The sequence below is a fragment of the Canis lupus genome, chromosome 20 (genome assembly GCF_048164855.1).
Source record: "Canis lupus baileyi chromosome 20, mCanLup2.hap1, whole genome shotgun sequence".
NCBI classification, from domain to species: domain Eukaryota; kingdom Metazoa; phylum Chordata; class Mammalia; order Carnivora; family Canidae; genus Canis; species Canis lupus.
The window spans coordinates 35,869,957-35,940,710 of record NC_132857.1 but is presented as its reverse complement, the minus strand read 5'-3'; the positions used below and the strand labels follow the sequence as shown (position 1 = coordinate 35,940,710).

General features: G+C 49.8%; 1 protein-coding gene and 1 long non-coding RNA gene across 3 annotated transcripts; one reads left to right on the top strand and one right to left on the bottom strand.

Moving 5' to 3' along the window:
- Window positions 1-11,266: 11,266 nt before the first annotated feature.
- LOC140611867 (uncharacterized) lies at window positions 11,267-15,648 on the bottom strand. The gene is made up of 2 exons (XR_012013114.1): window positions 12,073-15,648; window positions 11,267-11,508 (listed from the first exon to the last, which is right to left on the bottom strand). It is a non-coding gene; the product is annotated as an uncharacterized lncRNA (long non-coding RNA).
- Window positions 15,649-15,836: 188 nt separating this feature from the next.
- On the top strand, window positions 15,837-60,467 carry STEAP3 (STEAP3 metalloreductase). Of its 2 annotated transcripts, XM_072788933.1 has the most exons (7): window positions 20,520-20,680; window positions 21,468-21,555; window positions 22,208-22,525; window positions 40,421-40,920; window positions 41,981-42,508; window positions 49,805-49,969; window positions 57,661-60,467. In XM_072788933.1, exons 4-7 carry the CDS (start codon window positions 40,429-40,431, stop codon window positions 57,940-57,942), a joined length of 1,467 nt encoding a protein of 488 aa, XP_072645034.1. In that variant the 5' UTR covers window positions 20,520-20,680; window positions 21,468-21,555; window positions 22,208-22,525; window positions 40,421-40,428; the 3' UTR covers window positions 57,943-60,467. The 2 variants fall into 2 exon arrangements, with proteins under 2 accessions (XP_072645033.1, XP_072645034.1); XM_072788932.1 differs by lacking the exons at window positions 20,520-20,680; window positions 21,468-21,555; window positions 22,208-22,525 and adding an exon at window positions 15,837-15,916.
- The last annotated feature ends 10,287 nt before the right edge of the window (window positions 60,468-70,754 follow it).

Genomic DNA, 70,754 nt, shown 5'->3' with positions numbered 1-70,754 from the left:
CTGTATGATTTTTCAGGCCCTCCAGTGATCTAGGGTTCCTCAAAGGTTCATTGGAGGGTTTGTGGGTGGAGTGAGCTCTCCCCTACTTTGTAGCATGTCCTTCTTTCCTCATGAAGTTCTTTTTGGTCCTGGCCTCTTCTGGATGCTTCAGAGCACCAAGGTGAGAGCGCCCATTGAGACACTCTCTGGAGATGCACTGAGCCACACTCCCCTCTCCAGTGCTTCCAGAATGAAAGAGACCAGCCCAGTGACCACGCTGGTGTCTCCTGGGGACTCAGTCTCAAACTGCCTTATCATGGTCTGTGAGCTCTGTGAGGCCTGGATCACGGCCCACATAGGTGGGGATAGGGAGGCCAGGAATGGACAGAATGCACAGTAGGATGGACCTCGTATCTGGACCACCTCCCCATGTGCCAGGAATCGGCTGCTGGGTGCGTCCTGGGGAGGGGTGGCCCTACCTCCTGCAGAAGAGTTTCAGGGGTCTGAATGTGCTCTCCTTAGCTTGGGCAGCTGGACAGCAGCAGGTGCCTCAAGTTCAGACAATGGATGCTCCTACCAGCAATTTAGGCCTAGAGTGAATGACACCCAGAAGCAGGTCAGGGCAGAAGGCCTACTGCCTGAGGTGGCATCGCTGCCCCCAACAGCAGAAGTGGGCCAGTGGTGGCACCTGGTGTCCACACTGATGACCACAGTGTCCTATCACATGACCTTAGCTCTCTTCCTGGCAGCCCATGGTCCCTGCCTTTTTCTTCAGCTTCCCTAGATGCTGTGAGGGCTCATATTCTGCTCTAGATGTTCAGAGCCCAGGTCTATCGTAGGCAGTGCAGAACCATGATAGGGGCGGGGATTGGGGAGGTGCATGGAGGGAAGGAAGAAGGAAATATGGTGGGGCAGATCCCTCTGTGGCATCTGGGGAGATTTAAGGCTGTTTTTTGCCCAGTTTTCCACCACCACCCCGTCCCAAGCAGCCTGGACAAATTGCATCACGCCTCTTACTGCTTGCGTTCCTGGCACACATGTCTGTCCTAACATTCATCACCTCATACTGGTTAAACATCAGCCACCTTTATTTGCTTGTGGGTGTTTGGAGGGCATTTTGTTCTCCCCCTCCCTTGGCCTAGTTTTCCCATCTTTAAACAAGAGAGTGGAGAGCATTAACCCCAAGGCTGCTTCCACCGATCATTTTATGGGTTGGTTCATGCATTCAACCAATCAGCTCTCCTGGAAGACTCTGGCTGGGTTAAAAACTTGGGAAAACTCCCCAGAGAGAGGAAAAACAAATCATCCAAGGTTAAACAGAACCAGAAGTGCAGACCAGAGTATTCATATTACCTTAGGACTCTAAATTCTATAAGAATTGATGCCTGTTCTGTAAACAGAGCCCTCTTCTCTTGCACTTAAGCATTTGTTTGCAGATCAATACCCATTAACAACTGGGGGAGATGGGCAAAGACTCTAACAAGGGCCCCAGGTCTCCCTGGCTGTGTCCAAAATAGCAGGGAATCACTGTCCAGCAGAGGGGCTGTCGCTCTCCCAGCCCATCCTCTGGGACCCCCTCATTGGACCCCTCCAGGACCTCATGGTGAATCACTGAACACATAGGCCACCTTCAGAGGTCACTTAACTCCTCTATAACAAAGATGGCATAGCTGTTGACTGAATGAATAAATGAACCTCAATCTTTTCATCTCTAAATGAGAAGGTTAGACTAAAATAAGACTCCTTGAAATTCCTTCCGGCTCTGACATCATCACCATTGATAAGTGGCTGTGAAACTGGATTATGCAGGGTCTTCTGGCCTTACCAACTCTTTAGAACAATTTTATCTTTTCCCTCAGCTAGGTAATGATGCGCCTAAGGGCAGGGAGGGTGTGTAGGCCTGCTTCAGTGTCTGGGAATTGTGTGGTGGGGGTCCCAGCACTGGCCCACAGGGTCGGTCCCTTGCTGTACCTCTAGTGCCCATCTCATAGCCACTCAGCCTCTCCTTGGAGCACAGCTGTGCTGGCCTACACCCTGCAGGTGTTCACTCCCTCTCCTCTCTCAGGGCTTCCCTGACACCATGACATGAGTCACCAGGAGAGCCTGCCCCACAAGCAGGCATGCATAGTCCAGAGGCACAGGGCACTTAGGGATCCTCAGAGCAGCCCTGGGCCATAGCATGGGGGTGGCAGGGCACAAGCAGACATACTCCTCAGGGGCTTCCAACAGACAGGAGACCAAGTCAACAATGTACCCTTGATTTGGCTTTTCCTCCTCATACCCCTACTCAGCTCCCTGGGCTCCCGTCCCAAATAACACATGCATACACAGCAGGCCTGAGGCTCTGCCCTTAGTGGAGACTCCAGGCTGAGAAACAAGCCCTGGGGATCCGAGGAGAGCCAAGAGAAGGCGGGAGGGCAGTGTGCTGCCACCAAGGAGGGCTTCCGTGGTGCTGAGTAGAATCTCAGGCAGGAGAGAGGGAACCTGCCATGGAGTGAGGAGAAACACTAAAGCAGAAACAATCGAACGAGGAATTATCTCAGACAGCAGTAGGGGGGCTTTGGTTAATCCAGGGTTTCTCCACCCATGGATGTCTATAAGAGGACATATCTTTGTTGTGGAGGGTCTGTCCTGGGCATTGCAGCATCTCTGGCCTCTACCCACCAGACACTGGTAACACCCTCCCAGTCAAGGCAACCAAAATTATCTCCAGACATTGCCAAATACACACACACACACACACACACACACACATACCAGTGGGGGGGGGGGCGGGGAATGAGAACCACTGGGTTAATCAGAAATGATTCAAGAAACACACTCCAGGGGGCAATTTGAGAGCTATTTACTACGGAGAGTTGGTAAGCCCATGCATTCTGGAATGCCTTGTTTTCTTCAACTACAAAATGAGGGTGATAGTAATGGACCTAGCTCATGAGTTGGCCAGTACACTTTGATGAGACCCTTTATATATATTAGGACACACATGACAGTCTGGTACATGTAAGGGTCGTGGACCTCTCATTATTTGTCTGTCTTTCAAGGAGAAAGGACCCTAAGGCAAAACAGGAGTGGGAGCTTCTTGCAGGGAGATCTTGCTTTCTCCTTACTGATTTCCCAGCCTAAAGGAAACACGGAGGCAGGGGAACCAGGGTGGTGCAGTTGGTTGAGCACCCAACTCTTAGTTTCGGCTCAGGTCGTGATCTCAGGGTCATGACATTGGCCCCTGTATGGGCTCCGTGCTCAGCAGGGAATCCTCTCTCCTTTCCCTCTGACCCTTACACTGTACTTTGTCTCTCTCTCAAATAAATAAATACATTTTTTAAAGAAAGAAAACACGTAGGCAGAGTTAGCAAACAGTGAGCAAAGAACGATGGCAGGCTATTCTGTGGGAGGCAGCAAGAGGCACGGTCACTTTAAAAGTCTGACTAGAGAGACAGCCACAAAGCCAGAGGTGGGCCACCTGATTGTTCAGGGACCAGGGCTTCTTGGATGTTTAGAGGCTCATGTTTTCCTGGCCAGTCCACCCAACAGCCTGCCCCCAGCCATCACTGGGGCTATTCGCCTCAGTTTCTGTGTCCTCAGGCCCCAGGGACACACATAGCCTGCTCTCTTTTCTGAGCCTCCAAAAAACCTGCCCCCCAAAAGTAGTTCCAAAGGCAGGCATTCCAGACAGGCACTCAGTGAGGTCTGGGAACACTGGTGCATTACCGACATGTGGGGCTGGAAAAACTTGTAGCAGAATGTCTCACAGTGCACTCTGTAGAAAGAAGCTCCTAGGTCCCACCTTGTTTCAGGGATCCCTTTCTTTCCAGATCTTCCTCCTATCCAGCTTGGAGCGCTGACTTCTCACCCTTCCCTTCCAGGTTGCCTGAAATTCAAAATCCCTTTTAAAGGACACCTGGGTGGCTCAGTGGTTGAATGCCTCCCTTTGGGCCTGGGCGTGATCCTGGAGTCCCAGGATCAAGTCCCATATCGGGCTCCCTGCGTGGAGCCTGCTTCTCCCTCTGCCTGTGTCTCTGCCTCTCTCTGTGTCTCTCATGAATAAATAAATAAAATCTTTAAAACACACACACACACACAAATCCCTTTTAAATAAAAGATGGGACAATTTATCTCCCATGAGTCTGGTCCCTCTGCCCCTGGTGGGGGTGGGGGGTAGGGTTAGAGGGGAGTTTGCCTTTTGTGGCAAACTAGGTCCCAAAGGAGCAGATCTCTCTCTCTCTCTCTCTCTCTCTCTCTCTCTCTCTCTCTCTCTCTCTCCCCCCCCCCCCCCTCTCTCTTAGAGAAGTTTTGCGTCCTCCTAGCCCAGGTGGTTCAAATTATTGCCTGTCTCTAAAAATAAGGTAATTCTTCTCATTAAAGAAACATTCTCATGTACCAATAGAAAAGAGATGGATCTCTAAGTGGTGAAGAGCTTTCAGAAGAGCAGGGTGAGCTGATCTGAAGCTCAGGCCCCAGCTTATGATTTAGGGACATAACTGGCTTCTGCATTCCTGCATCCTGGAGGTCGACGTCTAAAGGGCTGCAGAAGACCTGGCAAAAAGGAGCAGCGCTAGTAGCATGGAGACCCCTCCCCAGCAGGCAGGTTTTACACCTGCAAAGCTTCCTAGAGTGCTCAGAGCAACAGGAAGAAGCCTCAGGCCCCTCCCCTCTCCCACCACCTTCCTTCCCTGTCCTCCTCCTCCCACCCCACCCAACCCCCCCAGGCCTGCTGCATCTCACTGGGCCTCTGGTGGCTCAACTCTCCCTGGCTTTGGTCTCTAAGAAGCAGGATTTTACAGACTGGGAAGCCAAGTGTAAGTAGGGGCCGTCCCAGAATGTCCAAGCTGCAAAGCTCCGTGAATGTTTTCAGTTGTAAGCTCAGTGCTAGGAGAAGGAAATGGGAGCAGGGAGATGGAGATGACTAAATCAAGGGCACATGGGGTGGGGGAGGGATTAGGGAAGTCTGGTCCCTGCTGGATGCAGAGTAGATCTCTGACCCCAGCATCGCCCTCTAGTACTTGCTCCAGAGGGTGTGTAGCTGGGACCATCCTCCACGTGTTTCTCACTTACTGGGGCCTCAGTGTACAGATCCCCAGAGGCCACAACCCACCAGATTGCAACCACCATGCACTGGCGGCACCACATCCTGACCCTGCACATGTGGCCGCCAGCCAGCGTTTGCAAATTTCAGTTTACAGCTTTATTAGAGAATTGGGCCAACAAGCTTTTTTTCCTTTAATGAAATGGAATAGAATTAAATTTAAAATATCAGATATTACCACGTGTCACAAAGGTAAGTCCTGTCTCTTAACGCTTCTGTTTCAGTTACGGATCGATAATCTATATTTAAGTGTGTATGTACTGGGTCAGGCTGTACAACCCTGCACAAATGCTGGAAAGCCTTTGCATTGTAGCCATCTGACAAATCAGACACCCAATAAAAGCTTTCAAAAATGAGTATTTGCCAACCGAAAGGAGACACTGTGAGCCTGGGAGAAATCTACTCAAGTGCCATCACCGTAGCAAGAAAGGGATCGGGGCCAGACTCCCACTCCCACTACACTGAGCTGAGTTGCCCCTAAAACACTGTCCACCGCACAACTTGGTTTGATTCCTCTTGTTAGAGGATCAGTGTTCTCATCAGAGACACGGGCAGATGGAAGACCAAGGAAGTCAGAGGCAATGGAAGTGGAGAGCCTGCAACCAGCCAGTGTTCCACAACAGGATAGCAGCTGGCAGGGGAGCAGGCCCAAGTCAGGCAGAAGGAACTCGGGAGTCTTCTTGGCCCAGCAAGGTCTCCTGCCCAGGCTCAAGCAGGACCTCTGTGCAGCAGTGTTTGAGACCAGACTTCTGTTACAAGAAAGTGCCTTTGGGACTGATAGGGAAATGAGGTCCTGCTCTGAGCAGGTGCAACAGTGAGACGCCCTCAAGGAGAGAGGGCAAAGCCTTGGAGTAGAGTCAATGGTGGGAACCCCAAGTGGGGACCGTGCAAGAGACACCTCATGGGGGTCACTGCCTCAAACACACTGAAGGAGGAATGTGTGGGGCAGGCTCCATGCCTCGCTCTTCTCCTTTTTTCCAAAATGCCCTGCCTGCCTCCAGGCCACCTCTCGGGTCAACAGCACGCATTTGAGCACCTGAGGGGATGCTCCTCTCCAAAGTGCATTACCGAGCCCTGTGGTTAATTTTTCAGTAGCTGCTTGCCTCGCTAATGGTCTGGGAAACCAACTGGGCCTCCCCTGCTGCCTAAGTGCCCAGGCCTCCCCCACCCCGGCCCTGATTGGGCAGGAAGCCTGGCGCTGCCCTGCAGCCAGGCTCACCACACCGCCACCGGCTCCCCTTTGTCCTCTACCAAGGACTTGAGCCTCTGCTGTGGGGCCTGGCATCATATTTTACCGGAAATTTTACCTAGTCCCTGCATGATAAGCCTGGGAGAGTGAAAAGTTGTGTCTTAATTTCACCTGGAGAACCAGTCACATTCGGAAGTAACGGCTGCGTGGGAAGAAATCCCAGGGCTCCCAGGTTGATGGGAAAAGGAAACTGGCTTCCCGGGTCTAGAGACTCTGCACTGTCACCAGTGCCATCAGGATGCCTGGCCCCTGACAGCTCTGGCTATTTCTTCTGCCGCCACCACACTGGCCTCAGTCGGGGTCACCATACTGTGACTGGCCAGGCCCCAGGCCAGAGACCAGGCTGGAGTATGTAGGTCTCCAAGCCTATTGTCCTGTGACCCCCAAAAGAGAGCACCCTTGGTTTCTTGGCTGCAATCATTATAGTATAAGTCCCTACCGCCATCTACCCAAAGGTACCTGTCCCACCCCTACCACTGTTTTTTTAAAGGGTTTCCCAGGAGACCACCTGCAAGGGCTCCCGACTAAGGCCCCTCCTCCAGTGTCTGGTCTTGCCACCATGTTGCAATGACCACATGAGGTGGCCATATGCCCACTTGTGCAGGTCTGGCTCTCTCCACAGAAACCTCTGATGCCTCCACTTGAGGGGGAACAGGATCCCCAATGGCCCACAGCATAACCAGGCCCAAGCATCCCTGGGCAAAATGCCCCACAAAGCTTGTAATTAACCCAAGTCCAGCCCTCTGGGCTCACACACACCTCGGTCTGACCGTGCCACTCCACTGGTCATGCCTGTGCCAACGTGATTCCCTGGAATGTAAGGGTGGATCAGGGTGAGGGGTGGGGTGTTGCAGCTCAAGCTGTGGGAACTCTGAGTTTTCAGGCCAATGCTCTCCAGGTCCAGAGGGGATCTCTGTGCCCAGTTCTGAGGCCGCCTCATTTCCCACCCGAGGGGAATGAGCAGCTACTAGAACATCCATGCTCTACAGCAAGAAACCTCCAGGGTGTGGTCTGGCCTGGACACTGGCTGACTTAAGAACAGTAAGTACCCAGGTAGCTGACGTAAACTTCAAGTACCCAACCTTAAAGGTAACTTTCAGGCCTCTGTGAGAACAGTTGCAGAGCACCTGCCACACCAGGCACTGCGTCTGGGAATGGACGAGTGCCCTGGGGCTTGCATGTTAAGTGGGCCTGGGTCCCGCTGCAGGGGTCGGGAGGGTCCACGCGGCCGCAAGCCCCCACAAACACACACAGCAGGGCATTTAGTTCTGGCGGTGGGGGTGCAGCACTGGAGCTGGCCGTCGTCGTGGGGAGAGGCATGGAGTCAGCATTGGGCTGGCTGAATTCTGTCCCTTCCTATGGAGCGAGGACACTGACCCAGACCAGGCCGTCTGTTCCTGGAACCTACGTCTCTGTGTCCCCTCAGTTCCCCCTGGTGTCTTCCTGCACAGTGGGGCCTGGGCATGGGGACAGCCGATCCCTGCTGGTCTCCTGCATACCCTGCAGAGCAGAGGGAAAGCGGTGGGCTGCTCCCTGTGAAGTCCTCAGGAGCCTTAGGCAAAGTCAGAAGTGACAAGGGCACCCCATCCCCCACCAGCCTCTATCCCAGGGCCCCCAGCCTAAGGCCAGCTGTATTTGCATTCTATTTACATAAATTTGCATAAGCACCACAAACGTGTATCTTGTAGCCAATTATTTCATTCAGGCGTCTCTGCATTCCAGGAAAGGGCACCAGGAGAGATGTGGCCCTGTGGGCTTCATGTCAAAAGGGCACCCAAAGTCCCTGCTCCATCCCCAGCCCCCCTCCCGCACAAAATGTCTCCGGTGGGCCTGCACCTTCCCTCCCCCATCACCTGCTGACCCTGAACCCTTCTCAGGAGCTACTGTCTCCTGCCTCTGGCTGTGGCCACCCGAAATTCCAGTTTCCTGGGGAAGGCTGAGCCTTGACACCTCCAATCCTCCCCTACTCTTCAGTGGCCCTAATTTAACCAATCAGGAATCTTAGATGTGGAGGGGACTTTTGGAATATCTGACACAGGGATGGTCAACTTGATCCCACCTACAGATAGTTAAGAGGGCAGCTGCTCTGGATAAGGGGAGGGTGGGGCATGGAGGCCCACCCTTGATCTAGGCCCTCACAAAGGCGTTTGTAACCCACTGCATTTCACCTCTGGGAAAATGGAGGTCTGACGAGAGGAAAGGTCTCAGCCAAGGTCACAGTGGCTGCAGCAGAGCAAGGACCAGAACCCAGGGGAGCTGGGATCCTCATGCACGCAGCAAGAGTGGAGAACATGCCCAGGAGGCTGCAGGCCTCACAGAGCAACTTCCAGAATCAGAGCAGCCAGATGGGCCTGGAGGAGAAGTAGAGAGACAGGGGTCCCATACTCCCTTCCACCCAGGGAGAATGAGGGTTTCTGGAACTTCAGGAAGACTGTGATCCTGAATGGGAGAATGCAGGAGAGACTGGGCCTGGCAGCCACCAAATCAGGCCCTCCAGCCCGGGGCCAGTCCAAAGGACAGAGCGCACCCAGGGTCCTAGGACTCTTTCCAACCCACCTTGTATACTGCTTCTAGATAGGGGTAGGTAGGGCCTGCAGGTGGCAGTCCCACTGTTGGCCTAGGCCTAGGGGATTGATTGTGGCAAAGGACAAGGAGCCAGGGGAATCTGAATGAGGGGAGGCAGGGGGTTAACATGAGTTCAAGTCTCATTGTACCATCTGCACTTCTGCTCTTGCTTCATCATCCCATTTCACAGAAATGTTGAGCTGAAAGGTGTAGGAGGCCCAGCAAGGCAGAAATTTGATGGTCAGCTCCATGGCCAAGTCTCTTGACTCCCAGACTAGGGTGCCATGGCACCCGCAGACCTCTGGGACAGGGGACAGGGGAGGGGTGGCGGGCATTCATTGCCCACTGGTCAGAGCAGAAAGAGTTTCCTAAGTGTTTCTCGGGGAAGGAGGACACAGGACAACAAAGAAGACTTTTCCAAGGGGGAAGACTTATGGAACTGGCTTTTCTCAGTGGTCTGTCTTCCTCCCCCTGAACCCTTTTCCTCTCAGATTGGCTGGCAGTATTTTAATGAACACCTACTAAGTGCCAGGCACTTCCTGGCAATTTGTCACTTAATTCTCACATTACCTGAGGCAGTATATTCTCTCAGATTATAGCTGAGGGGATCCAGGTTCTGTGGGGAGACCACAGCTGAACCCAGGTCAGTGTGTTTCTTTAGCCTATGGATGCCTCCAGAGCCCCAGCAGGGCCCCCTCCTCCTCCCGGGAGACCCCGTGCCCCGCTGACCGTGGCTCCTGGCCCTTGGCACAGATCACAGCTCTTGCACCATTATCCACCATAAGGTTATCCTTTTCTGCAGGGACCCTGCTTTTTGCACGCCACCAGGGCCCAGCAAACCTTTGAAGGTAGCTCTGAGGATGACAGCACACTGGCTGGCAGGTCGGTGAAACCGACCCTACTTCAGATACAAGCAGGCTCTTAGAGGCCTACCTGGCAGTCCACAGACCTGCTCCGGACAGGACGAGGCAAATCTCAAGTGAACAGAGTCGTGGGGCTGCCACTGACGTGGAGGCTGCGGACAGCCGGAACCTCACTAGGCTCGGCAGGCAGGCACTGTGAGGAGTGCTGGGGAGGGAACCCCGCTCCCCAGCTCGCGTCCCCTCTGGTCACACCACGCAGACTGCCTCTGTTCCTCCCTTGCATCACGCCGGCCCCAGTCCTTGGCACTAACGGGGGTCACAGGAGCCTTCCATTAGCGAGGCAACCCCAGCAGAAAGGCCTAGGAGCCAGGCAGGCCTGGTTCAAATCCCAGCTCTGCCACTTGCTCCGTGCATGAGGCCAAGCAGGTCACTTTCCCCATCTGAAAAATGGAGCTGATCCCATTTACCTGGCAGGGGCCAGGGAGGCTTGGGGGGGTGGGGGGGCTGATTTATTTTTTAATTTTTTTAAAGGTTTTATTTATTTATTCATGAGACCCACAGAGAGAGGCAGAGACACAGGCAGAGGAGGAAACAGACTCCTCGCAGGGAGCCCGATGCGGGACTCCATCCCGGGTCTCCAGGATCAGGCCCTGACCTGAAGGCAGATGCTCAACCACTGAGCCCCCCAGGCGTCCCAGGGGGCTGATTTAAATGTGGCACAGTGCTGGCCTCAAGGTGGGACCTTAACAAATGTCACTTCCCTTCCCCGACCCTTCCCTGAGAGCCAAGGCTCCCGGAACAGAACCAAGCAGGTTGAAACACATGGGGGGGGGGGGGGCGGGCAGGGCTTATCTCAGCTGCTGACCAGCCTGTTTGTAGACGTGCCTGAGGTCAGTGACCCCACCTCTGCCCTGCGGAACTGTGACTCCTCTGTCCCGGGGCCGCCTCAGCTGACTGTCTCCTCCGCCCACACCCTGCACCAAGTGAGCTGGGCACAGACCACCCGCCTGGGGACCCAGCAGAAGGAGCAGCGCATGCTGAGATGGCAGCGGAGGCCTCTGGTGAGCAGGATCCCTCCACCCCAGCCTGCGGAGAGTCCCCCGGCATGAAGGATAATACCTTGCACACCGGATCAGGTGAGACATGCAGATAGACATAGGGGAAGCTGGGAGGGGCAGGGTGTGAGCACCCCATCATGATTTCCCCCCTGGTTACCCCTAGCTGGTTGGATTTCCCTTCCTCCACAATGCCTGCTGGAGTGCAAGGGCATGTCCTTCTCCCTACCCCTCGGTCTTCTTAAAATTCCAGCAGAGGATATGCCACGACCCTGCTCTTGCCATGAAAGGGCGATGGCCGCCGAGGGGGAAGAGAGGATTGGCCACTGTCGCACACCGATGTTTCCTATTTAGTTTGCTTACACAATTGGCTTTTTCCAAAAGCAACTTAAGATAGCTTATAGTGAAAAGTTGAGCGACAACGCTAATTGTAAACCTGACACACATAAGATCACGGACTGGAGGGAAATAAAGTAGAACTTAAATATATTCAGGGAGGATAATATAGTCATGAATATGGGTCTGAGTATCCGAGTCACCACGGTAAGAAGAGAAATAAGATTAGTTCCTGCAAAGGAGTAAGCACACTAACATTTTTCTTCTCAGAGCTCTGTAGAACAGGCATGGAGTGTCGTGAAGGACAGTCAGTGACTTCCTATTCATAAAAATTCAGATGCAGATCGAGTCAGGCTGTTTGGCTCATAAGAACCTCTGAGAAAGCAAAGGGTAGAGTGTTAAAATGCCACCCCAGTAGGGTGAGTGTAGTCCTGTACAGACTTCTGATCATCAGCCGTGGCCCAGGTGCTCAAGGAGTTGCTGGTTTCATTTGGACCTCAGACCAGTGCTTCTCGAACTAGAATGTGCACATTATTTCTTGTGGATTCTTGTTAACATGCACTTCTGATTCATTAAGGCTGGCTGGGGCAGGAGAGACTGCAATCCTAAACCACCCCCTGAGGCCATCACATGCACCACAGTTGGAGCAAGGTCCTGAAACCCAGACTTCTCTAGTTGTGTGCCTTTGCAAACTCCCCCAACTTAAAGACGATGTGATGCTACCATGGACCTACAGGGAAGACCTGCTTCTGGGCTCATTAAATGCTCCCTGGAGGTACTGGGCCAGCTTCCTACATTCTCATTGGCCACCGGTGGTCTAGTCACAAGCCGAGACACCGGATCTTACACAGAGTTAAGTACCTGCTATGTGCTAGTGAGCTCCCTTAGGGGAATGGTTGCTCCTGCCCACCCCATCCCCAGTCCCTTATCCACACCCACCTTTTAGCACTTGCCTTTAGAACCTTCTCCGCACTGTTGTGCTGGTCACGGTTAAATCTCCTGTGGATCCACAGTTCATTCCAATGAGCTCAGAGAGTTCTTCCTCTTGGGAGAGCTCATGTTTCTTTTCTTTTTCTCTCTCTCTTTTTTTTTTTTTTAAGATTTTATTTATTTATTCATGAGATACACACACACAGGCAGAGGTGCAGGCAGAGGGCGAAGCAGGCTCCATGCAGGGAGCCCGATGTGGGACTGGAGCCCTAGACTCCAGGATTACGCCCTGAGCCGAAGGCAGGTGCTAAACCGCTGAGCCACCCAGAGATTCCTCAGAGTTTCAACAGAGGACTGAAAGAAGGGCAGCCTTATGCCAGAGTACCGAGCTCTGGGGTGCAGGGGGCCCAGTGCCCGCTTAGCCAAACCTTATCACATCATACAACACTGGTTCAAAATAAGGTGCCAAGTGGAGACAGAGTTTGCAACTCCAATCCCAGGCCCCAATCACACTTTTGCCAGCCTGCCTCCCCACTCGGTGGCTCGTCCCCACAGACTATTCCCACAGTCCGCTGCCACCTCAGCTCTGGGTGGTTCCGACAGGCTTTTACCCACGAGGTCACCACAGTGGCAGGGAAACTCCTCCATTTGCCGCACCAGGATCACCTGCGGGACTGCAGCCTCGTTACCGGTGCACCCTCCAGGGCCTCAGCAGCACTAGATCCAGGCGGCCTGGCTTCCAGCTGTCAGAGTGCATGGGCACATGGCTTCTCGTGGCCATCTCCTCATAGTCAATGAGGGTGTTTATTCTGGAAATGGATGTGTTCTGTCCTAGCCTATAAATGTCGGATCAATCCAAGAAACTGAGAGTGCACAACGGTTCCTCTCCTCTCTGGCCCAAGGAGGAGATGAACCTATATTTTCTTCCTGGATACTCTTGTCTTCTTCGCCAAAGGGCTAGCCTTGTCTCCAGAAAAAGGGGCAATCTCAGGAGGCTGACACCAGCGGCTCCATAAAGAGAATATTTGGCAACCCTAGGCCCAGACATCCAGCAGTGCATGCACCAGGCACATCCTCTGTCCCAGCACCACGCCAGCTCTGGGGCAGGCAAGGATAGCAGAGATGGTCAAGAGCCATGGGGGAAGCTTCCCGGAGAGGCTGAAGTTGGTGATGAAGGGTAAGAATGAGAGTGCGTTCACTCAACTGTGTGCCAGACACTGCTCTAGGCACTGAGAATACAGCAATGAATGAGACAGACCTAGGCCAAGGGGGACAGTCCTTGCCACAGGGGGGCTCACATTTCTGTGGGAGCGGACAGTTAATATGCAATAAACAGGAAAGTGGGTTTACGGCATGTTAGGAGAGAAACACTTCTAAAAAAACAGAAAAGAAATAGGACATGGTGCATGGATGAGGGATGAGGGATGATGGGGTGGGTCTCACAGAGATGATGGTATTCAGCAAGTACCTGAGGGAGGCTGGGAGGGCCACAGGGATGCCCAGGGTCCAGGCAGAGGGAACAGCAAGGACGGCCGGCCAGCTGGCCTGAGGACCCCGCCTAATCTCTTTGAGGGGAAGAGAGGAGGCCACCAGGGGAGAATGGCGGTGGGGTGGCATGCTGAGCAGAGAAGTAACACGATCTGCCAAATCTCTTAAAGGATGGTTCTCACTGCTCTGCCCTTGGCCTGATCAGACACGAGGCTGGCAAAGAGAAGGCACTGAGCCAATGTCAACACACCATCCTCTCCCCTAGATCAGGACGGGGCCCATCTGCTTCCAAAAGTTTGGCCCCCAGAGTATTCAGGAGACATTTTTTGAGCCCTCACCCCCACGAGACCCCTTGCCAGATAAGCTTCCACTCAAGGCACTCCCAATCCAGGGGGAGACAGACCAGCAAGCCACCGAGGCCAACAGAGCCGGTGGGCCTCTTGGACTTCAGCAGGGCATTCACCTGCCTACTTCCCTGTCCCCATGAGGGCTCCGATGTTCTCTTGCAGAAGTTCATGCTCCCTTTAGAATATTCTTCCCACTATAGTCTTTGGTCAGGTCAGCCTTCATCTCTCTTCAGTTCATGGGGAGCCCCACAGAGAGGCCCTCCAGGTCTCTATGGAAGGCTGCTGGATGCATCCAAGGGTCCTTCCAAGAATGCCACAAGATCTCTGAGTGCCTCCATTTTTCAAGCTCAGGCTCCTTGTGCTGCTTGCTGGCATGGCAGGAAGGAAGCTCAGAGATCACCATCAGCCAGAGACATTCAAAGAGCACCTAGTGTGTGTGTGTGTGTGTGCGCGCACGCGCGTGTGTGAGAGAGTCGGTGGGGGGCGCCAAAGGGAGCTAGGAACTGGTTCTGTCTTCCTACAGTTTATAACCCACTGCAGCAGCAACCCACCATCCAAGGACAGGGACCAGGCATTGGGCCCCTTGCTCCCTGGCACTCAGAACGTTGTGTGGTATTCCCTGAGCATGGAATGGAAAAAGGACCCATGAGAACTGCCATGGGAACTCAGAGAGGGTGTTGCCCGTGGGGCAGGGTGGAGCTAAAGGAGGCAGAAGAGGATCTGGGCCTTGGGGACAGGCAGTGGAGAGCTGGGGACAGAGGGTATTCTAGGCAGGAGGAAACCTATGGAGGTGAGCAAGCACAGGTGCTCATGGGTGGATCCCCTGGTGGGGGGCAGGGGGAGTGGGGAGAAGAGGCCCTTCACAGCAGCAATCCCACCCCGCTGTTGTGCTCTTTGGGGTCCATTTAGTAGGGCCCAGTCCCCTGAGTCTGGCCTCAGGGCTCAGATAAACCTCCCTAGGGCTTATCTCCCCTGCCCAGTTAGGCTCCCTGGGGTAATCTGAAGCTCTTTATCGAGGGCTGCTGGAATATGCCCCCCAGGGCATTTTCTAGATGGAGTCCCAAGGGTCTGGGAACCCCCAGTCAGTCTCCCAGAAGATGAGGGACCTTAACACCAACAGCACCTCACCTAACCAGAGCCCCTACCTCCTCACCTGTAAAGGGAGGGGAATAACTCAGCACCTGTTGTGAGGCTGCATGTGAGAAAGGGCTTCAGATGGGCATACACCCCTCTAGAGAGACACCCCAAACATGCTCACCTTAGAGCCACCTCACTGCTGTGCTGTGATGCCATCCACATGGGGGTGGGGGGCAGCAGTCAGTGTTGGGGGCCACCTTTCCCGGGGGCAGGGTAGTGTCTGGGGGCCTAGGAGGCCTACACAGGAAGGCGACCTCCAACGTCCTCAGCAGTTCCTCCCAAGGGCTCCCCACCAGCTTCCAGGCCTTGGAACCTGAGGCTCTGGGCAGGGACCAAAGGTCCTCCCTGTGCGTGGACAAGGGACAGCAGAGGACCAGGACCACACTGCCTGGATGCTGCCTCGTGTCGCCCCCACTTCCGCGGCAGGAAAAGAAAGAAGCCGTTTTCAGCCTGACAGCTTGGCCTCTTACCACCTGTGCACGTGTCGCCGCCACTTAGCCTCGGTCATAAAATGGCAGCGGATCTGGGGTGTCCCTCGGATGAAGGAAGTCACCGGCCTGCACGCCCTCGTCCCGGCTCGGTGGCGGCCCCGGAGCCCGCACGCTGGGGCGGGGCGCGGCGGGGCGGGGCGGGGCGGGGAGGAGCCGACACCGGTCGGGACGTGGGCGGGCGCGCTCGGAGCGTGGGCGGGGGGCGCTGCGGCTCCCCGATTGCGCGGGGGCGGGGGGTGCGGGCGGGCGGCCACGTGCCCGCAGGGCGGTCCCCGCGGGCGGGGCGGGGCGGGGCGGGGCGCGGCGCGGCGGGAGGAGGGGCCTGCGGCCCTGCGACCGCCTCCAGCGCGGACCTGCCGCCGCCGCGGCTCCGAGCTGCGGGCCGCCTCGGTGAGTGACCCCCAACCCGGCCGCCACCCGCCGCGCCCCGCCCGGACCCCCCGCCCCGCGGCCGCAGCCGCCCGGACCGCGGGGGCCGAGCCACGTGCTCCCGGCTCCCCCGGCCCCCGGCTCCCCCCGGCACCCCCGGCTCCCCGGACCCCCGGCCCCCGGCTCCCCCCGGCACCCCCGGCTCCCCGGCCCCCGGCTCCCCCGGCTCCCCGGCCCCCGGCTCCCCGGCCCCCCGACCCTGCGCCCGCCTGCCCCGGGGACGCCGGCCGCGTGCGCCGAGGGGAGGCCGGGCCCGGGGCCGCGCGGGGCGGGGCGGGCGGGGGCGGGACCTGCCGGTCAGGCCTCCCCGAGCCTCGCAGCCCCCGCCGGGCGGGCCGGGCCGGGCCGGGGGCGCCGACCTTGAGCGCAGGAGGCCGGGCCGACCCCTGCCCGCCACTGCCACTGCCACTGCCACTGCCACTGCCCGCCGAGCTGTTGCCTTAACCCTCTTGACCGTTTTCCCCGAACTCTGGGGCAGGCCGCCCACAGGGGTGCGGTTGGAACTTTGGGCGCTCTGGGTGGAGGAAGGGGAAGGTACTAATGTCCTCTGGGGGCCAAGGGGCCACAACCGGGGAGGAAATGCGGGCCCGTCCTGCTGGAGCCCTGACGGAGGTCACCCAAAGGCCTCCCAGGTGTCCAGGGCCGCGTCTGAAACAGGCTCTAGAAGTGGGGCTCTGGAAGTAGCCCCAGGGAAGTATTTCTGTCCATCAGAGCGCCGTGATGATATAATTAATAGCAGACATTTATTGTGCACTTATCTGTGCCAGGCAGCTTGCTTTGCACACACTGCCCTGGTTAACCCTCAGGGCAGGAAGGAACGGCTGTCATCTCGTGACAGATGGGGAAACTGAGCCTCAGAAAGCATGGGTAGTTGGCAAAGATACACAAGTAGCAAGTTGCAGAAATAGGGATTTGTATCCAGATTTATCCGACTCGGGAGCCCAGAGGAGCCAGCTGATGGGACAGAAAGGACATGTTCTCAGAGGTGGCAGCCTAGAGAATGCAGTGTTGGGGGCCAGGATATCCACAGGACCAAAGGGTCTCACGTGGGTGTGCCCCTTCAGTCACCTGCATGGCTTGTTAAAAGTAGAGATGCCTAAAGCCTACCCGTGGCTGACTGAATCTGAGTCTGCGTGAACCCCCGCCCAACACCCAGCCGGGAGGGCTGGAGGACTAAGCCTGTGTCTGTCCATCCTGGCATACGGGGATGGGGGGAGGGGTGGGAGGGGCAGCTTGGAGCAGGTGTTTGATCATGGTCTGATGGAGAAATGACCTACCTTAGTAGGGCAGGGGGCATCACTGGGTACAAAAGGTTTCCTGAAGGAGGCCTTGAATGATGGGCAGGTGGCCTCCGCCAGGCAACCTAAGAGGAAGGCCTGGAGTCGGCATGGGGTGACGCTGGCCTCAGAGCCCACAGGGAGCTCAGCCCAGGCCACCTGTTCACTATCAGGGAGTTCAGCCCAGGCCACCTGTTCACTAGAGGGTCAGACAGCTGGTCCCAAGCCTGCTGAGTTCCCCAGGACCTGTGGTCACTCTGGGACCACAGGTGTGCCCCCTCCAGCCTAGAGATGCCAAACAGGTAAATTACTCTCCAGCTCATGTCTCCTGTCCTTGCCCCATGGCCCTTCCCTCCTTGCGCTCATCAGAGTATTGGGCAGGGCTCCAGATAGTAAAAAGTGAGAGTTAGGGACTCTAGTGCAAAGCCGCATACCCGAGCAATGAAGCTGCCTGACTGTAGGTGAGAGCCCCCGGCTTTGCAGTCAGATGCAACCGAGTGGAATCTCAGCTCTTTACCATGTGACCTTGACCAAGTCCTCAACTCTCGCACTTGCTTCTTCATCTGTAAAACCTTGCTAAGGACGCTGCACCTGATATCTCTATCAAACAGTGACAGTAATGCCTGCCTGGGGAATTAGCTGTGTGAAGTGCTGAGTTTTAAGAGTGCAATAAATTAAATATCAGAGCCCTCTCTCTTCCCCCAGGATTTGAACATTAATCAGCTGGGGACCTTCTAGGTTCATTGCTCTTCTAGTCCAAGCCCCTCAGTTCCCTAGAGAAGGTAGGTAGCTAAGGCCCAGGGAGTGGCTTCCACCGCCCTCTTCTCTGTTGCAGAGCTGGCCATGGGCCCAGGCCTCGAGGCTCCCTGCTTGTTGTCCTGGCCAGTGCCTTCCAGACTGGGAGAAAAGTCTGTGCTCCTGCCTTATTCCCTGGCCAGTCTGCAAAAAACACCTCAGGGGCCGGAGTGATTTTCAGGCATGTTGGGACAGGCCAGGGAAGCAGGTTATGCAGTGATGTCCAGGCTCCCTGAGGCTGGATCTACCCCTTCCTGCCCTCCCCACCAGTATAGTGGCCACGACTTCCTTGGCTGGGCATTCCAAGCTAGGCCTCAAATGGGCGCCCCATGAAATTGCTTTCTAGCATCTGGACTGAGAATGGGCCTCTCAATTTAAAACAAGGAAGCTTGCCTTTATAAGCAGTTATTAAAACTTAAGATCAAGCTGGTTCTTTCCCTCCCTCCTAGGGGCTGGCGGGGTGTGTGCCTCTTTTTCTACTCATATTCTGACGTTGCCAGCCCAGTCCCAATCCAGGGGGCTGTGGAAATTATAGGACTTGGAGAGAGGAATGAAGGGGTGGGGATAGGCCACTCTAATGTGGTTTTCAAACATTCGACTACAGAATTCTCTTTTTCTCTCTCTGTCCTCTGCAGCTGGGCCTACCAGCTGTCTAACCTACCCAGACCTCTGCACATCAGCCCTTCACATCCTTGGCATGCCACAGGCACCTCATGGATCACACCTGATATGACAGTTATCGTCCCTGAACGTTTAGTTCCCCACATGCCAGGCCCTGGGCTGAGCACGTTAAGCCTGTGAACACATCTGAAACTTCAACCCCCTTAGGAGGTAGATAATATTGTTCTCCCAACCATAGGACTTTTCCAAGTAAACATGAGGCTTCAATCCATTCTTCCCACCAAACTGGAGGCTCCTAACCACTAACTCCAAACGCTTGTCCAAATTCTGCCTCATTTACTCATTCAACAAACATCTAGGGAACATCAGTCAGGCGCCAAGTACTCAAGACCGAGTCCCACTGCTGGTGGGATGAGGGTCCATTGTCATTTTTTGAAAATTATTTTATTTATTTATTCATGAGAGACACAGAGAGAGAAAGACAGAGAGAGAGAGAGAGAGAGAGAGAGAGAGAGAGGGGCAGAGACCCAGGCAGAGGGAGAAGCAGGATCCATGCAGGGAGCCCGACATGAGACTCGATCCCAGAGCTCCAGGATCACGCCCTGGTGGAAGGCTGCGCTAAACCGCTGAGCCACCCAGGCTGCCCTCCATTGTCATTTTTAAGCTTCTGCAAACCCACAGCCTCCACTCACTTCTGAAGAGAAGTAAGGGAATTCAGCAGCACTGAGGCCCAGGTTCCTCAGCTAGTGGGAGCCAGGGCAGGTGTGTGCATGCGTGGGGCTGTCAGGGCGGGATCGATGACTGCTGATATCAGGGATATCAGGGTTGTGGCCTGCATTGTCACTTCATCCCAGGGCAGAAGGTTTCCCTCCCCCTCAGATGTGGACCGCAGTCGCCTGGGAATTACTGGCACCAGCTCTTCCAAATCAGCCTGTCCTCATAACTCACCACAGTCCCTTGGCAGAAAGTGCAACAGGTGGGCGCTAATTGTCCTGCAACCAGGCAGTAACTTCCTACCTCCCACTTCCGCCTAATGCGAGCCAGGTGGGATGTAAGCAAACAATTCTTAAGCCTTCCAGAGCTATCAGATTAGGAGATGAAACTGGAGAAGCTACAGGCCCCAGATGATAAACTCATTCACAGGTAAACATAAAGGAATTTGCAGGCCATCTCGGTGCCCTGGGGGACAGCAGGTCTCCCAAAGCCCATGTGCTGGGCTTTGTGCTGGGTGACCCTTCCTGTTACTATAACATCCGCTGTTTGTCCTAAGGCTGTCAGGCTGTGAGGAGGGTGGGCTCGGGAGGTGCCAACATGCCCAGCAGTAGTGCTGAGGGTCCCGCTAAAGGTGAATCATTCAGGACACACGGTGGGGGGGTGGGTGTTGGCTGTGACATGGGCCCTACAGGTGGGGTCTGTGTGAAGATAGGGTGACCTGCTACATCGCCAGGGTAGGCTTTTTGGGATCCAAGGGGCCTGTGCTGGGGCAGGGTGACCAGCGAGCTCTGTGCATGGGACACTGGGGCAGGGAGGGGGAGCCAGTGACCACTGTCCAGTGAATCAGCCACGACCTGGGCGTGGGACCGAGCAGCTAAAAGAGGTGGGCCAAAGCCCCTTGTGGTTGGTCCGTGCAGATGGCTTCAGGCTGGCCAGAAATAAAGTGGTGCCTGGAGCTGGAAGGAAAGGGAAAGGGCCTGTGCCGGGCGGGGCAGCCAAGGATTGTGTTGGGGGTTGGGGACTTCTGTCCAGGAAAGCCCTGCCCTCCCGGTGTTCCTGGATTGGAGGGCTGACAATGCTCTGTTGTGTGTTGCCTGTTGGACCTGTTTGTCTTCCTCTAACCTTTGCTACAGTTCTTCTTGAATGTTCTGATCTAGCATGGCTGTGTGTGGTGAAGGTAGAGGGGGAGCTCAGGGCACAGCCGAGGGCCCATTGAAAACCCCAGGAAACCGGGAATCATAGCCGACCTGGACCCCTCTCGGATCCATGGGCGTACTCTTGTCAGCTCACACCTGGAGGGTTTGCATTCTTACAGAAGGTGAGGTCCTCACAGTACAGCTTCTTCAAGGGGATGGGAGACTGCCCAGAAGCTTTGATAGGGACAGAGAATGCTGAGCCCACCCCAGCTACTGAATGGAGGGCTCTGGCTGCCTGGAAACCTGGGGTCTGAACTCCCCCATAATCCCGTGTTCGCTACCGTTTGAGAGCACTGCCTGAGCCCCCATGGGCCCAACAGGCACCTGCGGCCTCACGGTGAGCAGAGTACCATGAGCAGGGCCTTGTGGATGCAGAGGGGTGGGGGGCACCAGGTCCCTGCCCTCAGTGAGCTTGCAGTCTCATTGGGAAGCTGAGGGACAATGTAAGGTACCACCAGGCAGCAGAGGAAGAAGATTCCAGGACATCATGCAGTGGGTGGCTCACAGCAAAGCACAGGAAATGTGTGAACCAAAGCAGTCCGATGATGCGGTTTGGGGGGGCTTTCACGTTCACCATTTAGCTGAATCACAGAGAAGGACAGGAATCCGTGCAAGGTCACACTGCTGGGGTGCTGCCAAGGTGTGACAAACAGCAGCCAAGGTGAACTTGGTCCCAGGAGAAATGGTTGCGAGGCTCTGGGGGCTGGGAGGTGTCTTCAGGGCCCGAGGAAGGGATTTGGCTGGCCAGGGGGATGTCAAGAGGGATAAGCATTGGCAAGTGGGGAGTGGCAGGGAATGGAAAGAGGGGAGTGGGAGCTGAGTGGAGGGGAGGTCGGTCTGCGTGCTCACCTCTGCTGGACTCGGGAGATTCGAGAATACCCTTGCCCACAGGAGGTTTCTCTCTGGCAGAAGAGACAAGACACCATGCTGTGGTCTGACCGCAGCACAGGCTCTGTTCTGCTGCTTGCAACTTTGGAACAACCTGCCGAGCCTGGAGGTGTGTATTCTGGTTATGAGAATGAACAGGGTTACTCAAAACTACCATTTTCCAAAACCATCAGTGTGCAAACACGTGGAAAGCAGTTGAATATACTTGTTCTAAGACGGGACTTGGCATAATTAACTTCAACGATGAAAAAAACCTCCAAACCTCTGGCCTCCCTTTGTGTTGCCTCCAGGGTCACTAGGAGAGCCATGGGCAGCAGGCAGGCGCATGCCCATCCATGCTTTGCCCGTGTGACAGTGCTGCCTTCTGCCTGTGGGTCCTTCTGTCTGTCTGTCTCCCCTACTATGGGCACCGACTAGCAAAAAAGATGACCATGAAGCCTTTGTTGGCACAAAAATGCTGAGAAAGTGATCCCTAAGCCAATGACAGCCACAGTGATGGCAGTAAATCACCCCCAGAGCGGTTGATAAATTGCCACTTTCTGCAGCCATTATGTTTGGCTTCGTAACCCGAAGAGTAAACACCCCCCCCATACCGCCCCCCCCCCCACACACACAGGGAGGCAGCCTCCACCCTGCACTGGATGACATTTACTCACTTTATGCATCCTGGGTTTTGCTGGCTATCCTACCTCAGTTCCTGTGGCAGAGACACTTGAGTCTGAGCCACTAATTATCACCAGTGACGTTTCCTTCCCAAACAGGAAGTATCAGTCAGAAGTGCTCTCTCGCAGTGCACTCTGCAACCGAGCATCAGCCACCACTCCCGGTCCGGGAGCTGGTCCCTGTGGCCAGGAGCTGGAGCGTAGGCTGAGGGGGCAGCAGCCCAGCTGTCTGAGCCCGGCGGGTCCCCCGCCTTTGAGGGTCAGCTTGAGGCCTGACTTCAAAGACAAAGTCAGGCTGCCCACACATCAGAGGAGGATCCGAGCAAGAAGCAGTGGCCGGGATCACAGTGGGGCTGGCAAGGGACCTCATGCTTCAAACACTGGCATTGGCCTGATGTCGCAGCAGCCCTGCCATTGGTAAGTCTGGTTAGGGCACACAGATCCACCGTGGCATGGGTGGTGTGTGGGCTTCCTCCTTCCGTGCTACCAACCCCAGGCCTGCCTCCGTGTGCACCCCAGCATCCCGGGGAGTCCAAAGAACCAGAGCTTTGTGGCCTCAGGGCAGGCACCCCTTATTTGGAACTGGCAGCAAAGGGCGCAGTGTGATGGAGCTCTTGCCAAAGGAAAGTGGGAAATGTTATCATCTGTACATTAAGTCAGGAACCTTTTTCAAAGTAAAGGGTTTAAGGATTTATCACACACGGTGCCTTTGGTTAGTGAGAGCAATGGTTTTGTGGGTTCTGGTGTATTTAAAAAAAAAAGATGTTAATGTTTACGATGCAGGTCTGTGGAAGGCTAGCCCATTGGGAATTATAAATTTTACTTCTTGGTCACCATTTCTGGGTTGGTTTAGCTCAGAACTGCTGCTATAAGTAATCAAACCGGATTTTTCTAGAATGATTAAAAAATCTAGATGTTTGTAAAAAGTCCTATAAATTATTCATTCACTTCTATTTTGCAAAGTGGCATAATGATAAACCTCTCTTTGCTGTCACACTAAGCTGGCACATATGTATACTTGTGTGTGGACCGGCTTGTGTGTGTTGTTTGTGTGTGTGTGCACGAGCTTTTTGTATTCTCTTTTGTAGGAATTCTCAGCCTTTCTTTTAAAGATATAATGATTTTTTTATGATGTCTAAATAACGATTCCAGGCAGTATTACAAGAAATATAGCAGTAAAATGTTTGTAAGAGTCCATCAGAAAGGAAGAAATGCCCACAGAGAAAATAGAAACGCACCAATTAAGATGTGTGTGGCTCTAACCCAGCTTTTAAACCTGGCGTCCTCTATCCTGTCCCCCCTCAGGTCAGCTGTGAGGGATCAGAGGGGGTGCCTGGACTCAGGTGGAAACTTCTTACCACCTCGCCCGGAGAGAAAGAGAGGGAGGGCCTGGGACCTGTGCTGCCATTGTTTGGAATCTAGGATAGAGGGTGGCCCCGGATTTGCAGAAACAGCTGAGAATGAGAGGCTGGAAAGTCTGAGTTTGGGCAGCTCAGCAGGGCAGAGAGAGAGCCGGGTGGAAGGGAGCAGACCACCCCAGAGCCCCATGCAGACCAGGTGACTGGCTCTTACTCATACCCACAGCAATGAGCTGCCCGCCCTCACTACCCTGGAGGCGGCTGGAATGCTGGACCTGGATGGGACTAGGGTGAGAGCCAACTTTGGGACCTTACGGGAATCCTCACTGGACCTGTTTTCTTGTCCATAAAGTGGAAGTAATCATAAGCCTGAGCGTGCAAGTCCACGGTCAGGATCTTTCCACAGTGTGAGCCTGGCCACACCTCCCAGTGACTGCTCTTCGTTTGGCTCCTGATGATTGCAGATGTGCCCTGTGCCAGGCTCTGGCTCGGTGGTGTGATGTGACTGCTCAGCTGCCCCTGTAGGAGTGAGTGGACCTCGCAGCCCTGGGGAGGCCCAGAATTTCTACATGATGTGGCTTTAGGGGCAGTCATGTGGAGGGAAGGGGGAACTAGGAGACTTCCCTTCAGCTGCTTCTCTTTGCATAGCAAGCAGCCAGCTTTTTACTTAGATTGTTTCACATTCATACAATGAGAAAGGTTTTACAGAAGCTGTTATTCATTTTACCTGGCTGGGAAATGTGAATTATTTATATCAAAGGGGATTAGTTTTAATGTCAACATTAGCAGCACATGGGGCAGGGTGGTGGTGAGAGGGTCAGGGACCTCCCCACTGTCCACCCCTTGGATCTCTCATGGACAGTGCCCACCTTTGTTCGCTGGTCCTATCCTGGTACCTGTGCTGCAGAGAGCCAAGAGGACCAGAGGAGGGATTGATTCTGTCTGGAAGAGGAGGTACTGTGAGGGCTTCACAGAAAAGGTAGCCTTTCTGCTGCACCTTGAATTTTGTCATTTGAGGGGAAGGGCCTTTCTAGGCAAACAGATTGAATCCATGACTGGGGCAGAGACAAAGCATGCAGTCTGAGTCAGGTGGCCACAGCTGGGCCTCACCTGCCCCTGGACACCCCTCCCAGCCTCCTGGAGCCCGGGCAGACCATTTTGAATGATTGTCTGCCACCCTCCCTGTACCCACTCTGCCTCAGGCTCAGGAGCCCGCGGGCCCTAGAGCCATTGACCCAGCATCCCTGAAGCCCTCTTCTGGGCACCCACATACCAGGCTGTACCCCGATAGGCCTCACATCTGATGTTTGATTTTCCACTTTGGCCAGGGCTGCATGAGTCTATTTGTGTTTTTCTGTTTATTTTCAACATTTAAACTCCTCTGTGCATAAGTCTTCTACGTGATTAAGTTTAGCAAATAGTGAAATGCCTGGCCAGGTCTAACAACATGATCAGGCTGTGGAAGGGACTAGAGAGTCCTGGTAGTATTTAATCACCACTGGGTACAGGAGGGCCCCTAAGGTTCCATGGAGAACAGCCAGGACTCCTAAGTATGCTCTGCCCTTAGGCATAGAAACTAGCAGGTAGGTTACTCAAGCCTCAAACATTAATTGATTGGGTACCTAGTTGGTGCCAGGCCCCAGGCTAGGTGCTAGACACCTAGAAATGAGTATGAAGAAGCCCCTATGAACAGAAAAGCAAATCAGCATGTGCAGTCAATGGTAACATGCCAAATGCAAAGTGAGGCCCAGAATGCGAGATCCTCTCTGTTTTAAGGGTCTAAGCAGAAATCAGGAGGGCTCCCAGGGCTGCCTGGACCAGCCTTTGAGCTCTCAGGGATTCTTGTAAAAGTCAGAGATCTGCATGGAGCCAGCCCCTGGTGGGTAGGTGGGTGGGTGGGAAGTAATTGCACGATCCTACCCACACAAGCATTTGGAGAGTGGAGGCTGACTTTCAGTGTCCTTGGGAGCCCAAAGGGTCCAGGGAGGCCTCTCAGAAGCTTCTTTGAAAAAGTGGCCCATCAACTGGGCAAAGCCGGGGAAGCATGCATCCCCAAGCAGGCCCAGGAACCCTGCCAGTGAGGTAGGCTGAGTTCCTTGGCAAAAGCCCCTGGAGCAGCCCTCGTTTGTCTTGGCTGCTTCTGCTGCTTTCCCTGCCCCCACACCTCCTTCTGCCTAGGAATAAGGGGGCTCTGATCCCTTATGCTGCAAACCTACACCATGGCTAGGGGAGGGGGTCAGGGGCAGCCACAGCCCACAAGACCCATCTGGCCCGGGGCTTCGCAGCTCTAGGTGTCTCTAGAAAGCAAGAAGCCACCCAAGCCCAGACGCTGAGACTACAGATTCAGCGGCTGCCACCTGATAGCCTCCAGCCTGGCTGGATTAACCAGGCCATAGGGAGCTGGCTGCCCCCACATGCCAGCGCCCTGAGCTCACTGGGCAGAGATAAGCCACTCTCTGGCTCCCACAGCACCTGGCAGACCCTCACATGAGCACTTAGCTCCTTACCGTAGGGTGTAGCTGGCCTTTCTCCAAAGAGCCCCAAGAGGATAGATCCATCTTCTGGGTAGTTGCCAGAATGCCTACCGGGTACATAGTAGGTATTCAAGGAATAACAAATGAGGAAACTTTTCAGACTAGGATTGGTAGGACCAGCTATTGCATAACCCGGTACAGAGTGTGCACTGCACAACTCCAGAGCTTGCTATTCACGTGGATTACAGCGTGAATGGTCCCCTCTGGGGTTGTGCAGCGGAAGGACCCTAAGGGCTTGAGCATCTTGAGCATCTTCCCTACTTCAAGCCGCTGGCCTTGGTGCTGACCACGGAGACTTCCCCTTCCACCTCCTCCCCGGCACTGACCACCATCCTGGCGCTGTGCTGGCAGCGAGTGGTGATGAACTGGCCCAGTGAACACTTCTTCCTGGCCTCGCTGTCAGACTGTGGTAGCAGAAGAGCCCCAGATGCAGAGTCAGGTCATATGAATCCCTGGCCATCCAGGAAACTCGGTCCTCTTGGAAGATGTTCCAAGTCAGGGTGTTGGGGACTCCTGAGTCCCCAGAATCTGTGTGGAGACAGCCCAGTGCTACCCTTCTCTTTTCCCTTGGCCTGCAGCGGGCCTGGTGACACATGTGAGGGAAGGGGGAGGGGCCATGGGAGCACCTCCTGGGGAGTTTGCCTCACGGGCTCAGGGAGCAACAGCACCATGGCCCCGACCCCCTTCTCACCGGAAGGACCCAGCCCTGGGCTGCCAAGAGGTATTCAGAGATGGGGCACATTCATCTGACCCCCGAGGCTGAGAGGAGCAGAGGGAGAGAGCATGGATACCAGAGGTCCCAGAGGGCGGGGAGGACTTAGGGAAGAGGCAGGCGAAGAGCTGGGCCTGACTGTAAAAACCCAGGAAAGAAGTCACGTCTGGAGTTGTTCATCCCTCGCACAGCACCGTGTCCCCCACCCCCACCCCCCACCCCCCCCCCCCGCACAGCACCTTTTGCGAGCATTTCCCGCAGTGGTTTTCAAAGTGTGGTCCTGGGAGCAGCAGCATCAGAAATTCTGGGGCTAGAGCCCAACAGTATGTTTCAACAAGCCCTCCAGATGACCCCAGGGAGGCTCAGGTTTGACCTGATATGCGTCTGGTGCCAGGCCAAGTGCTGGGCTTACAAAAAGTTTAGGTCTATTCCCATACCTGAGGAACTTAGAGTCTGGGTAGAAGACAGACAGGAGAGAAAGCAATGCTGTCAGTGGGAAAGGGGCTGCTCTCAGGGCTGTGGAGGCAGGGAGGCAGCTGGTGTGAGTTTATCCAGGAGCTGGGGGTCCTGGTGAGGAAGGGTGGCCTGGGGACACCAGTGACATGAGGATTATCCTTTACAGGGAGCCGAATGTTAGGACTAAGAGTCCATAGAGAGCTCAGAGGGCCCACTGTGCAGTCCCAAACCACCCTGGTGCCCCACTCCTGACCACGAGCCTCATCCTACTATTCCCTCATCCCCATTCCACCGCCCCCTCTCCTCCTCACTCCCCGAGCCCCACAGAGCCACAGGTTTCTCCCTGCAATTGCCTTGGTGGGAAATGTGTGCATTCCTCCAGGCCATTATCTCAGAGCACATTTTTAGAAAATTTTAGACTAAATTTCTCCATTCAGCAGAGTTCTCTGCTGTACCATGTATTGATTTAGGTGCATCTATTTCTGCTTTACACAGACAGAAGGTTTTTAAAAGTCCTAGACAGAGAGGAACAAAATGAAAAGGGAGTGAACTTAACAGGCTCAGATCGGGGCACTTTGCTGATCCTATATAATCCTTACTACATCTCATTTAAGTAGGTAACATTACTCTGCAATACAGATAAGGAAACCGAGGCTCAGAGAGGTCAAGTGACTTGCTAAGGCCACCCCACTAATAAGGGGTAGGGCTGAAATCTAACCCCAGCTGTCTCCAAGCCTGTGTTCTCACTGGCCTACCTTGCAGTTTACCAAACCTCAATAAATTTGGAATATCCAGATGTCTTCGAGCTCATGTTCTGATGGCTGCACTCAGGAACCAGCCTAGCCTGGCCGGACAAGCTCCCGATGACCATGATGGCTCTCATGGGCTGATCCTCTGCCTAATTAAGGACGGGATGGGTTTGGTTGGGAAAGGGAAACAAATCAGACCTAATGTTAGCAGATTAGCAGCTATGTGCTGGTTTCCAGCTGCATGTCCTTATATAAACCTTCTACCACTTGAGAGAGTAGTGGATGATGCTTCCTTACCCCCTCTCATTGGAACACCTCTGCCTTGTTCATTGACCTGCCCTGGGAGCTGGAAGGGTGGGCCTCATACCCCAGCACCTTCCTTGCATTCTGTGTACCAAGGCCCTTGGCTGTCTGCTTGGGCTGGAGTGCAGGGCAGGAGCTGCATGAGCAAAAGCTGCAGAGTCCATGCAGAAGCTAAGAGGAGGACTAACCTCTAGTACCATCTCCCCTTTAACAGTTGTTAATCATGTTGACTACACACTACACGCTTTTCTAGAGGTCGTGTGGCTTAGAAACTCAGATATATGGGAAACAGGCTAGAGAATAATTTAGAGCCACCAATGATGATGTCACAGGTTCCATGCTTTAAGCTCATGAGGAGGCCTTGGACTCTCACCCAAAGCGTTTACTCTTCGTTCACACATCAGGCGGTGCTGTCTCAATTTCTTTTTTTTTTTTTCTTTTCTTCAAGATTTTATTTATTTATTCATGAGAGACACACAGAGAGAGGCAGAGACACAGGCAGAGAGAGAAGCAGGCTCCATGCAAGGAGCCTGATGTGGGACTCGATCCAGGATCCCGGGATCACACCCTGAGCTGGAGGCAGACACTCAACCGCTGAGCCACTCAGGCATCCCACAATTTCTTTTTTTTTTCTTTAATAGCAACTTTATTGAGCTGTAATTCACATACCATACAACGCCCTCATTTAAAGTATACAACCCAGTGGTCTTTAGTATATTCATGGAGTTGTGTGGCCATCACCACGGTCCGTTTTAGAATAGTGTCCTCACCTCAGAAAAGAACCCTGTACCAATGAGCACTTTCCATTTCCCCTGCCCTCACCACCATGCCATCCCCCTTCTTGGCAACCACTAATCTACTTTCTGTTTTTGTAGACTTGCCTATTGCAGGCATTTCAGAAAAAATGGAGTCACACAACATGTGGCCTTTTGTGATTGGCTTCTTTCATTTAACGTAGTAGTTCCAAGATTCATGGTGCTGTGGCCCCGTAGGGGCACTTCCTTGCTCTTTGTTGCTGAACGATGCTGCATCGTATGGAGAGAGTACATTTGGTTTGCCCATTCACCAGTTGGTGGACGTTGGGTGGTTTCTACATTTGGGGTATTATGAGTAATGCTACGAGAAATGTTGCTGTACACATTTTTGTGTGTTTTTGTGTGGACAATTTGTTTTCAGTTCTTCCAGGTGTATACCTAGGAGTGGGATCGCTACGTCATATAGAAACTAAACTCCCGGGATCCCTGGGTGGCACAGCGGTTTGGCGCCTGCCTTTGGCCCAGGGCACGATCCCGGAGACCCGGGATCGAATCCCACATCGGGTTCCCAGTGCATGGAGCCTGCTTCTCCTTCTGCCTGTGTCTCTGCCTCTCTCTCTCTGTGACTATCATAAATAAATAAAAATTAAAAAAAAAAAAAAGAAACTAAACTCCCTGTTCAACATTTTGAGGAACTTCCAGACTCTTTCCCAGTGGGTACACATTTTATATCATTGTTACGTCAACGTTGGATGTGGGTTCCAGCGTCTCTACATCCTCACCGATACTTACTCTGTCTGCCTTTTTGGATTAAGCTATCCAAGTGACTGTAAAATTGCATGTCATGATTTTAATTTGTTTCCCCCGAGGGGTTAATGACGTGGAGCATCTTTGTGTGTTCTTCATGATGACTTGTGTATTTTCTGTGGAGAAATGTCGACTCAGATCCTTTGCTCATGTTTATATAGGTTATTTGTCTTTTTAATACTGAGTTGTGAGAGTTTTAATACTGAGCAAAGAGTTCTTTATATACCTGGGAGCAAAGCCCCTTATCAGATAAATGATTTGCAAAATTTATCTCCCATTCTGTGGGCTTTGTGCTTTCTCAGTGGTGTGTGGCCTGTATTTCTTGTCCACAGCAGGACCTGGGCGGGCTTTGAGAGGCAAGCAGGCAGAGAGAGAGAGCTGTGATAAATGTTCTCACAATGAGGGAGGATTTAAACCTATAAACTTATAAAAACAAGGGCAAGACCCAAGGACATCCCCTCTTGCAGTTTGGGGTGATGCTGAGGTTTTCAGTGAGGATCTGACGGCTTCTCTTGAAACATGCACTGCATTTTGGAAGGATTTTTGGTCCCCAAGAATAAACAGAGTAAGTTTTGAAGCTGAAGATCCAGGATGTTTGCCTGTGGTCGGAAATATCCATGAAACCTCTATGCTGTGCCCAGCCTGGGGCTGGGTTTCAGGGTTATAGCCATGCAACAGAACATGGCAGTCTCTACCTTGCCAAAGCTGACAGGAGGGTAGAGAAGCTCACTGAGCACAGGAGCCACCAGGCAATGACTCTCAGAGAAGTCCCAACCACCGAGCAAGGCTCCAGGCACATCTGGCCCCCAACTGTCTCATGAGGGAAGCTGGGCAGATACTGGTCCCTTTGGGCTCAGGTCTCCAGGATGGGTATGGACCTCCCAGGGATTGTAAAGGATCATTCCCTGGGGCCAGGAAGAAAACTTAGAGCTTCTATAAATTTTAGCTTTATCCTTTAACATTTATCTATGTTGATGTTTATGTTAATAGACGATTTATTCTGTGTGTAACATTATACAGCACAAATTACAACATTTGAAATAAATTTAACTTATAAATAAAAATAGCAGTAATAGGAATGTGTCCCCGCCCCAACTTAATTTTATCGACTAGATAAAACTTCAAGTTAGAAGATAACTATGGGCCACTTGCGGCTAAGAGCTTTGCCGTAGAGCCTTCTCTCCATCCCCAAGGCCAGGCAGGGCCAGAAATATTAGGCAAGTCAGCCTCTGCATGGGAAGGGGGTGGAAGCCACCCTTCCTCCATCCAGCTGCAATGTGCCACAGCCCCCCACCCCCCCACACACACACACTTATGATTCTACTCTGACCCCTTCACGGACATCAACTGCCCTAGCCACTTGAGTCTGAGGGTTGGTGGCCGGCTGCCCTCACAGAAGAGGCTGTAAAGCCATCTGTGTCGCGACTGGCCACCATTAGTGGCCTGCCTGAACGCGAGTAGCAGCGGGCAGGAGTGGACAGGCCGGCCAGTGGGCCCCACATGGCTCCCAGCCACGAACACAGCCCGTGTCATGACCTTGCTGGGAAGTGGGAGGGCCCAGGCAAGCCTGGGCAAACACCCAGAGAGGACCAGGACCTGTGGTTTGTGCCAGTTCCTGCCCCACTAGCCTCAGTGCTGTTTTGTCCGCAGCTTGGTCCGAGGGTGGGGGGCAGGTCTGTGTGTGGCCTGCGGGGCCCAGCCTGCCACTCGGACTCCAGCTGTAATTTGATCCACACCCTCCTCCACCCTCCAGGTCTGTAAATAGAACAACCCAAACAACCAGAAGCCAGGGCCCAGCCTGGATCAGTCACTGTCTCACCTTTAGGCCATGTGGACAGGCAACAGGGGCTCCTGGGCCCCCCAGGGCCTCTAGAACTTGTGCCACCTGTCCTCCCTTCTCTGGCCTTCATGCCAGCAGCAGACCTTGTGCTGGGCCCTGGGAGGGCAGAGTTTTGAGAGGCGACCCTGGCCCATGAAGCACCCAGAGAACGGTTTCATACACTTGTGCACCGATACACAGAGGCACAGGCATCCGTCAGAAAACCTGGCTCTGAGCTCCTGCACGTAGGACCTCATTTCCTCCTCAGAGCAACCCTTGTGGGAAAGTACAAGTAGTGTCCCCATTTTAAGGAAGGGGACTGGGGCTCCCAGGTGGCTCAGCCGGTTAAGCATCTGCTTTTGGCTCAGGTCGTGATCCCGGAGTACCGGGATTGAGCCCCGCATCGGGCTCCCTGCTCAGCAGGGAGTCTGCTTCTCCCTCTCCGTCTCCCTCTGTACCCTCTCCTTCTCTCAAGTAAATACAGTCTTTAAAAAAATATATATATATAAAGGAGGGGGCCTGAGGCATGCCCAGTAAGTGACGCAGGGCCCTGATTTGACCCCAGCACCCCCTCTTGGCCTGGTGGCTCTGTCCCTGCCATCAAAACTGTAGAAGAAGGAGCTGCCCCTGGGATGGGGGTCTCACAAGGTGGCATTATAACCTAGCATTTTCCTGTCCCGGGACCGAATCTTGATGGCAAGAAGCACTTCAGGGTGCTTTGTGCTTAATTTCCATTTGGCCTATGGCTGAAAGCAGTCCCCTGGGTGTGGGACCATTAGCACACTGGGAGGCCGGGGATCCCTGGGTGGCTCAGCGGTTTGGCGCCTGCCTTCGGCCCAGGGCGAGATCCTAGAGTCCCGGGATCGAGTCCCACATCGGGCTTCCTGCATGGAGCCTGCTTCTCCCTCTGCCTGTGTCTCTGCCTCTCTCTCTTTCTCTCTGTCTCTCATGAATAAATAAATGAAATCTTTTTTTTTAAGATTTATTTATTTATGATAGACATAGAGAGAGAGGCAGAGACACAGGCAGAGGGAGAAGCAGGCTCCATGCAGGGAGCCCGATGTGGGACTCGATCCTGGGACTCCAGGATCATGCCCTGGGCCGAAGGCAGGCGCCAAACCGCTGAGCCACCCAGGGATCCCCAATAAATTAAATCTTAAAAAAAAAAAAAAACCCCACACTGGGAGGCCGCTGGGGCTGCAGGGGCTCGCAGGTGATTTGGTACAGCAGCTGGATTAGAGAAGCCGCCCAGAGAGGCTCAGCGACGCTCCTGTGTCCCATAGCCAGTTCCAGGCCCAGCCCAGGTCCTCTCAGTCGCTGCCTGCGGCTCCCTGAAGGGAAGCCAGTACTGAGTCAGGTTCTGAGCAAAGAGCCTCTTGGGAGCCAGCCCCAAATAAGTCCTCCCCTGCCTCCACCTTGGGATGCTCAGTCTGGGGTTGAAGGTGGACAAGATTCAAAGTCTAGGTGTCACTGACTCCCTCCCTATGGCTCAGTTGGTGGGGGCATCTTTAAGAGCCAGCTGATGCCACATGTGCCACAAAGCCTTCCCTGGTGTCTATTCCTGGGCTCCATCCCCTGGTGCTCTGTGTCCAGTTATGGGTGGACATGTCCTATCTAAGGTGTCCCCAGCATGTTACATGCAAACATACACACGATTGTAAACCATCCAGGAGTGGGGGCCACGTCTTTCTCATCTTTATTCTCTTAGCACCTGGCAGTTACTGCAGTGACGGGAGGAAGGGAGGAGAGAGCAAAGGAGAGGCTTCTGGCCAGGAGGGACCTACTTGGGACCTTCCAAATTGCTAACAGACATGGAGAAGGTGGTCTGATGGCTTCCGTGTCTCCCTATAAATGCAAGACTAACCCCAGAGTTGGTGTCTCCAGGTGGCTGATGCAGTTACCCAGAAAGGCCCCTGTGTATCTGTCCCAGCCTTGACTGACCACAAGGATACTGGGGTCCCCGTGGGGGGAGTTTATATTCATCTCAGCCCAAATCCACCATGGAGGCCTGGCAGCCCCAGGCCACCAGCACAGCCCCTGTCCTGACTCTCTCCGTTTTCCCAGGGCTAAAGAGGGTTGGCAGGGGCTTCTGCATCTTCCCTTTGCCTTGTCCCTGCCACTGGTAAAGTGCTGGCACCGGTTATTTGCTTAGGTTTGACTGACACCTGCCGAGTGCCGAGCTGCTCTAAGTGCTTTATATATATAGAGAGAGACTTATTCCTATAATCTCCCCTTAAGGAAGGTGCTATGATCGTCTCCCTTTTATAGCTGGGGAGACTGAGGCACCACAGCCACAGCTAGCAAGTAGTAGTCAGAATTAGAAACCAGGCCAAGTTGGGTGCCCAGGGCAGCCTTCCGTGGATGCACGACTCCAGGTCTGTACTCTAGGGATCATCCGGAGCCCCACTTCCATCTACAAAGGCTAGTGCATCACCATTTGGAAAAATATCCTTGTCCTCAAAACCAGGCAGAAAACGCTCTCCCATTTTGCAGGGAGGGACTGTTGCCATCAGAGCATTCAGTCGAGTCCCACATGAGCAGGATGGGGGTCCTGGGTGCAACACGTGTCCCCTGACTCTTGGAATGGATGGTCAGTGCATCCCCTTCTACCCTGACTCCTTCTCAGCTGCATGGTCACTGGCTCTGCCACTCACTGGGGAATCTCTGGGCAGGTCTTCTGTCTGGGCAGTAAGACTGTTGGTGAAGCTCAGCTGCTGAGGCTGACAGACCTGCACCCCATTCTACTTTCCCCATGACCCTCTGTGCCACCTGGAGCAAGGTCCTCAACCTCTGTGAGCTCAGTTTCCTCCCCCTTAAGTTGGAGATAATAATGGGACCTACATCGTGGGGTCCCGTGAAGCCTAAATGACTGTCCCTTGTGGAAAGGCTTTAGAGCAGTGTCCAGTACATGGTGGGCATGTTGCTGCCTTGTCCAATGTCCGGTCACAGTTTTCAAAACCTTTTAAGATTGTATCATATGTCATCTTAGAGCTGAGGTCATGACCTGCGTTTACAAGGGTGGAAGCTGGGGACCCAGAGAGGCACAGGGGCTTTTCCAAGGACACAACTGGTCTGTGACAGAGCTGGGGAACAGCCTCCTGCTCCCCTGGTCCCCCTTGCATTAGACCCTGAACCCACCATACACACATACACACAGCTCTCACCTGAGAGGCTGCTGTGGAAAGTGGGAAGAGGGGGTGAGAAGCCATTCCTACTGCTCCATTGATTGTAGCAGTGGTTCTTACCCCTTCTCCACTGAGTATATGCATAAGATGGTGGTTCTGTTTCCTTTGGATACATACCCAGAAGATGGATTGCTGGATCATGAGGTATTTCTATTTTTAATATTTTGAGGAGTCTTCATGCTGTTTTCTATAATAGCTGCACCAATTTATATTCCCTCTTTTCTCCACATCCTCTCCAACACTTATTATCTTTTGACTTTTTGATAATAGCCATCGTAACAGGTTTGAGAAGATATATCACTGTGGCTTAGATTTACATTTCCCTAATGATTAGTGATGTTGAGCATCTTTTCATATACTTGTTGGCCATTTGTATGTCGTCTTTGGAGAAATGTTTATTCAGATCCTTTGCCCATTTTTTAATGGAATTATTTATTTTGGGGGGATTGTCTTGATTTGTTTACTATTGAGTTGTATGAGTTAGGGAGTCCTTTACATATTTTGGAAATTAATCCTTTATTGGATAGATGGTTTACAACTATTTTATTCCATTCAATAGGTTGCCTTTTCATTTTGTTTATTGTATCCTTTACTGTTCAAAACCTTTTTTTTTTTAAAGATTTTATTTATTTATTCATGAGAGACACACAGAGAGAGGCAGAGACACAGGCAGAGGGAGAAGCAGGCTCCACACAGGGAGCCCAACATGGGACTCAGTCCCGGGTCTCCAGGATCACAGCCCTGGGCTGAAGGCGGCGCTAAACCGCTGAGCCACCGGGGCTGCCCTGTTCAAAACCGTTTTAGTTTGATGTAGTCCACTTACTTGTTTTTACTTTTGTTGCCTGAGCATTTGGTGTCAAATCAAAAAACAAACAAAAAAATCATTGCCTAGACCCATGACAAGCTTTTCCCCATGTTTTCTTCTAGGAGTTATACAGTTTCAGGTTTTACATTCTTTTTGAGTAAGTCTTTAATCCATTTCAGTTTGGTTTTTGTGCATGGTGTGAGATAAGGGTCCAGTTTCACTCTTTTGCATGAGTATATCTAGTTTTCCCAGCACCATTTATTGAAGAGACTGTCCTTTCCCTATTGAGTATTCTTGGCACTCCCGTTGAAGATTAGTTGATCTTATATGCATGGGTTTATTTCTGGACTATTTCATTCCATTGGCCTATTTTTATGCCAATACTGTACTGTTTTGATTACCGTAGCTCTGTAATATAATTTGAAATCAGGAAGTGTGATTACTCCAGCTTTGTTCTTCTGCTCAAGATTGCTTTAGCTATTTGGGGTCTTCTGCAGTTTGATACAAATCTTAGGATTATTTTTCTATATCTGTGCAAAATGCCATTGGAATTTTGTTAGAGATTGTTTTTAAATCTATAGATCATTTTGGGTACTATGGATATCTTAACATTAATTCTTTCAATCCATGAACATGGGATATCTTTCTATTATTTGTGAATTAAGTACTTGAATTTCTTTCATCAGTGTTTTATAGTTCTCAGTATACAGCTCTTTCACCTTTTTAGCTAAATTTATTTGTAAATATTTTATTCTTTTCAATGGTACTGTAAATGGGATTGTCTTAATTTCTTTTTCGGATAGTTCATCTTCAGTGCTTAGAAACACAACTGATTTTTGTATGTTGGTTTTGTATCTTGCAACTTTACTGAATTAGTTTCTTAGTTTTAACAGATGTGGTTTGGGGTTTTTTTGGTGGGGTCTTTAGAGTTTTCTATATGTGAGATCATATCATCTGCAAACATAAATTTTACATTTTCCTTTTTATTGTGTATGCCTTTTCTTCCTTTTTCCTGTGTAACAGCTCTGGCTAAGACGACTTGTACTATGTTGAATAGAAGTGGCAAGAGGGACATCCTTGTCTTGTTCCTGATCCTAGAAGAAAAGCTTTCCACTTCTCACCATTGAGTATGATGTTAGGTGTGGGGTTGCCATATATGATCTTTATTGTGTGGAGTATACTCCTTCAATATCAATATTTTTGAGTTTCTATCATGAAAGTCTGTTTAGTTTTGTCAAATGCTTTTTTTTCATGGGTTGATATGATCACATGATTTTCATCCCTCATTCTGTTGATGTGCATCTCTTTTATTTATTGGTTTGTGTATGTTGAACCATCTTTGCATCCCAGGAATGAATCTCACTTGATCATGGTATAGAATCTTTTTAATGTGCTGTTGAATTTAGTTTGGTAGTAGTTTGTCAAAGATTTTTTCATCTGTGTTCATTAAGGATATTAGCCTGTAATTTTCTTTTCGTGTAGTGTCCTTATCTGGCTTTGGTATCAGGGTAACACTAACCTCATAAAATGAGGCTGAAAGTGTTCCCTTCCTTTGATTTTTTGGAACAGTTGGAGAGAGGCTAGCATTAAATCTTGAAATGTTTGGTGGAAGATTTCTTATTACTGATTCAGTCACCTTACTCATTATTGGCTTGTTCAGATTTTCTATTTCTTCATGATTCAGTCTTGGTAGATTTTAAGTTCTTAGGAATTTATCCATTTTCTCTGGGTTGTCCAATTTGTTGCCATATAATTATTCATAGCTGTCTCTTATGATCTTTAGTATTTCTGTGGTATTTTACCTTTCATTTTTTATTTGGAGTCTATTTTTTCTTAGTCTAGCTAAAGTTTTGTCAATTTTGTTTATCTTTAAAAACACAGGTCTTAGTTTCATTGATCTTATATTTTTTTTTTTAGCCTCCATTTCATTTGTTTCTACACTGATATATGTTATTTCCTTCCTTCTGCTAGAACTTTGACTTGTTCTGTTTCTAGTTGAGGTGTAAAGGTATGTTGTTTGAGATTTATCCTTTTTTATAAGGTAGGCATTAAGCTATAAACATCCCTCTTAGAGCTGCTTTTCCTATATCCCATAAGTTTTGGTATGTTGAGTTTTCCATTTCCACTTACTTTCTAAGATTTTTTATTTTTTGGTTTTCCCTTTTGATTTCTTCTTTGGCTCAATGGTTGTCCAAGAGTGTTACTTTTTTGGGTATTGAGTTTAATAAGTTCTTTATGGATTTTGGATACTAACTCTTTATCAAATATGTCATTTGCAAATGTCTTCTCCCATTCCGTAGGCTGCCTTTTAGTTTTGTTGACTATTTCCTTTGCTGTGCAGAAGCCTTTTATCTTGATGAAATCCCGGTAGTTCATTTTTGCTTCTGTTTCCCTTGCCTTTAGAGATATGTCTAAGAAGTTGCTCCAGCTGAGGTCAGAGAGGTTGCTACGTGCATTCTCCTCTAGGGTTTTGATGGATTCCTATCTCACATTTAGGTCTTTCATCCATGTTGAATTCATGTTTGTGTATGGTGTGAGGAAATGGTCCAGTTTCATTTTTCTGCATGCATTTTCCAGTGACCCCAAAGCCATTTGTTGAAGAGACTGTCTTTTTTCCATTGAATATTCTTTCCTGCTTTGTCAAAGATTAGTTAACCATTGAGTTGTGAGCCCACTTCTGGATTTTCCATTCTGTTCCATTGAACTATGTGTCTGTTTTAGGAGCCAGAATGTATTATGCTAAGCAAAATAAGTCAGTCAGAGAAAGATAAATACCAAGCTATTTCACACATATATAGAATTTAAGAAACAAAACAGATGAACACATGGGAGGGGGGTGGGGAAGGGGAAAAAAGAGAGAGAGAGGGAAACAAACCATAAGAGACTCAACTCTTAAAGATAATGAATAAACTGACAGTTGCTGGAGAAACGTGGGTGGGGGATGAACTAGATGGGTGATGGGTATTAAGGAGGGCACTTGTCATAATGAGCACTGGGTGTTGTACGTAAGTGATGAATCACTGAATTCTACTCCTGAAACCAATATTGCACTTTATGATGACTCACTAAAATTTAAATAAAAATTTGAGAAGAAATAAAAATGTATTACTTAATTTCCACATATCTGTGAATTTTCCCGTATTCCAGTTCTATGCCATTATGGTCAGAAAAGATACTTTATATAACTTCAATCTTAAATTTGTAAGGCTTATTTTATGACTTAACATACGATCTATCCTGGAGGATGTTCTGTGGATGCATAAGGAGAACCTGTATTCTGCTGCCGTTGGATCGGATGTTCTGTGTCTGTTAGGTTTGTTTGGTCTCAAGTATAGTTCAAGTCCAGTGTTTTTGTGCTGATCTTCTGTCTGGATGATCCATCCATTGTTGAGAGCTGGGCAGAGAAGTCCCCTATGTTACTGTGTTGCCATCTCTCTCTTCACATCTGTTAATGTTTGGTTTATATATTTATTATATATTTATCCTATCTACCATAATTTTTAAAAAAGATTTTATTTATTTATTCATGAGAGACACAGAGAGAGGCAGAGACACAGGCAGAGGAAGAAGAAGGCTCCATGCAGGGAGCCTGATATGGGACTCGATCCTGGGACTCCAGGATCGTGCCCCGGACCAAAGGCAGGCGCTAAACCACTGAGCCACCCAGGGTTCCCTCTACCATAATTTTAAGTGAGTGATAAGTTTAAATAGCATTTGAAGAACTGTTTCACAATTAAACTTGTGATATGATCAGCACTGACTACCAGTACTATTGTGTTGACTACCAGTACTTTTATGGTCTTCTGCTTACATTCATACTTGAAGGAAATGGCAAATTTCAGTTCAAAGCTACTAACAAGGCCAGCAGAATTTTTTCCATCCAAGTTCACTCTGAACTCCTGGCCTAAGCCCAGGTTTTCCACCATGTTTGCTCCTATGTTAGGCTCAGTAAAGGAGATCCCAGGGCACCCACCCAATCTCAGGGTCCTACTCACTGTCATGTCCCACTCCAACCCTACCCTCATAGAATAGGGCATCAGTGTTCCTTCATTCACTAAGCAAACATTGAACACCAGTGGTGTTCTAGGCCCTGTGACAAATGGTGAGACCCAAAGTCAAATAAGATGAGGTCCCTGTGGGGTGCCTGGGTGGTCAGTCAGTTAAACATCTGCCTTCAGCTCAGGTCATGATCCCAGGATCCTGGGATTGAGCACCGTGTTGGGCTCCCTGCTCAGCTGGGAGTCTGCTTCTCTCTCTTCCTCTGCCCCTGTCCTCACTCATGCTCTCTCTCTCTCTCTCTCTCTCAAATAAATAAATAAAATTAAAAAAAAAAAAAGTCCTTGCCTTCAAGCTGCTCATCGTCTACTAAAGGAAGAGTACAGAAGTACCTTCCCCAAATGCACAAGGTGACCAAGCACAGGCACACATCACCCTTCCTGGTAACCAAATAACACCCAATGGTGAGAAGGTCAGAGTGACTGCTGGCAGTACCACCATCCATCTATGACACACACCTTTGACAAGAAGTATGGCACCACATAGCACTCATCATGAAGGTTCCATACACTTCTTTCTCAGCACTCTTGCAAATTTGTCCCAAGGACATAATTCAGGACAAAGGACAGAGGGTGGAGGGCAGAGGTCCTTCCCCCTCTTCCTGGGGCGCTAGGTCTCACTCAGCTTAGCCCCCCTGTGCTGGCACATGCCAACACTCATGGAGGTCAACTCATGTTGGGCCACCATGTGGTTACAGTGGACAAGAAAGAGGAAGGTGGTATGAAGGACAGTCTGGGAGCTCTCCAATGATCAAGTTCCTGTTTTCTTTCCAGCCACTCAGATGTCAGGAGAGATGGACAAGCCGCTGATCAGCCGCCGGCTGGTGGACAGTGATGGGAGCCTCGCCGAGGCCCCCAGCGAGGCCCCCAAAGTCGGCGTCCTGGGCAGCGGGGACTTTGCCCGCTCCCTGGTCACACGCTTGCTGGGCTCTGGCTTTAGCGTGGTTGTGGGGAGCCGCAACCCCAAACGCACGGCTGGGCTGTTCCCCTCAGCTGCACAAGTGACCTTCCAGGCGGAGGCAGTGGACTCCCCTGATGTCATCTTCGTGGCCATGTTCCGGGAACATTACTCCTCCCTGTGCGGTCTCAGCGACCAGCTAGCTGGCAAGATCCTCGTGGACGTGAGCAACCCCACGGAGCAGGAGCATCTTCGGCGCCGCGAGTCCAACGCCGAGTACCTGGCTTCACTCTTCCCCACCTGCACGGTGGTCAAGGCCTTCAATGTCATCTCCGCCTGGACCCTGCAGTCCGGCCCTAGGGATGGGAACAGGCAGGTGGGTACCGGGGTGTTGGTGGGGGCAACCAGCGGCCGTCAAAACAATAAGTGGAAATGACTAACTTTTGTTGCGGGCCCTCGGTGTGCCAGGTTCGTCTCACGTCACTGCCGAGTTCCATTTCACAGAGTGGGAAACTGAGGCTCCCTGACGTTACCCACCTGACTCACACCAAGTCCCACAGCCTGTGTCATAGGACTCCCGTGTGTGGACAGGCAGGGACCAGTGTGTGAGGGCCCAGTGGCAGAGCTGACTTCCAGGTCAGCTTATCATATCGTCAGGTACAGGGAGCGGGGAGGACATCCCAGGCCATGGGGACAACCTGCACAGGTACAGAGGTGAGAAATGATGCTCCTGGACCTCAATCTCCTCACCTGAGAAATGGGGATGTACCCACCTGTGGACTTGAGGCAAGGCTGAAGGACTGTGTGCTTAAAGCCTAGCACGTAGTAGGTGCCCCGTCAGTGTCGGTGGACCAGACTGACCATAGCAGCGTGGGTGAGGCCACAGTGTCCAGAGATCTGAGGAGACTAATATGCCTGCGTGGAGCTCATGGTGGGAAGCAGCGGGCTGTGAGGCTGGGGCTGGCTTCTGTGTTGGCTGAGGGCCATAGGGGGCCAAGGGACACCATCGCAGAGGACACTTGTGGCCTGAGGGATGGAACTGCACCCACCACTGCATGTTCTGGGCCATATGCAAAGCCCAATTACTGAGTGACCCCCAGAGCAGACCACCATTCTCAAAGCATCTATTCTTGGGGCTCCTGGGAGCTGCCTAGGTGGGCTCATTGCTTGTGGTTGCCTATGGCAATGAACTGGACAAAACACTCCCTGTCGGGTGAGCCCCAGGTCCTCTCTTTGCATCACGGGCATGCTGGACCAGGGCCTGGGAGGCTGTAGCGGGCTGAGGGGAGAGCCTGCCTGGGAGTCAGAGCCACCTTCTGCTCTGGGGTTCCCTGGCCTCAGCTTCCTCCACCGCTTGGTGAGGGGTTTGGCCTAGCCACTGTCTGAGACCTTGCCCACCCCTGTGACCCCATCTGCTTCCCCCTACCTCCCCCCAGGTGCCCATCTGCAGTGACCATCCGGAAGCCAAGCGGGCCGTCTCGGAGATGGTACAGGCCATGGGCTTCATGCCCATGGACATGGGGTCCCTGGTCTCGGCCCGGGAGGTGGAGGCCATGCCCCTGCGCCTCCTCCCAGGCTGGAAGGTGCCTGCCCTCCTGGCCCTGGGGCTCTTCATCTTCTTCTATGTCTACAACTTCGTCCGGGACGTCCTGCAGCCCTACGTGCGCGATGGCAAGAGCAAGTTCTACAAGCTCCCCGTGTCCGTGGTCAACACGACGCTGCCGTGCGTGGCCTACGTGCTGCTGTCGCTGGTGTACCTGCCCGGGGTGCTGGCAGCCGCCCTGCAGCTGCACCGCGGCACCAAGTACCGCCGCTTCCCCGACTGGCTGGACCACTGGCTGCAGCACCGCAAGCAGATAGGCCTGCTCAGCTTCTTCTGCGCCGCCCTGCACGCGCTCTACAGCTTCTGTCTGCCCCTGGGCCGCGTGAGCCGCTACGAGGTGGTCAACCTCGCCATCAAACAGGTACGGCCTGTGGGTGCCACCCACCAGCTGCTCTCCAGGCGCCCGGGCCCGCCGCCACCCCGGATGCTGAGCACCAGTGACCCAGACGGGGAGATACGACACACATGGGCACGGCCCGGGGTGGGAGCGGGGGTAGGGGGGACAAACCAAGCCAGCTGCGAGGTCCCGAGGGCTAAGGAGAAAAGCCAAGCAGCTCCTTGTGGTGGAATACGGTTTTTTGTTTTTTGGAGTTTTTTTAAGTTTTTTTTGTTTGTTTGTTTTTTAATTTGAGAGAGAGACAGAGACAGCATGAAAGAGAGAGAGAGAGCACAAGCAGGGGGAGGGGCAGAGGGAGAAGCAGGCTTCCCGCTGAGCAGGGAGCCCAATGTGAGGCTGGATCCCAGGACCCCAGGATCATGACCCAAGCCAAAGGCAGACGCCCAACCAACGGAGCCACCCAGGTGCCCCTGGAATATGGTCAGGGGAGGCCTGGCTGAGGGGGTGATGGGTGGGCAGAGGCGGGAAAAGGTGAGAATGGCCTGTGGCAGCCAGCCCAGGGAGCGGCAAGGGCAGAGGCTCTGAGGCACATTCCAGGAGCCTCCAGGACCCCAGCGAGGGGTGGTGGACCAGGCCTGAGATGTTGAAGCCAGGCCAGGGAGGCCCTGAAGGCAGGGGAAGGGCTTTGGCCTTAGACTCTGAGTGAAACAGGGAGCTAGTGAAGGGTTTCAAGGAGGGGAGATGCTGTGCCTGCCCCTTCAGCTGGCTCGCTCTGGCTGCTGCGTGGATAACAGGCAGGAGGGGTCAAAGGCACGTACTGGGATGGGTTCCTCCAGAGGAACTCAAGACGAGAGGCCACAGGGGCCTGGAGTGAGGTGGGAGCCGCAGGGGGCAAGAGAGTATTGAAGGCATGTTTTGAAGCCAGAGGACACAGAATTTTGAAATAGACAGAGGGTATGCCAGGTAGTCAAGGATGACAGAAGCAGTCGCCCTCAGCCGAGGTGGGGAAGGCCCCAGAAGCAAGGTATTTTGGCAGGGGACTGGGGGGCGGCGTTAATTATTCATTCGTCTGGGAAACCCATGTGGTGTTCTTTTGCTACCAGGCTTCCTGGGCAATGGAGGGCCTACAGGCCAAGCCAGGTAGTAGCATAGGCAGACCAGCAGGCACCCGTACCCACAGAAAAGGGCTCCCCGATGCTCCCTTCTGGTTTACAAAGTTCACAGGGTCTGATCCTGATGCCCAGGCTCAGGTCTATAAGCAACGCTGCCTGTCTTTTCCCCCCCACATGCTTCATCCTACCTCCAGTCCCCAGGCAGGTACATGGGTCCTTTCCCCTGCAGGACAAGTCAGCCAAGAGTTTGGCCCAGGTGCCAGTGAGCCCCTCATTCCAGCCCAGGTGACCTCTGCAGTTTCTGTTCTTGCTTGGGAGGCTGGGCCCTCCGCAGGTGTACCCACCATGCAGCCATTCCCTCGGAAGCCAGGCCACCTCCCACAGCAGGACCTGGAGTCAAGGCTGGGCCGCTTCTAGGGAACCACGAACCAGGGCCCCTGCTTCCCTGCTGGCAGCTTCTCAAATGCCCTCGTCCTTCCCTCCCCACAGACACCTGGCATATTGTGTCTGTAGGCTTAGGCTTTTCTGAGAGAAAGGAAGAACCCCAGACTTCAGGCGGAGGAGCAAGACGCCCACTGGAAATGAGAAGAAGGGAAAAATAATAGGCACAAACCCTTAAAAAGAACATGCTGTGTGCCAGGTACCATTCTAAGTGCTTCACATACTCCCCATGAATCCATCTCACCCTTATTCCTCTAAGGCACGTGCTATACCAGCCTTATTTTAAATATGAGAAAATTGAGGCACAGAGCAGTGAAGTAACTTGACCAAAGTCACACAGCCAGTGAGTGGCTGAGCTGGGAGTCTGATCCCGCCATTCTACTCCAGATCCATGCTCCTATCCTTATCGCTTTCTATAGGGAAAATGAATCCAAAGTAACAGCTGAGTACATGATCCCAGGACCCAGGTCATTCCTTCACTGAGCACCTGCTCTCTCAGTCTTGGGGCCCCAGAATGGAATAAGACAGTCTCATCTCCTGCTATAGCTGGTGTTGGGGTGGGAGTGGGGGTGGCGTGGAGGCCTGAAGGCCAGAGCCCTAAACTCTTATCCTCCACCATTCCTGATTAGAACAAGACCTTGACCTTGGACCAGTCCCAGCCCTTGGTTTGCCCTGAAGGCTCTCATGCAGAGGAGGCCTCTCCCACTGCTAATGTTTCTGATGCTCTTTGATGATATTTTCCTACTTCTAAAATGAGCCAGCCTGCTCAGCAGGAGGCTCTGCGTGGCTCCTCAGGGACTGGCACAATGTTTGCTGCCCAGAAGGTGGCAGATCTGGGTGGCAGGTGTTTTACACAGTGGGTGGAGAAGAAGGTAATGCCTCCTCCCCTCCCCAGAGCACAAGGCAAGCCCCTGCACCCTTCCTTCCCTCATCCACCCTCTGATCGCCATCCTCTGAATTCTCCAGCCAATGCCAAGGCTCTGCTTGATATTATGTTAACCCAGTTTCGCCACGATGCAAAATACTAGAGCGAGGAGGGGCTGGTGCAAGGTAATTTTGCCAAGTTCCTAAGCCCTTTGGGGCTGCAGGCTCCCCCACGCCCACCCCATGGAGGTTGCCAGGCAACCATCACTCCCATAGGACAGGATCACTTGGAGACAGTGAAGGCTTCTCATGCAAAAGGGGCTTTAACTTGTCCTGTAGAGTTCTGGAGGGTAGAGCCAGGGCTGAAGAAGTCTGTTGGGGAAGAGTGGTTAGAGAGAGGTGGGAGGGGGTGAGGGAGGCTAACACGGGGCAGGGCAGGCCAGGCCAACCCTACAGTGGTGTCTCCTACACCTGCAGGTGTTGGAGTAGATGCTGGATAGTCTGGGGGTCAGCCACGCCCTCAGGCCCCAAGACTGGGTGGCAGAGGCGTTCCTCATTCAGCGCTGTAACATCAGGCTCCTGCCTGATGACTTTTCCAGCCTGCCCTCTGGCCGTCCTCCTGTGGCCTCCAGGCAGGCAGGCAGGTGCCCACCACCCTAGCTGGCCTGCTGGGCCTTAGGGAGAAGGGACAGCACAGTTCCCCTCAATCCCGAGTCCACAGATTTGGACAGAGCTGCATCCCAGCCACAGAGGGAGTCTCTGAGACCGTGTGTATTGCCAGTAGTATCACCTACAATAACTACTATTTGTACAGCGCTTTCTGATTTGCTTGTCTGGCTGCCCAGAAATGCATCTGAAGATCAAAATCAAAGATCGAAATCAAAGAAAATGTTTAACCCACACCCTGTTTTCTTCTTCCCCTTGCCTCAACCCTCGCCCAGGCTGTTGGAGAGTCTAAAATTTGCATCTTACCCTGTCCCTGCTGAAGAGCGCCCAGTGATCCCCCACTGTCCTCAGGGTAATGGCAGACCCTTCCCGGAGCAGCTGCACTCTCTCCCCACTGCTCCTGTGACGCTCGAGTCCCATGTTGTCCTCTGAGTGGCCACAGCTCATTCCTCCTGGCCTGGACTCCCCACCCTGGGACACCCTGTCTAACATACTTGTATTTCTCTTTTATTTATTTTTACAGATTTTATTTATTTATTCATGAGAGATACACAGAGAGAGGCAAAGGGAGAAGCAGGCTTCATGCAGAGAGCCCAATGTGGGACTCGATCCCGGGACCCCAGGATCACACCCTGAGCCGAAGGCAGACGTTCAACCGCAGAAGCACCCAGGGGTCCCTGTATTTCTCTTTTAAAACCCTATCTCTGTGGGTCACCTGGGTGGCTCAGTCAGCTAAGCGTCTGCCTTCAGCTCAGGTCATGATCCCAGTGTCCTGGGATCAAGCCTGCTTTGGGCTCCCTGCTCTGCATGGGGAATCTCCTTCTTCCTTTCCCTCTGCCCCTTCCTCTGCTTGTGTGTGCACTCTGTCAAATAAATAAATAAAATCCTAAAAAACAAAAACTAAAAAAGCCCCTGCCTCTAAGCTCTCCTGCCTATCTCGCCCATTGCCCATACCCACCTCTGTAATCTGTTGTATTTTGTCCATGCTTCTGTGACGTTTATTGGGCATCACGTTGTAATCACTCCTGGACGGGCCTGTCTTCTGCCCCCACTCAGTTCCGTGACTGGTCCTTCCACCCCTTGAGGTCCATGGTTCCGGACACAGATTCCCAGTGCGTGTCCATGGAGCGGCTGTTAAGTTGGCCAACATGAAGCCAGTGGCAGGCATCTCCTAGGAGGAGTACATGTAGAGCTTAGGGCAAGAACTAGTCCAGCTTCCTAGCTGCCATTAAAAGCAACAGCGCCAACCATTTATTGTGCTAATCACCTACTGTATGCCAGTCACATGCGACTTGTTTCACAAACATCCTTTTTCCCCCTGGGGTAACACAGCCAGAGAGGGGAGGTGGTGCTCTTAGCCAGAGAAGGGACTGCCCAGGGTCTCCTGACTGCCCCCTAGTGGCAGCATCAGCAGGAGCCCCGCCCTGAGCCTGAAGCCAGTCTCTACTAGGCAAGGCTGCCCCTCATCTGGGTGTCAGCCCCACCCTCTGAACACTCTTGGGACAAGGACAGGGGCCAATGATACAGCCTCACTGGTCCTCCGGCCCCTGGGTTCTTCACCATGTAGCCGGCCAACCCCAGGGAACGGAAATCCTACGTGTGAATGCCACTATTCCGGCTCCTGTTGGCGAGCGCTAGCCTGGTTCTCTTGGTGGCCACCTGGGTTAGCTGTGAACTTGGGAGAATTACCAGGGGAGTGAAGAGCTGTCGCATCGACATTCCAGGTAGCCGTGTGTGACGCAGGTCCCTGGGGAGCCCTGAGTACAGCACAGTGGTCCGGTCAGTGGGTTAAGAATCCCACGGGCTACTGCAGGCGGCCGGGCTGCAGATCCTCACCTGGGTCCGCGCCACCCATTGCTCCCCTGCCCACCTCACCCCGCCGCTTCCCAGAGTCATTGCAGAGTGGAAATATTGGAGGAAAAAAACAAGACATTTTGCAAGGAAGTATGGTATGTGTGTGTAATCATCCAGACTCTGACTTGTGACATTAACTGCCTGGTCTTACCGAAACACGGAGAGGAATGACTAATGAAGTCTCTCTGAAGAACAAACAATTTGCAGTGAGATGACTTACTTAGTGGCAGTTGTCAACACGGCGAAGGTGTGAGTAAGACTTGGAGCCACATTACGCAGAAGACCCCTCCACCCTCTGCAGGGCTGTGTTGGTCACAGCCTTCTGGCTAATGCAGACACATGCTTGGTACACAGGCCCAGTCATGCGACCTGAGACGTTACCTCTTCCAGCCCGCAGTGGGGAAACAGAGGCCCAGGGCCGGAGCTGCCCAGAGTCACATACACCCTACAGCCAGGATGAGAACTCAAGTCCCCAGGCTCCTGGTCCTTTTGTGGCTTAAGGACAGCGACGTGAGCCACCTGCCCTAAAAGAGAACTGGGGGGTCGTGTTTCTCAAATTGCAAGAAAAGCACCCAGTGGATGGCATTTTCTCAGTTTCTTTAAACTTTGTCTCATCAGCTTTTCAACAATTTTGCTCAGCCCACTAGATTCATTTTTAATAGTGGAGCTGGTAACTGGGCCTGGGTTATTTTTTTTTTAAGATTTTATTTATTTATTCATGAGAGACAGAGAGAGGCAGAGACATAGAGGGAGAAGCAGGCTCCCTGCTTCTGTGCGGGGAGCCTGATTTGGTACTTGGTGCCAGGACCCCGGGATCACGCTCTGAGCCAAAGGCAGACACTCAACCACTGAGCCACCCAGGGGCCCCCACCCCCCTTTTTTTCCCTGATGAAATAGTTTCTCAAAAACTTGTATGAGTCATTCTGTTTTGCAAAGACCTGCCTGCTAAAGCAGAGTCACATTTCCTAATAGAAAATACTGTTCCTTGATCTGCTGCTAGAATGAAAGTACCATGGTGTTTCTTCAGCGGACACTAACTTCCAGGAACTCTGCTACCTAGTCCAGTTGGCAGTGATGGTTCCAATGGAAGGACCTTAATAAAAGTTTCCTCGTGTGTGCACCATACAAAGGAGTATGGGCAGGGAGTGGGAGCCGAGAGGGCACGGAGTGGGGAGGCGGGGGCCAAGATCTCTGGGCTCACAGGGGCTCCCTGATGGTGTGTGCCTCGAGCTCATTGGGTTATCCCAGAGCTCTGTGAGGGCAGGTGCCCTTGCTCCCTGCAGCCTGGGGCACCGCACGCAGCAGGTGCTTCTTAAGTGCTCACAACTTGGTGATGGCTGTCAATCTCTGTTGCCTGGCAATGGCTGAGCCAAAACTATATTCCTCAGGCAGAAATAGGGAACTGCATGGGAAGATGGGAGCTGGTGGCTTTGGGTCAGCAAATGTTGAGGGGTTTAGTGTCTATGTGTGTCTTTTTGTGTCCTGAATGGAAGCCTATGGTTGGGGCAGCTTGGAGGACCAGGAAGGCAAAGTGTCCAGGATAAGACAGGCCCATAGGGAGCCTGGTCACAGAGGCATGAGCCCATCTGGTTGAAGGGATTCCGAGCTAGGAGAGCTCTTCCCTCCTTTTGGGGATTTGGGGACCAGAAAACCATGTGATATGGTCATATTTGAAGGGTCTGTATGTCTTATTGACTTCTCTTACTCCTTTTTTTTTTTTTTTTAAGATTTTATCCATTTATTTGAAAGAGAGAGCGAGGACAAATGAGGGGGGCACCCCGTCCTCTCTGACTCCTTACTGTTAGCTCAGGGGACTGTGCTGGTTGACTGGCCCCAGAAGGATTTGAGAAAGCTGAGACCCAGACTGCCTGGGTCCCAATCCCAGCCCTGCCATCTACTACCTTGCGTGTGACCTTAGGAAAGTTACTTGATCCTCATGCCTCATTTCCCTCATCTGTGAAATGGGGATAATAGTGCACCCTACCTCACAGGGTTGTTGTGAGGATTAGATGAGCTGATGCCGGGCAGCCCCGGTGGCTCAGCGGTTTAGCGCCACCTTCAGCCCAGGGTGTGATCCTGGAGACCCGGGATCAGGTCCCACCTCGGGCTCCCTGCATGGAGCCTGCTTCTCCCTCTGCCTGTGTCTCTGCCTCTCTCTCTTTCTGTGTCTCTCGTGAATAAATAAAATCTTAAAAAAAAAAAAAAAAGATGAGCTGATGTCTAAAAAGCACTTAGAGACTTAGAGCAGGACTAGGTGCATGTCAAACGTGGTGGGAATGTTCACCATTGCGGTATTTCTCCAGGCCGAATATCTCCTCTCACTGATACCCCAGGGCCCCAACCTCGGCCACTGTGCCCATGGATTTTCTTCCATCCACTTCAGGTCTTGGCCAACAAGAGTCACCTGTGGATCGAGGAGGAAGTCTGGCGGATGGAGATATACCTGTCGCTGGGCGTGCTGGCCCTTGGCACGCTGTCCCTGCTGGCTGTCACATCACTGCCGTCCATTGCAAATTCACTTAACTGGAGGGAGTTCAGCTTCGTTCAGGTAAAGTACTTCTTCTACCTCTGCTGGTAAGACTCCGCTAGCTCAGTGTTGGCCCTGACTCTCATGTACAGCACCTTCCCCTCCATCAACCACCTTGGCTTACGTAATCTTTGCAGCAGGATGGCTCGGTCAGACGCCAGGGCCTTCTGGAGCCTTGAGAGCTCGGCCACACCTGATGAAGAGGCTGTGGGATAAGCTCGACCTCATGATGTCTAGGGAAGCCAGATGTAGATATGGGAAAAAAAATTAGACGATGGAACACTGAACCCTGGACTAAACATTCTCAGTGTCTATGGTTCTTGTGCTTCTCAGACAAAATTCCATGATGTGCAGTCACTGCATATCTCACTGGTCTAGCTGAGAGCCAGCGAGCCGGTGAGGGAGCCTCGCCGACCACTCAGCAACCTCATCTCAACTGGCTCTGTTGTGTCCCCTTTAACCTGTTGGTTCTTATGGGGCGAAGAGGAGGTAAGCATTAGGATCACCAGTTTATAGGGGATAAGACATGGCATGTCCCAAAGGACACCATGCCTATGAGATATTCAGAGAAAAGGAGGTCCGTAGTTGAATAAATCTGAGAAAAGATTTGCCTTCCCTAAGAGATTCACAATGCCCTCTGGCACATCAAAATTCTAGTAATGGGGCAGCCGGGTGGCTCAGTGGTTTGGTGCCTGCCTTCGGCCCAGGGTGCGATCCTGGGATTGAGTCCCACATCGGGCTCCCTGCATGGAGCCTGCTTCTCCCTCTGCCTGTGTCTCTGCCTCTCTCTCTCTCTGTGTCTCTCATGGATAAATAAATAAAATCTTTTAAAAAATTCTAGTAATGTCTACAACCAACCTGTTACCCAGACCTACTTGAGCATTAACACCCTACCTCTCCCCACTTTGTTGGGTTTGTTTTTTGTCTTGCAGATAACATTCCACCAAATACAGTTTAGGAAATGCTGTTAATGGCCCAGGGTTTTTTGTTTTTCAGGGGTTTTTTTTTGTAAAGATTTATTTATTTATTTTAGAGGGGATGGGGAGGGGCAGAGGGCAGAGGGAGAGAGAATCTCAAGCAGGCTCCATGCTCAGCTTGGAGCTCTATCTCATGACCCTAAGATTATGACATGAGCCAAAATCAAGAGTCAGATGCTTCATCAACTGAGCCACCCAGGTGCCCCAGGCACAGGGTCTTCACACATGTATTCATTCATTCAGTATGTGTTTTTTGCACACTTAAGGCATGCCCGGCATCATGTTAGGCCTCCGATGGGATAGGGAACAAAACAGGCATAGCCACATTTCAGTCACAAGGACATCTGAGACAGGCACATTTTTTTACATTGCTTTGGCATTTCCCACCGTTCTCCATACAGAGTACGCGGTCAGCCCCCAAATGTTGGCGGATTAACTCATCCCCTCCATGGATAGGTGCTGACTAATACTGGTTTCTGCATTGATACTGTATCAGGGCAGGGAACAGCTCTCATTTCCACCCCCAGTATCAACAAAAATCTGTCACATATCCTCCCTGTGTGGTGAGGACACAGTACGGGATTCACAGGGGGACGCCGAGGCGCCGCAGTGCTCTTATGTAATCCAAATTAATTGTCCCTGATTGGGGATGCTTACATACCCTAGAACAAAACACAGTTGTAGTTATTTGGGGTTTTTTGTTTTTTGCTATTTTGTTTTTTAAATATGTCTTGTTTCTGAATCTCAGTGGCTCTGCTCATCTCGGACCGTCTCGGGGGGAGTGCTCAGGGCTGACACACGCCAGCAGCAGAGGGGGAAAAACAGAATTTTATTTATCTGCCATTAATCCCCATGTGTCGCACACCCAAATCTCGGATTTTCCTCTTCCTGCTTGGAGTATCCTGGGGTGCATGGTTTATCCACAATTAAAACAGACTGCAGGCCGCTCCCCTAACCAGAAAGCTGCTCCGTTAAGCAGCTGTAGATTACAAGCCCTGGCTCTGGCTGCCGGAGAAAGCCAGAGGATTTGATTTTGTTAGCGAAGGCTGACTGGAACCTCAGGAGCCACGCTTGACTTTACATATTGAAGAGCTGAAATGTAAATATGGAAGTCCCTCTCCCACTGCAAGAGCAGGGGGGTTGCAAGGCCAGGGGATGGGTAGAAAGGCAGGGTTTTACTTACAGAAGTCAAACGCCCACATTCTGTCCACGAAAACAAATGCTCTATCTCCCAAGGGTGCTAAAAGGGAGAAGGAACTGTCAGCGCCCAGAGCCCAGGTCCAGCTCTGCCTCCCCCTGTCCCAGCTCTGGAATCGTGGGCAGGTGACGAACACCCCCTGAACCTCACTTTACACTCTTGTAAGATGGAGGTAATGCCTACAGAGGTGAGAGACGACAGGTGGAAGAAAGTAAAAAGCATTTTGCATTATTCTTAGCATATGTGGCCACATTTCCATTACTCCTAAGATACCAATCACCCATTTCTGAGCTCACAAGACACTGGGAGACTCCAACTTTGGGGATCAGAATGATCCAGGGTGGTGTTTCCAAACTATAGCCGATACCCACTGGTGGGTCGTGAAATCAATTTGGTGGATCATAACCAGCTTTTAAAAAAATGAAGTAGGATAGGATGTTACAAAAATTCAGAGTGCTTTGCATGTCCTAAGGATAGTTTTTGCAGTTATATTGATTCGGTAGTTATATTTACATATGTGGTATGTCCTGGGCAGTAATGAAAAGTATGTTTCTTCCTGCGAGCCACCATCACGAAGTTTGAAGTCACAGAGCTCTTTTGGAGAAACACAGATACCCAGACCCACCCCCGACCTGTGGACTCAGATGCCCGAGAAGTCTGTTTTTGTTGTGTGTGTGGTAACCGTTGGGGTGGCTGACACAGGGTGTGGAGTGAGCAGATCTGGGTTTCAGTCCCAAGTTTTCCTAGCCTGCTGGAGCACCAGTGTCCCCATTTATGTCCTGTGGTCCTCAGGGAGGTGTGAGCCGAGGGCATGTCAGACGCACCATACATGCACCCGATAGTAGCTGGATGATTTTTTGAGGTTAGCACTGCCAGCAAGGAGCTACCCGGGCCCCACTTCCTCCCGCTGCCACACACAACTACGACAGGTCACCAGGGCTCAGCAGCTGGCCGGGAGAGCTGCAGTTCTCCAGGGGCTTGGCCTGACTCCTGGGTCTGTGATGATTTCTGGAGCTGAAAGCCATCAAAAACAGTGTGTTGACTCTATAGTGGTGACTTGTGTTTATCTTTATCCTTTTGTTCCTAAGGTGGTTTGCAAAGGTTTAAATTCTGGGTTTTGTGATTACGGCTTTGGTTTGGCCTTGGCTGTGCTAACTGCTCAAAGTAAGCCAGTTAAACATTGTTAGGTTGCAGAATAGCCAGGTCGGGGCCGCTCACCTGGACAGAGAAATTAGGGTTCTGCTCTAGCAACTCAGTTCTGCCTCAGAGTTAGAGGGACTTCCCGTGACCTTGGCCACTCCGGCCACCTGCCTGAAATAAGACACAGACCGGCTCTGACGGCAGCTTCATGAGCGATTGTCCACGGCCCCTCTACGCCACAGTAATTGAGCAGGAGCAAGAGCCACAGACAACCTGGCTGTTTCTTTTTTGCTAACAAGCTTACGTACAATATAAATGGCCTTCGTTTGGGGAGTGTGGGTGTGTGTTGGGGTGGGGATGGGATTTTCAAAACGTTCCCAAGGAGAAAGAGCTTGAGGAAATCAAACTCCCTGGAATCATCCAGGTGTCCCATTGGCACTGGAAAGTCCAAAGGCCCTTCATTACTGGCTGATGTTTGGCTGTCAGCCCTCTCTGTAAACCATTAACCTGGGACTGGGGCTTCCTGCCATCTGTCATCATGGAATTTGGGATGGCAAAAGGATGGGGATGCAGGAATGGGAGCAGCATCTCTGTGCCCTCCCAGGGCTCGTCCACATTCCTACCACAATCCAGCACTCCAAATTAGGGGCTGGGGATGGTGGGCCACGTGAGTCAAACACTGGAGCTCCAGGGCATGTCCCTGAGGGAAATGCTGAGGCCTCCTGGAGGCCACCAGGGCTGGATCTCTAGGCCTGGATGGGTTCTCATTGCTGCAGCATCTGGGGAAGCCCCACCATGCAGGTTGTGGGCCCTTTGAGGCCTCAGTGGATCTTTGTGGAAGGCACATATAAGATCAGGTCCATCCTAATCAAATAGCCTGGGCAGAGCGGCACATGCGGGCTTCTCACCGTGACCTCAACTTCAGACTTGGGTGATGAGAGTCTCCTAAATTTTTGTTCTTAGTCCTCACTGCATATTAGCATCGTCACTGAATTTCTAAAAGCTCATGATACCCGAGCCCCACCCCAAGCCAACCTCATCTGCATTTCTGGCCCAGGCTTGGGCATTTCATATTTTTCCTAAGCTCCCCATGATTTTACCATGTAGCCAGGTTTGCAAACCACAGTCTCAGACTTAGGGGTAAGACGCACTTCCCAGCCATCTGAGCAAAGCCGAGTATATCCACGTGAGGAAGGGGAAGCAAGGATTTGAGGCCAGGCAGCCAGTTAGGGAGCATCAGCATAGTTGTCCAGCTTGTTCAAAGATTGATTCCTGATGGTTGGTGCTGGGGACCTTTTCTTCCTCCCTCAATTTTTTTTTATTGTAGTAAAATAACACAAAATTTACTCTCTTAACCATTAAGTGTATGACTCAGTGATATTAAGCACATCCATACTGTTGTGCAACTGTCCCCACCTTCCATCTCCAGAGCTCTTTTTATCTTGCAACACTGACACCCTGTCCCCAGTAATCACTAACCCCCCACCGTCCCCTCCCCCAGCCCCTGACAACCACCATTCCACTTTCCGTGTCTGTGACCTGACTGCCTCATAGAAACGCGATCATACAGTATTTGTCTTTTTGTGCCTGGCTGATTTCATGTGCATAATGTTCTCAAGGTCCATCTGTGTCACACCATATGTCAGAACTGCCTTCCTTTATAAAGCTGAGTAATAGTCTACTGTTTAGGAATATCCCATTTTGCTTATCCATTCTTCTGCCGGTGGACACTTGGGTTGCCTCCATGCTTTGGCTCCTGTGAATAATGCCACTGAGAATACGGGGTATACATGTATCTCTTCGGGACCCTGCTTTCCATTCTTTTGGGTGTATATCAGAAGCGGGTGGGCTGGAGTGCGTGGTAATTGTATTTTTATTTATTGAGGAACCTCCCCCCCAACCCATCTTCCCCAGCAGCTGTGCCCACCCAGTGTGCAAGGTTTCCGATTTCTCCACATCCTTTCAACACTTGTTTTCTGGGTTTTTTTGACAGCTAGCCATCCTAATGGGTGTGAGGGGACATCTCATTATGGTTTGGATCTGCATTTCCCCGATGACGAGTGATGTGGAGCTTCTCTTCATGTGTTTATTAGCCATCCGTAGGTCTTCTTTTGGAGATAGTTCTATTTAAGTGCTTTGCCTATGTTTGAATTGAGGTGTTTGGTTTTCTGTTGCTGAGTTTGGGAGTCCTCTCTATAGTCTGGATATTAACCCCAAATATTTTCTCAGTGCTCAGACCTTTTTAATCCGTCTTCAATATCAATAGATCAGAACTTAGAAAAATTTGGGGTGGTTCAGAAGTTGCCAGGAGGTTTGGAGCTCTTGATAGATACATCTGCAAGTGACATAGATCTGGTTGTGACTCGCAGTCAGGGAGCCTTCCATTTGGGGGCTGATCATTTTAATATGGCATACCTGTGGGTAGTAGCACAGAACCAACCGTGGCTTTTCCCACCAGGCTGTGTTGACCCAGGAGGTTGTTAAAGATGAGATAAAAACATCTTTGAAGTTACTAAAAGCCAAGAAGAAAACAGTGGTGGCCAGGAATGATAGACACTGGGGATCTTTTGGCAACTAGTATTTTTTAGGGTTCAAAAATGCTATACTTGGCAACCTGTTTAGGAACATATAGAATATAGCCATTAGAAAATGCTTTGTTTTTTCATAAAAGTATTGCAAGCAATTCTTCCAAACAATGTTCCTCCACATACTGAGGTTCACTGTCTTGGTGTCTGTACTAGAGTGGGTATAAGCAAGGTGTCCCCCACACTAGGGAGGAACTAGAATAAGGCCTGGTAGCAGAATCAGACCCACTTAGAACCATGCCTGAGGGGAGTACAAGCAAGACAGTGTCTCTCAACCCAGCCCCTGGATTGATGCTGACAAACGGGGCTGGAAGGAAATCCAGGAGGCCCAATTGTGGCTTCTCTGTGGAAAGCTCAAAACCACCCTATAGAGAGTACCCCGAGGTACCCTCATACTGCCACATTTCCATTGAACCCTTACAGTGTCTCCTTAGAGAAAATGCATATGTGTTCATGGCTTGATGAGTCACTGCTATTTTCATTCCTTATGTAAGAAACACAGGGCTCTCCTGCCCAAAATCTCAATGGTTCCTCAGTGCTTATAGAATGCAATCAGAACTGCCCAGTGCCTCTCCTCCATGCCTGCCACACAGCCCTGCTCCTTGGTACCCTGTGCTCTCCATCATCCCTACCTCGTCTAGGGGCCGCAGAATGCCCAGCCATACAGCACTTCCCTCACATCTCCCAGCTTTAACTTTGGGGACCACTGACTTCTCATTGAGGCTGATTTAGTGGCTTGCCCAGGGCCACAGTGTCATTCAAGACTCTAGCCCCCACAAGTGGACCCTAGAATGCCTCATTTGATGTCCACAAGAAACCTGACCTGCCAAAGATTCCGAGGCTAGAGCTACAGATCAGCACTTCCCAGCTATTTACATGCCACAGCTCCCAGAGAAAGTCAGGATTGTATAGCCCTTGGGATGACGAAGAACTGCTCTTGGCTGGAGGTGGTGCATAAGAGCCACCCATGGCTCGAGGGCTGGGATGCTCCCCTTCCCTGTAAAATGGCCTAAACTGCTTCTGTTTGGGTTTGTGACTGTCCCGATCTCCACATAGTACCCATTCCCTTCCAGGTAAGAGAGTAACCTGGCGGGGTTTTCAGCTGAGGTGTTCATGAGTCAGGGTGTAGGTGGGAGGGGAAGGGCCAGCACCCACCAAGAGCATCTATGTGATGCTCTCAAGCCTCGGGCTTCACAGATAGTGTCAGGTCACTCAGCCCACATGCCCTTGGAGCCACCCTCACTACCGGTGCCAAATCCACATGCCAAGTACACTTGTTACTTTGTGTTTATGTGTAAGTCAGCTTAAAACCACTTTTTTATCTGGCCTCATCTTAGGCCAAATATTATTAGCAAAATTAGGGCTTTGGTATGCTGGCAGACACTCCTTACTCAAATATACATTAAAATATACACAGAACCAGTAAAATGTTTTTAAACTTTGAACTTCATTGCATCTGAAGTCCTCCGGCAGCCACCAGAGGCACGAATAATGCAGTGGGGCGGGGATGGGGGCAGCATTACTTTGTCAAGTCCTCATGATGCAGTCAGCCCTTACACACCTGCAGGGTAGAGACATTATTCTCATCTTTTCTGTAGGGGAAACTGAGGCTCCAAGAGTTTAGGTATGATGAAGATCCTGCAGAGAGGGAGTGACAGGACTGGGATTGGCACCCAGACTCTTGACTATCAAAGCAGCCCTCCTTCCTCCCCCTGGGCCAGGCAAGCAGATGAGCCACAGGTGGGATCCCTGTGTGTCACCAACCACCCCCACCACCACTGGCCATAACTCCATCTCTCCTTTCTTTCACAGTCCACGCTGGGCTTCGTAGCCCTGGTGCTGAGCACCCTGCATACACTCACCTACGGCTGGACCCGCGCCTTCGAAGACAGCCATTACAAGTTCTATCTGCCGCCTACCTTCACGCTCACGTTGCTGGTGCCCTGTGTCGTGATCCTTGCCAAAGGTCTGTTCCTGCTGCCCTGTTTCCGCCACAGGCTCTCCAAGATCCGGAGGGGCTGGGAGAAGGATGGTGCCATCAAGTTTACCCTGCCAATGGACCATGCCCTGGCCCAGAAGACGAGCCACGTGTGAGCTGCCTGCCTCTGGCCCCAGAAAGCAGACACAGGCAGGATAGCGCCCTGGGCCTGTCAGGGCCGCTTCTCTGGATCGCCTGGTACGGTGAAATTGTGCACAAACTGCTAGGTCTCTGGTCTGAACTCCCAGGACACCAATGTATGCAGTGATATTCCGAATGGCACACATGCGTGTGCGCTATATATGTTCACATATATTTCATATCTATAACAGGATTTGCATTTATACTTACTTAGTTAAAAAAGCTGAGTCCCTGAGATCTCAACTTGTAGATTTAAAAGCCAGTGCCAGATGTTAGGAGAACAGGAGCTCATGATAGTGGGATATCTGCCAAGACTGACATATACTCTCTGCACAGAAAAGGCAGTGAGAGGCTTGTCTCTTGGTGGATTTGATCCATTTGTGTCCTCACACCCTTTTTGCTGCTTTCCCAAAGCTTTCGCAGAGCCGGGGCTTTAAGGGGGGCAGATGAGAGCTCTGCCTGGAGCTGGATTCAGTGCACAGGGCGAAAGAGTGGCTAGTGAGCAGGGCAGAGGGGGTGGGTCTCCTCCCTCATTCACCTCCAGCCTAGCAGGAGGTCAGGCGGGAGCCAGGGCCCTTGGGGAGTGAGCCTGCTGCCTGTAGATGGGTGCTTTGCTAGGTAGAAGGGGGTAGGGGGTGTGGGCCAGGCTGATCTCCCCAACCCTCTCTGAGCCGGGGAGATTTTTTTTTTCCCCTGAAAGCCAGAAGTCACCACAACGGCGGCACATTGATCTCTTGTGGGAGTGTGAAGTCACCTCCGCACAGGAGCCACTAATGAACCATCTTGAGAACAAGTGTAATTTCTTTCCTTCCTTTAAGTTGGTGATGACCGTTCTTTAAACCACTGTGCCTTCTCACCTTTCAGATCATTAGTTTGGATATCTCTTACAAAGGCCCAGAGCAGGCCCTTTGAAAGTCAGTTTGAGGGGGAGGGGAAAACAAGGCAGACTGGCGCTTAGCATCCCAGGGGTGCCTTCCCCAGGCCCTACCCAGGGCACTGAGGGACTGATGGTCTCCACCTAACTGGTCCTGTGCAAAAACACTGGGGACCTCGTCCAATGTCCTCTGCTCCTCCCGGGCAGAGAAACTGCCAGAAAACTGTACTGGCACCAAGCTCCCCCACTGCTCCAGGGAGACAGGGAGAACGTGGGCAACAGGCCCCAACAAGAATCACCAACCCCAGGTGGTCATACTTCAAAATAGTTGGGAGGGTCTTTTCTACCAAAGCTACAAACTTGAAGTGCTGCTACCCTAAAGCACAAGAGGCTGGACCACAGTCAGGGCCATAGGACATGTGTCCTCAAATCCCATGCCATCCCTTGCTTGTTCAGACTGAAACCGCTTTTATTTCCCCTGTGGAGAAACAGCTATTTTTGGCTGAGCCCCCCTGCCAGCTCTAGAACCAGGATGATCTGTCATGTCCACAGAAAAAGCACCTTTGGGTGCTTTACCCACTGGGGGTGAAGTCCCAGTGGAAGACACAAGTGAGGCTGACACTGTACTCTGCTCTGAATGGGGAGCACTGGTCACACTTGTTATGTCTTAGGTCTTCTGGGCCAGAGGGGATCTTAGGAATAGAGGGTTGAGCCAGCAAAGGCTGACAAGACTGTGCTACAAGGATGCCCCTGCTTCCCCCCAGGGAGGCTTCATGAGCTCATGTCTGTAGAGCACATTAGCGTCCTTTAGTAAGGAGGGGGGGAGAAAAAGAAAGCCAAGTGTAAGAATATCTCATTAGGCCAGTGAGTGATGGAGGGAAGGCAATGCAGGCAAAACTTTGCTTCCTGCAGATGTTTTCCATCTGCTGCTTCAAGGCTGAGCAGCAGAATCTTTTCTTCCAAATGGGACCTGATGGAGCGGCCACTGAGATCCTCAGAGAAGCTGGCTGAAAAAGGAGGTGGGCAAAGCACAGATCCTGGCATTTGCTTAATGAAATGAGGGCCCGTCAATTTCCTGCTGAATGGAAGCATGGAGAACAGGGGCAACTGAGATCCACCAGGTCTTCAACCCCAGTCCCAGTCAGTATTGGCTGCCTTCCTTCTCCAGCCCTCCCTGGGCCCAGGGAATTTCCTTATACCAAAGATGCTGACATACAGCAAAATCCATTATGCTCCCTCCCCTCCTCCCCACCTCCTGCTGCAGGTGCTCCCAGGGGAGGGAACTGGTGCAGCAGAGGACCTGGCCACCCACCAGCTGGACAATCAACTCATGAAAAGCAGGGTGGACTGTGTGCTTGGCCTTGATCTGGTGTTTGCTGCTCTTCCCTACCTCACCGGGCAGCTGGCAACAGCATCCCCATGAAAGCAAGTCACTCCCTTTCAGCCTGGTAAATTCTATGTGCCTCTGGGTACAAAAGTGCCTGAACCAACATGCTCCAGAAACCCTAAATGCCATGGTCTGAGGTTGATGTTCAAAATCAATGCCATTGAAACAGTTTGTGTATTTTGTGTTTACCTCGTAGAGCTTGTCAAAGAAGCAGCAAAAATAAACACCTAACCTGTGAATTTCAGGCTTTTATTTCTGTCCTGCTGATCACCTACCTGCCCACTCATTCATTCATTCATTGGCTCAATGAGCCTTCTGATTGACCTTTGCTCATCATCAGGCAATGTACAAGGTGAGCACAGGATGATCTGGGCTAGAGCTTACTTCCTAGGAAGGGCAGGCACGCAGACCCACAGCAATAGGCAGGGAAGGACAGACAAGATCCAGGTGATGATGTGGTGGTGGTGGTATGTATGTGTGTGTTGGGGGGGACTTGTTTGTGGTGTGAAAGGAGCACCCAAAGCCAGTAGAGTTGGGGAAAGGCTTCCTGGAGGGAGCAGTGTCTGCTGTGGTCAGAAGGCTACAGCTCAAAATGTAGGTGAGAGCACCTGCTTCTCAAACTAGAATGTACACAGGAGTCACATACGGATCTTGTTCACACACAGGCTCTTAAGTCCTGATCTAGGATGAGGCTGACCCTGTGCATTTCTAATAAACTCCCAAGTAACATGGATGATGTTTGATCCTCAGACACTCTGAGTAACAAGGGCTTAGATATCTTCCTTTGTCCCTGCTGTGCTGCATTGCTGCTCTATTAACCTTCCCCAGGACATGGGTTCCCTGGCCATGCTGGAGAGATATGCCACTGCACGCTGCAGATGTGGCTGCAGCCCCTGTTCTCTGAAAGGCAGAACACCAACCTATTATGCAGTCAAGCTTTTCTACTAAAGCAAAACTGTCTTACTCTATAGGGGGAAAAAGAGAAAAAAGAAATCCATGTGCACAAAGTAGTCTAATACCTAAAAACCATTTCTTGGGAACAATAACCAAAAGGTGGCCTTGAGCCCATGAGAAGAGTTTTCCAAAGAAAGAACCATGGTCAGAAAACAACTTCACTTCAAATAATTTTCAACAGCAACAAAAAAATCTCATGCTTGGAGTTTTGTTTTTTTACTCTGTGTCCTCCCACACATAATGCTGAGAGAGTTAAGCTTTAAAAGAAATGATGAAAGAATGTCCATTATTAAGGTGGTTCACGCAAGAACTAAGGAACAACCAAAATAACTCATACAAGTTTAAGAGAAGATTTGTCACTTGGCTATTTGACAAGCTGAATCTTTTCCAAAAGCAATGACGTGGGCCCCTGGAAGCACAGAAGCTTGCTTCTACTGGGTCACTGCCCTGGTCTTTGTCAAAAGAGGAAGCCGGCAGCAGTAGAGCAGAAACTCTCAATCCCACCAGACCGGCATCAACTTATTCTAACATATTATTTGAAAACCCTTTCTACTAACCTAAAATTAAATTCAGAAATATAACCTACCTATGCTTTTTAAAATCAATATAAGGTCTTAATTGAAATATAAAGTAGAAATAATGTCTATAACACTAATAATAGTAATTATTACAAGTGATAATCTTACAGTAATTGGTTTTAGGAGAAATACAATGATACTCAACATTATCAACCAGGTATGACAAAAAATAGAAAATTCAGAAATGAAATATCATTGGAAACAAACCTAATTTGATGGATTTAATGGCCAATTGGAGAAAATTAGTGACTTTTAAAATGGAGCTGAAGAAATTACTCAGGATGCAAAAAAGAGAGAGAGAGAGAGAGAGATAAAAGACAAATGGACAGAAAATATAAAAGGAATGCTAAAAGAGATAGAGGTTAAAATGAAAAAGTCTAACGTACAAATAAGCAGAGCTCCAGAAAGAAAAAAATGGTAGAAAGGCAAATGTTAAAGAGATAAAGGGTGAGGATTTTTTAAAAGTAATAAAAGACTAGACTCTAAAAAGCAGAAAGCACAGTGCGTACCTCTGAGCAGGAAAGCATATCTGAAAACTGAAACCACACCTAGAAACATTAGGAAGCTCAAAAAGCAGCTGGAGAAAAATGACAGATTATTTACAATTGTGAAATTATAATAATAAACTTAATCAATGGAAATCAGAAAATAGTGATCTCATATCTTGAAAGTACAGAGAGGAAATAATTATCAATTTACAATTATAAATCTAGCAAAATTGATGTTAAGAAAGAAGGAAAAAAAGGACATTTCAGATATGCAAAAATTAGAGAGTTTACCAATAGTTCTTATCTAAAGAACTTTTAAAAAGTATACTTTGGATAGAAGGAAAAAATAATCCCAGGGGAGAGGCAAAAAACAAGAAGGAATAGTAAAAGAAATAGTGACCATGAAGGCAAATCTAAATAAGCCATGTCTATATAAAATAATAATAATGTCTACATATGTGAGTTTCTTCTAAAGGGTACCGAAAGACTGGACAACAATGACATGTAAGGTGACTGAGTAAATGAGTGAGTTAAAATGTTCTGAGACACTTGTATTTGTTCGGGGGTAGAAGAAATTATGGACTAATTAAGGTTTTGTTAAGTAAGTCTGGAAAAATGCTAAGGGTGACCACTAAAAACTAAAAATATAACATCCAAATCCTTAGGAGAGGAAAAAATGAAATAAAGCAAATAAACAAAAATGTCAATTCTTAAAAAGCAATAAAAGAGAGAAATAGCATAAAACAGCAGGAGACATTAAAAACAAAAGTAGAGGGCAGCCGGGTAGCTCAGCGGTTCAGCGCCGCCCTCAGCCCAGGGCCTGATCCTGGAGACCGGGGATTGAGTCCCATGTTGGGCTCCCTGCATGGAGCCTGCTTCTCCTTCTGCCTGTGTCTGCCTCTCTCTCTCTCTCTCTCTCTCTCTCTCTTTCCCTCTCATGAATAAATAAATAGAATCTTTAAATAAATAAAGAATAAAAAAATAAAAACAAAAGTAGATGTTAGAAAAAAATCCACATATATCAATAATCACAATAATATAAACAGATTAAATTCCTGAATTAAAAGACAGAGATTACCAGATTGGATTTTTCAATACAATTATTTACTATTTACAAGTGGCACACCTGAAAACTAAAGATAAAGCAATAGTAAAAAATGTGTTAGGCAAAAACAAACCAAATGAAAGTTGAGGTAGCTAGATTATTATACAAAGTATACTTTATGGCAAAAGACATTATTAAAGATAGAGTCACTATATATAATGATAAAGATTTAAATATTTTAAAATTGCATGCATTTAATAATGCAGCTTCAAAATACATAAAGCAAAAAAAATGACAAATTCATTGTTATACTGGGAAATCGCAACAAAAATTGTGTGTGGGTGTATGTGTGTCTATAACAACATAATCTTAAAATCATAAGGTATAAGGAAATTACATTTTTCTCAAGAAAACAGAATGAAAATATATTAGACCTGGGCAAATCTCAAAAAATTCAAAGAATAAATGTCATACAGATATATTTTCCAAACTTGGCACAAAAAAGTTAAAAATCAAGAATAAAAGGCTATATTTTAAATGCCCATACATTTTGAAATTTAAAATATAGATTTCCAAACCATTAATCAAAAAGAAAATTATAATGATTTTTTCCAAAATTTAAAATGGAATGGTAATCAAATATCTCCTTATCAAAAATTTGAGGATGCAGCAAAAATATTACTTAGAAGGAAACCAATAGTCTCAATTATTCACTAAGAATTTTTTTTTTAAGATTTTACTTATTTGGGATCCCTGGGTGGCGCAGCGGTTTGGCGCCTGCCTTTGGCCCAGGGCGCGATCCTGGAGACCCGGGATCGAATCCCACGTCGGGCTCCCCGTGCATGGAGCCTGCTTCTCCCTCTGCCTGTGTCTCTGCCTCATTCTCTCTCTCTCTCTGTGACTATCACAAATAAATAAAAAAAAAAAAGATTTTACTTATTTAATGAGACACAGAGAGAGAGAGAGGCAGAGGGAGAAGCAGGCTCCATGCAGGGAACCTGACATGGGACGACATGGGACTCGATCCCGGATCTCCAGGATCACACCCCGGGCTGCAGGCGGCGCTAAACCGCTGCGCCACCGGGGCTACCCTATTCACTAAGAATGAATACACTAAGAATCGACCCAGTAAAAGTAAAAAGAAAGGCATACTAAATGGAGGATCAGAAATTGATGAAATAGGTCACTAGAAAGGACTGACCAAGTCAAAGCCTGGTTTTATGGTAAGACTAATCAAATTGATCAGTCTTTGATAAGTCTAGGCATGAGAAAAAGAAAGAAAAGACTCAGAAATAATCTTAGTATAAAAAGAAGACAAAACTACAGATGAAGCAAATTAAAAAGATAGTAAGAGAATACTACACATGAATTTATGTGATTAAATTGGACAACTTAGAATGGACAAAAATATAACTTACGAAAATGGATTCCAAAAAAGAAAGTCTGAATATTCCTAAGTTATTAAAAAAAAACTATCAGTAGTTTAAAATTTTTCCACCCCCACCCTCCAAAAAATTCCCCCAAAAAACCCAAGGCCCAGATGGTTTAGCAGAAAAATTTTTACTAAACTTTTAAAGAACAAACCATTCCATCTTATATAAACTTCTAAAAATTACAAAAAGATAAACTATTCTCCAACTTATTCTAGGAGGCAATGAGTGATAACAAAAATAGACAAGAACTATATGAGAAAGGAAAATTATAAGCCAATCTCACTCATGAACATAAATGCAAAAATCCCAAATAAAGATATCAGCAAATTTAATCTTGGATATATAAAAAGATTGAATACCATGACTAAGTTTGACATATTCCAGGAATACAAGTATAATTTAACATAAGAAACTCTATAAATATTCACTACATTTTTAAAAACATTTTTTGAAGATTTATTTATTTTAGAGAGAGAGGAAGCATGAGCAGGAGGGGCACAGGGAAAGAGAGAAGACTCCACACTGAGTGCATAGCCTAACCCAGGCTCCATCTCTTGACTCTGAGATCACGACCTGAGCCGAAACCAAGAGTTGGATGCTTAACTGCGCCTCCCAGGCACCCCCCAACATTTTAATATCTCAATAGATACAGAAACAGACATGGTAAAATTTAATACCTATTCATAATTTAATTTTTTAAAGATCTCATAGCAAAACAGGAATAGAAGGGAGCTTCCTTAATCTGATAACCTATTCAAAATTCACAGAAAAAAATTTACAGAAAATATTACTCTTAATGGTGAAATGTTAGCAGTTCACCTAAAATCATGGACAAATATGAGTGCACCTGAGTGACTCAGTTAAGCAGCTACCTTCAGCTCGGTCATGATCCCAGGGTCCTGGGATCTGCTTCTGCCTCTGCTCCTCCCCACTGCTCATGTTCTCTCTCTCAAATAAAAAAATAAGTGAGTAAGTAAGTAAGTAAAATCTTCAACCACGGAGACCAGAGACAGAAAGATGACATATTTTAACTGCCAAAAAAATAAAGAGATTCAACCAAGAACTCTAAATCCTGCAAAACTATACTTGCAAAATGAGAGACAAGGAAGATCCACTTCCAACGTGACAGCGAGAGGAGCTCCATTGAGCTCCATTGAGCTCCCTAGTGAAACTGGTGAAAATTAGTTTTTAAAACAGCATTTAAAGCCTCTAAAAATGGTTTTAGTGGCAAATAGCAAATGACAAAAGATATATTTAAGAAAATCTACCCCCAAAAAATTGGTAAGAAAGGCAAGAGTGTGTGGTATTTGAACTAAGACCATTCCTTTCCTCCTTCTTCCAGCTCATTGAGGTAAAAAGACTCCAGAATGTTCCAGAAAGACTCCAGCAAAGAACCCAGAGTTCCCTCTCCCCAAACCACCAGTTGAAGAGCTTTCTTAGGAGAAGCAGAACTTCAGTGTTTCTCATTGCACCCCCAGCTTCCTACTGCTGAAGCTAATTCCAAGCAAGTATCGTTGAGAGATATAGGCTCCTTTCTACTGCCCAGCCCCTACTTTAGAATAGAGGCCCTACCTTGGGTGTGGCATGCTAAGAATACTGAGGCCCCAATTACCCTTGTTTCAGCTCATCAGGTAATGGTTACAAACCAAAGGGACTTCAGGCTACTGCCACTACTCTAACATTCACCTCCTGGAGCAGAGGTATGACTCAGAAGCTTGCCCTAGTTCCCACCTGCAGCTCCAGAGCCTTGGCTCAGAGATTAGTGTAAATGAAGCAGGCTATAAAATAGATAGCTCCTAATCTCTTCTCAAGGACCTGACTTCATTTTCAACAGAGTGTGGGGAAGTTCAAACCTAAGGGCACTGTCAAGAACACTCAAGGTTTTATAGAAAGGCAAAGGGGAGTTTTATGGATTTTAAGATAACATAGCCTAGAATGTCAGCTGGCTGGTTTACAAGAGAACCATGGAGTAAGATGGTTGGGGCTGGAAAGACCCACCCTGGGGTCAGAACAAATATCAAACACAGACCCAAGAAGCTATTCCTTCAAAGGAGCCACACTTTGATTGGATTAGTCTGTAGAACAATTTGTGCCTGAGGGCACCACTGGAAACAATAGAGCAATCAGCTAGCAATTAGTGGAGTTTAACAGTTAGGTGTGTTCAGGAAAAGAGAACTCTACCAATACCACTGTCATCCCAAGGAACTATGGGTATTTCCAAGTTGGATCCCTGAGGAGCAGTGAATTAGAGGCTTAACACTGTATGGGAGGAAGGATAATCCAGTCACAAAAAACAAACAAGCAAATAAAAATAAACCCTTGTGTGTGGGGGTGAGGCAGTAGCCATAGTCCCTACAATATATTATCTAAAATGTCTACTTTTCAACAAAAAAAAATTTTATTTTAATTTTATTTATTCATGAGAGACACACAGAGAGAGGCAGAGACATAGACAGAAGGAGAAGCAGGCTCCCTGCAAGAAGCCTGATGTGGGACTCAATTCCAGATCCTGGGATCAGGAGCTGAGCTGAAAGCAGACGCTCAACTGCTGAGCCATCCAGACATCCCCAACAAAAAAATTCTAAGGCATGCAAGAAACAGGAAAATATAACCCATATACTGAGAAAAAAATACGACAACAAAACTGACTGTGGAAATGACAAGATATAAGATTTCACAGAAAAAGGCTTCAAGGGATGCCTGAGTGGCTCAGCGGTTGAGCCTCTGCCTTTCACTCAGGGTGTGATCCTGCAGCCCCCCAGATCGAGTCCCACATCGGGCTCCTGCAGGGAACCTGCTTCTCCCCCTGCTTATGTCTCTGCCTCTCTCTCTGTGTCTCTCATGAATAAATACATAAAATCTTAAAAAAAAAAAAGGTTTCCAAATACCCATTATAAATATGTTTAACTATGAAAGAGAAATGAAGACACAGGTAAACAAAAACCTAATACGATTAGTTTATATATAATATTAATTATACATAATATAACTAGAGATAATTCATCACTAGCAAGCCTGCTTTTACAAGATACACGAAAGGGAGTCTCCAGGCTGAATTAATAGGACACTAGACAGTAACTCAAATCCCCATGAAGAAATAAAGAACACTGGTAAAGGTAACTATAGAGGTAAATATATAAATATATTTTTTATTTATAACTCTTTCTCCCATCTTGTCACCAGTTAGACCCCTAGACCTGACTTTTACTGCTCACCTGCTTGTACCCATTGACCTCTGTCCCACATTTTTCCTCTAGCTCTTCTTTCCAGCTTGTCTCTTAACTCAAGCAAAAGACCCTAAAGGCATAACATCCCAGTGATGGAAATCAAAACTACCCCTCAAGCAATAATGACTATTCAGAGGTAGAGCTCTGTGGCCCAGACCACTCACTGCACTTAACCCCCAATTTATGTCAGTGCAGTTGGACCAGGGATTGATCCATGGAGTAACCAATAGTCATCTTTACCCATTATAATATTAAAATCACCACCCAAGGAGGAGCACAAGCCACGTTTACATAACATACAGTGTATGCATAGGCCTTAAGGTGCATGCACAACTTAAGCCTGCCTGTATATATGAAGACAAACTCCCCTAGCTACATATTCATCCTAACTCTAAATAAAAGGAATCCTGTTCAAGGATTCATGGCTTTGGATATTATTCCCCAACATCTTCTTATTTGCTGCACATAAAGTCTCTTTTATGCAACAACTCATCTGATATAGTTTCTACCTGTGACTCATCAAGGAGTGAACTCAGTTTGATTACAATCTAAAAGACAACACAAAGCAATAATTACATATCTGTGTGGATGGGCACACAGTGTATGATGATGTAATTTGTACAATAACATCACAAAAGAGGAGAATGGAATAAACGGGAGCAAAGTTACTGAAATTAAGTTTTTATTAGCCCAAACTAAATTGTTGTCAGTTAACATATCAATTATAAGTCCCAACACAATAAGAAAATGAGTTAAGATATATAGTAAAAGAAATGACAAGGGAATTGAAATGCCATACTAGAAAATGTCTTCAACACAAAGGAAAGAAGTAATGAAGAAATTGAGAAATAAAAGAAGATATGGGGTGCCTGGGTGGCTTACTCAATTAAGTGCCCAACTCAACTTCAGCTCAAGTCATGATCTCAGAGTTGTGAGATCAAGCCCCCCATCCAGCTCTGCACTGGGCATGGAGCCTATTTAAGATTCTCTCTTCCTCTGCCCCTCCCTACTTCATCTCTTCAACAGGAAAGAGAAGAAAAAGACATAGAAAACAAATAGGAATGGGGCACCTTGGTGGCTCAGTCTGTTAAGTATCTGCTTTTGGCTCAAGTCATGATCCCAGGGTCCTGAGATTGAGCCCCACATTGGGCTCCCTGCTCAGCATGGAGCCTGCTTCGCCCTCTCCTCTCTGCTCATGTTCTCTCTCGCTATCTTTATTTCTCTCAAATAAATAGATTAATTAAATAATTAAAAAAAACAAATAGGATGGCAGTCATAAGTCCTACCTTATCAATAATTGCATTAAATGTGAAAATATTTAACATCCAGTTAAAAGGCAGAGATTAGCAGGATGGATTTTTTTTTTTTTTTTACATACCTAACTATGTGTTGGCTGCAGAAACACAATGTAGATTCAAAGTCACAAATAGGTTGAAAGTAAAAGAATGGAAAAAAACATACTGTGCAAACAGTAACAGAAGAGAACTATGTCATAAAAGACTATGTAATAAAAGACTAATAGACTACAAGATAATATTTGTTACTAGAGACAACATTTTAGAACAATAAAAGTGTCAACTTATCAAGAACATATAACAGTTATAAACATATTTGAACCTAACAACAAAAATACATGAAGTAAAAAACTGTTGCAATTGAAGAGAGAAATAGGCCACTCAACAATAATAGTTGGAGACTTCAACAGCCCATTTTCCATGACAGGTAAAAAGCTTGATGAAAGATCAACAAATCAAAGATTTGAACAACATTATAAAACCACTAAACACACATCTATAGAACACCCCATCCAACAACAGCAGAATATACATTCTTAAGTACACATAGAACATTCTCCAGGAGAGACCATACAGTAGACTATAAAACCAGTCCCTATATGTTTTAAAAGATTGAAATCACACCAGGTATGTTCTCCAACTGCAGTGGAAAGCTGGAAAATAGCAGAAATACATTTTGGGAATTCACAAATATGTGGAAATTAACACGCCAGTTAGTAAAAGAAGAAATAACAAAGGAAATCAGATAATATTTTGAGATGAACTAAAACAAAAACATGATATACCAAAGCTTATAAGATACAGCTAAAGCAGTGCTTAGACAAAAATTATAGCTGTAAATACTTATATTTAAAAAGAAAAAAACATCTCAAATCAATAACCTGAAGAAACTAAAAAAGCAAAAGCAAATGAAACCCATAAAAACCAGAAGAAAGGAAATAATGGAGACTAGAGTGGAAATAAGGAAAACAGAGAAGAGAAAAACAATAGAGGGAATTCACAAAGCAAAAAGTTGGTTTTTTGAAAAGATCAACAAAATTGATAAATCTAGACTGATCAAGAAAAACAGAAAGAAACCTTAAATGACTAAAATCAGGAATAAAAGTGGGCACTTTACCACTGACCTTCCAGAAGTAAAATAGATTATAAGAGAATACCATGAGCAATTGCCTGTCAACAAACTAGATAGATTTCTAGGGAAAATTCCTAGAAAAATCACAAACTATTGACACCAAGAAGAAAATCTGAATGGACCTATACCAAGTAAAAAAAGACTGAATTAGTGATCAAAAAAACTTTAGCCCTAGACAAGAAGGCTTCATTGGTAAATTCTACCTAATTAAAAAAAACAATTAATGATAGGTCTTTACAAACATTTTCAAGACATAGGAAATATAAGACATTTCCTGTTATGGGTTGAATTAGGTCTTCTCCACTGCCCACCCACCCAAATTCAGTTCTATTCCTCAGTACCTCAGAATGTGACCTTATGAAGTGATGGGGTCT

Excerpts from the sequence above, each read along its gene's own strand:
- STEAP3 (XM_072788932.1), top strand. The coding sequence starts at position 40,429 with ATGTCAGGAGAGATGGACAAGCCGCTGATCAGCCGCCGGCTGGTGGAC. Across the intron at positions 40,921-41,980 it reads CTAGGGATGGGAACAGGCAG|GTGCCCATCTGCAGTGACCA; the intron begins GTGGGTACCGGG and ends ACCTCCCCCCAG. Across the intron at positions 42,509-49,804 it reads TCAACCTCGCCATCAAACAG|GTCTTGGCCAACAAGAGTCA; the intron begins GTACGGCCTGTG and ends CATCCACTTCAG.